The sequence below is a fragment of the Orbicella faveolata genome, unplaced genomic scaffold (genome assembly GCF_042242905.1).
Source record: "Orbicella faveolata isolate gen_17 unplaced genomic scaffold, um_ofav_v1 contig_3, whole genome shotgun sequence".
In the NCBI taxonomy this organism is placed as follows: Eukaryota; Metazoa; Cnidaria; class Anthozoa; order Scleractinia; family Merulinidae; genus Orbicella; species Orbicella faveolata.
Genome location: NW_028301558.1, coordinates 15527979 through 15598088, shown reverse-complemented (window position 1 = coordinate 15598088; position 70110 = coordinate 15527979). Strand labels below are relative to the sequence as shown.

At 40.7% G+C, this 70110-nt stretch overlaps 5 protein-coding genes, 1 long non-coding RNA gene and 1 pseudogene across 9 annotated transcripts in view; 3 read left to right on the top strand and 4 right to left on the bottom strand.

The window, feature by feature from the left end:
* LOC110041839 (uncharacterized) overlaps positions 1-2636 on the bottom strand; it is a 6303-nt gene extending 3667 nt beyond the window's left edge. The window contains exons 1-3 of the mRNA XM_089298301.1: positions 2555-2636; positions 622-1129; positions 12-97 (exon numbers count right to left, since the gene is read on the bottom strand). Of these exons, the coding sequence (XP_089154427.1) occupies positions 12-97; positions 622-1106 (571 nt within the window). The 5' untranslated portion in view covers positions 1107-1129; positions 2555-2636. The remainder of the gene's footprint in view (positions 1-11; positions 98-621; positions 1130-2554) is intronic.
* Positions 2637-3058: 422 nt separating this feature from the next.
* LOC110041902 (uncharacterized) lies at positions 3059-17725 on the top strand. 2 transcript variants are annotated; one of them, XM_089298306.1, is made up of 6 exons: positions 3115-3197; positions 10634-10708; positions 12099-12208; positions 12368-12491; positions 13191-13235; positions 16152-17725. In XM_089298306.1, the coding sequence occupies exons 3-6, from the start codon at positions 12123-12125 to the stop codon at positions 17151-17153; spliced, it is 1257 nt and encodes a 418-aa protein (XP_089154432.1). In that variant the 5' UTR covers positions 3115-3197; positions 10634-10708; positions 12099-12122; the 3' UTR covers positions 17154-17725. The 2 variants fall into 2 exon arrangements, with proteins under 2 accessions (XP_089154429.1, XP_089154432.1); XM_089298303.1 differs by lacking the exon at positions 10634-10708 and having other exon boundaries at positions 3059-3197.
* Positions 17726-22274: 4549 nt separating this feature from the next.
* Positions 22275-27845, bottom strand: LOC110041903 (uncharacterized). Its single transcript, XM_020747231.2, has 3 exons — positions 27095-27845; positions 23989-24822; positions 22275-23374 (listed from the first exon to the last, which is right to left on the bottom strand). The coding sequence occupies exons 1-3, from the start codon at positions 27188-27190 to the stop codon at positions 23180-23182; spliced, it is 1125 nt and encodes a 374-aa protein (XP_020602890.1). The 5' UTR covers positions 27191-27845; the 3' UTR covers positions 22275-23179.
* Positions 27846-30713: 2868 nt separating this feature from the next.
* On the top strand, positions 30714-32512 carry LOC149106557 (uncharacterized; annotated as a pseudogene). The gene is made up of 3 exons (XR_016209597.1): positions 30714-30870; positions 30910-31099; positions 31240-32512. The product of XR_016209597.1 is annotated as an uncharacterized LOC149106557 (transcript).
* A 6221-nt stretch (positions 32513-38733) lies between these two features.
* On the bottom strand, positions 38734-44501 carry LOC149106556 (uncharacterized). The gene is made up of 2 exons (XR_016209890.1): positions 43764-44501; positions 38734-40205 (listed from the first exon to the last, which is right to left on the bottom strand). It is a non-coding gene; the product is annotated as an uncharacterized LOC149106556 (long non-coding RNA).
* A 959-nt stretch (positions 44502-45460) lies between these two features.
* Positions 45461-51013, top strand: LOC110041863 (programmed cell death protein 5-like). The gene is made up of 7 exons (XM_089297888.1): positions 45461-45572; positions 45641-45687; positions 45966-46027; positions 47631-47722; positions 48708-48779; positions 50291-50360; positions 50627-51013. Exons 1-6 carry the CDS (start codon positions 45507-45509, stop codon positions 50333-50335), a joined length of 384 nt encoding a protein of 127 aa, XP_089154014.1. The 5' UTR covers positions 45461-45506; the 3' UTR covers positions 50336-50360; positions 50627-51013.
* A 615-nt stretch (positions 51014-51628) lies between these two features.
* On the bottom strand, positions 51629-66854 carry LOC110041886 (uncharacterized). Of its 2 annotated transcripts, XM_089297887.1 has the most exons (24): positions 66740-66853; positions 66332-66659; positions 66147-66247; positions 64228-65358; positions 63545-63728; positions 62167-62369; positions 60782-61607; positions 60467-60538; positions 59877-59938; positions 59744-59794; positions 59190-59273; positions 58513-58578; positions 58184-58227; positions 57838-57953; positions 57257-57437; positions 56348-56411; positions 56074-56116; positions 55922-55982; positions 54772-54871; positions 53994-54035; positions 53472-53561; positions 52695-52741; positions 52478-52600; positions 51629-52130 (listed from the first exon to the last, which is right to left on the bottom strand). In XM_089297887.1, the coding sequence occupies exons 1-24, from the start codon at positions 66803-66805 to the stop codon at positions 51980-51982; spliced, it is 4236 nt and encodes a 1411-aa protein (XP_089154013.1). In that variant the 5' UTR covers positions 66806-66853; the 3' UTR covers positions 51629-51979. The 2 variants fall into 2 exon arrangements, with proteins under 2 accessions (XP_089154013.1, XP_089154012.1); XM_089297886.1 differs by having other exon boundaries at positions 66147-66659; positions 66740-66854.
* Between the last annotated feature and the right edge of the window lie 3256 nt (positions 66855-70110).

Here is a 70110-nt window from a genome sequence, read left to right as displayed (position 1 = left end):
AATAATCTCACCTGAATAGTGTGGCGGACAAACACAATGGGTGAGGTCGATACAGTATCCTCCGTTCAAACATTCAAATCCTCTATGACAGTAAGACCTGACAATGAAACAGACAAGCACATTACGAGATGAGCAATCGGAATGAAAGTGTGAGTTCATCACTCATTCTTGCCCAAAACCGACCGCGTAGGAAGCTACCATTCACCACAGGGCGATTGAGCTCAGTGATGTCAATGCTCCGTAGGAAAAGGGTGGCGGCTGTACATTTTTTCTTTTGTAGCGAAGCTTGTCCACTTTTGCGAGGCCGTTTGTTGCGCAAATACAAAGTTGGCTCCTAACCTTATTTTGTGTTTTATTTAAAGTTAATGTCTTCCGTTACCTTGAGATTTTTGGAGACTTAGCTGTTACGACCATTTCATTGAGCCGCGACCAAAAAAAAAATACAAAACGGCGACCCCGTACGCCTTTGCCGCAAATATTACAAATAACACCTCGATCGTAGAAACGTGCGAACTTCGTTCTTCTGTTACAGTTAATAATAAGCCATGGGTATATTTAATCTGCCGAGCCGAGTTTACTTACATTTTTTCTCGGGTAAAGTTTGCAGTTGGTCCAGCTTACCTGGCACATCCATTTTCAGGGCTGTAGTAATTTTCGTAGCATACGCATTTCATTGGGTCGTTTGGGCATGCTCCATAGACGCAGTTTACTTTGCATAGTGATCGGTCACACATGTCTCCCACCCAGCCAGGATCACAGTCACATTTCATCGGAGACTTGACGCATGCGCCATGTTTGCAGGGAAACCACGGATAGCATGACGACACGTTCTCGCAGTTAGGCCCAGTCCACCCCGTCAGGCAACGTTCGCATGTTAAGCCATCCTGGCCGCAGTAGCCATGTTTGCAGGTCGCATTCGGCTTGCAGTCGATGCTTTCACAGCATTCTCCCGTGTAGAGCCCGGTCCGCTGTCGAGCGTAGCACTGGCAAGTCTGCGTTGTAGGTTCGTAGTTGCCATTTCCAAAGCACTGTGTTTCGGGAGGGCAAGAGCCTTCCACTTCCAAAAGACATATCAGCAAGAAAGAAACCACAAATCTTGCAGACATGATTACGTAACTTCGTACAGATCCTGCGAAAGAAAAAAACCATAGCAATGTATTGCGAGTAGAGATAAGTTAGTTTACCAATATGTATTAAAGAAAATTTAACGTGAATTAAAAACAATAAGGAAAATTAATTAGCCGCGTAGCGAAAGCGGCAACACGTGGGCGCCGCGCTCCAACTCGCGCGCTTTTATCATTACTGGCTAGGTGTCACAGTTCTCCTCCAGTATCACTCGTCTTTAGAGTCAACAATTTTGAACTGAGCTTCCAGGCAAAAAAAGTACATTCAAAAGGACTAGATATTCACCGAGAAAATGTATAAGCCTTTGGTTCTCTGACCTCGAGAAAAAATCTCGGTTTTTCCGGTTTTTCCGGGAATTTTTCTGTCTAGTGCGCAGACCGAATAACTGGTAAATACCGTACTTACTGATCCAACGAACGAATAACTAAACTACAGAGTAGGCTATGGCTGCAGTACTTTTCAAAATACCTTAAAGTTTGATACCTCTACGAAAGGAAAGGAAATTTTATTAAGTTTGACGGGTCACATAAATAGCTTTACGTTTGGGGAAGCCCCATTCGAATTCCACGAAAACCGTAATTGGCAGACAATCACATTAGGCAATTCTGACAAGCTTCCGGTATCGCAAAAATTGGCTGACAGAAGCAAATTTCTGATTTCGAAAGTCAGTCGTGCTAATGCAAGGCAAGTAACTCACAATCGCTTAGTCAAGCAATTCGTTATTTATAACAACTGAATTGAAGCTTTGCCTCTGCATACGTCGTCAATTTATTTATAAATTTAGGCCCAGTTCTGACGTCGTGCTTCTGCCGTGCCGAACTAAATTGCAGTTTGGTTCGACTGTAGCACGGCAGGAAATCAACCCTGATTCAGACGTCGTGCCAGAGTCGAATCAAATCCAGGGTTCACTGAAGCCTCGTAATAATTCTCCTCCTAACTCCCCGAGGGAACGAAATCTCGCCAAAACACATTGACATAATTTATGAATTTAGTTTGGCGCGACAGAAGCACGACGTTTGAATCGCTGCCGTGCCAGAGTCGTGTAGCACGCCAGAGCTTGTCGAACTCAATTGCTTACCGAACTTAATTCAAAAGTTTGATTCAGACGCCGTGATTCTGCCGTGCTTTTGTCGAGAATTTAGTTCGGCACGGCAGAAGCACGACGTCTGAACTGGGCCTCAGCTCTTTCAGATTTAACCCGTGGCAATTTTCCTTTTGAATTCTCCAAGCGGATTAACGTTTTTACTGCACCACTTATTTCCTCGTGTTCTAGGTAATTAATGATACTAGCTGGACTATTTGGTCGTCCTGGCGGAAAATCATGCAGGTAAATCGAAGAAATCGTTTCATGTTCATAATTTCCAGTTTTTGCAGGATCCACTGATTGAAATCGAAAGCGGCGACTATAAAGAAAACAAGTTGGACTTACCTCAGTTTACGGAGTATACAGTAGCCTGTGCAGCTGACTCCAAAATGGTTCAGTTACAAGAGTCAGATTATATATTACGTATATACTGATGCCACTCAAGACCACATGAGACTCACGTGAGTTTACCGTCAACCAATCACAGGGCGCGATTACGGCAAAACGACGATATAATTGGGTGGGGAAAAAACCCTATTCAACCAGAAACAGTTTCGGTTTTGGGTAGTACAGATTGTCATTAACTAATTACATTTTTCGCAAGGAACACGAAATTTTCAGCGTAGGAGCTAAATAACAGTTTCAGTTAGACACTTTTCTGAATACAACTCAAACCTAATGAGAATAGAGTTCTAGCTATTACATTGTGTTAGAAATCAATTTTTAGAACAACACCTGATTTCTGAGAATTGGCGACAATGCGCGGAGTAGGTAAATATTTATATCCGGGGAAATCCCCTTGCGTGCATCACCCAATCTCTTTTATTTGCTCTTAGCTCGTGACCCTCACGTGAAAAATAGCTAATCGTGCATTTTTAAAGCTATTGTTTAATCCAAACAATGACAATGGAGTCACAATAAACCAGGAGTTGTTTTATCAGGTCAAGAAGGATTGTTCAGATGTGAAGAGAGAATTCAACATGTAAAGGTAGGTTTCACTTTGAGTAGGGGATCCCTGACGGGTCATCACATGACATGTCGCAGAAAGCTGCATGAAGTGCATTGGAATTCCGATTTTTCGAGCCGCGTAGAGGGACGAAACTTGGTTCGAACTTTTATGCCAAGGAAGCAAAAATGCGGTGCCTCGAATATTTAATTTTTGAGGGTCCAAAACCCGAGATTTGACTGTTAGGAGTTTGTCGTTTGAGAATCAAGGCTTTCTCAGTGTTTCTGGACGGAAAATACCGCACAACCCTAAAGTAATATTTATTGACTGTAGGTCTTATTTCTAGAAACTCAAAATACTTCGAAAAGATTCGAACTAATTAGTACTTCGTTTGAATGATACAATTGTCTCCAGAACTTCTAATTGTGATGAGTATGTCGTCCAGGGGACAGATTTTACGGCGGTTTGAAGGTCGACTAGCTCGCGTACAGTTAAAAATGTATGGAAAAGTCTGTTTACTACGAAAATACTTTATTCATAATGGGAAAACTGCATCCAGTATAAATTTGCAAAATTTTCGACCGGAGGAAAAATACTTTTGACTTTGAACATGGTTGGCGTTTGCATATTTAAATAAGGAACTTGACGAAAGAGCATGGGTGACAGGGTGTATGGGGCGCCGTTTGTAAAAAGAATGATTTAGCTTAATTTTGTCATTTTTTTTCGTTATTTACTAAATAAAGTTTTGTGATATGATGTCATACGTTAATGATTTGATATAATAAATCCTGATTTCAAATCATGCACTTATAAATTATTATTTCAAATCATACTTTTATGATTTGATATAATAAATTCTGATTTCAAATCATAAGCGCATGATTTGATATAATAAATTATTATTTCAAATCATACTTTTTATGATTTGATATAGTAAATTCTGATTTCAAATCCTTAGCGCATGATTTGATAAATTATTATTTCAAATCATGCGGTTAGATTTGATATAATAAATTCTTATTTCAAATCATGTGTGTATGATTTGATAATAAATCCTGATTTCAAATCAGACGGTTATGTTTTGATATAATAAATCCTGATTTCAAATCATAAGTTTATGATTTGATATAATAAACCCTGATTTCAAATCTTGCGGTTATTATTTCAAATCACGACTTACTGATTTGAAATCATAGCTCAGTCATTGACTATTTGATGTCCGGCGGATGATGGCTAATTCAATCGCTTATTTGAAACCACGAAAAGCCTTATTTCAAATAACAAATCATAATTTGATATCAGTAAAACCATGATTTAATTAATAAGTAATAAGTAACCGCAGCGCGTCCATGTGACTCGGCCCTTGGAGTACTAGCGCGGGAGTAATCGCAAAGATGGCGACACAACCGGACCATCTATCGAGGTCAATCGCTTCTGTGGTCTGTAGAGCCGTAGAAAGGGCGGTTGACCAAGCTTTGTCATCTCTTCCTAGCCTTCCAGGTTTTGCTCCTGCGACACAAGAGGTATGTACCATTGATGTATCACTGCATATGCATCGCTGGGTGATGACCTGTGTGCCCGCCCGCGCCCGACGTCTAACTGAGAAAATACGTTACAGCTATTCCTGCACTGAAATATAATAACCATTAAAAGATCGAAAACCTAGAGCTGTCGATAACTGGCTCATTATCTCTCACTTGGAAACCGTCCCGACACGTTCCTTGATCGTTTAGCAAAAGAGATTAAGATCACTAGAAATGAGTAAAGGCCTGGCAAAACTAGGAAACATTATTGCGAAAAAATTGTTTCTTGTTATGCTTCCGGGATGTTTTGAGGCCCCGGTGGCTAAACGAGGACACATTGTTTTCGAAAACAAAGCGTCACGCATGCGCATAATAATAAAATGACTTCCGAAGAAGTCTGGGGAAGACTTTTTTACATATTTTCGTCCCCAGGCCACACACAACACATTTAGATGACATCTGTTCATCGATTTGTCAGTAAGCCACTTCCTTTTTGTCCTTAGTCTTCATCGAGCTACATCCCACAAACAGGTTCTGTCCTCATACAAGGTATGACTAACTTTGTCTCCTCGTCTTTCCAATTCCTTTTTTTTTTTCTTTCCCTTCCCTTTTCTATGACCTGCTTGTGGCTCGTCTGTTTCGACCTCGCCGTCAATCTTTGTTGTACGCTCTCTGTTGCTGGAAACATTGTTAATCAGCAGCACTGGAAACAAGTTAATGTTGCCTTCATGTTGGCAAAACTGGAAAACGTATCAAGGTTTCCAAGCAAATTTGTGTCCGAGAAGCAAAAATGTTTTTGACCTGAGACAAAAAAATTGTTTCTGCAACATATGTTTCCCGTGCGGCTTAACTTAAAACATTTACCACAGCAACGAATGTTTCCGCGACACTTTTTCCTAGTTTAGTCAGGCCTTAAGCGTTTGTTGTAAATATCGCAAGATTCTTGGCTATGGGACCGATGTTTGTCCTTCTGTTCATTCGTTCGTTGGTCCATCCATTAATTCCTTTTCGCCTTCAGTATTCATTCATTCATTCCTCCCTCTGGTTCACTTACGCATCCACATACATTCCCTCGATTTGTAGGCAGCTCAGTGGAAAAAAGAGAAATACAATAATCGTACATTATAACATATTCGGCAAATCTTTAAAAATGAGCGATTCTTAAAAATAGAACATAGAGCTTTAATTTAGTTTGAAATAGAATGAAAATTCCAGCCAAGATTAAAATAATCTCATTGCTGACAAAACCATTAACTAAACTGATTAATTAGGCTTATTACGAGTTGGTAGAGTCTTAAATGTCTCCTTCTTGAATATATCACTATTAAACGATCAAAGCCGGCTCAATTTATATTATACAGTGTTTTCCCTCGCGTTGCCAGCAGCCATGCAAATTTATTGGAACAAAAGAAAATGTTTACATAAGAAAAGAGTTTAACTCCCACAGGATTGGTTTAAATTTGGGACACCAACATGGCCTACGGTGTGCAAACACTCTATACCTTAACCCTTAAGGTACAGAGTCGGTTTGCACATCGTCGCCATGTTGGTGTCCCAAATTTAAACCAATCCTGTGGGAGTTAAACTCTTTTCTTATGTAAATTCTTTTATGATGGGAATCAAAACAGACAAAAACAAGTAAAGTAAAGTAAAGTAAAGTAAAGTAAAGTAAAGTAAAGTAAAGTAAAGTAAAGTAAAGTAAAGTAAAGTAAAGTAAAATCCTTTATTTAAAACACGATTATCGTTTAAGCACTACATGTTTGAGGGGTCGTGTATCTCAAGTTGCGATACTCTGCTAGCTGGGTGGCTTTCAAACGCGCTAGTCTCGAAAAGCTTCTTATATCCCTATTTCGGACAAAAAAGGCGACATCTCTAACTTATTTTAAACTACTTATAACCTGCTTTGGGTGGTACACTTAAGCAGGTAGTCTACATAAGGGAGGAAACACCCACTTCCTTCTTCATCTAAGCATAGTTAATAGTGTATGAACGCAAAACAAATGATTGTGCACGGTCGTGGACCTTTCAACATAAATCTTGGCATCTTTGTTTGCTCCTTTGATGTTTGCCGGGCTTCATAACCAGTCCCCCTATTAACTATGATCTAAGGGAAAGTGTCAATGCTCCTTCATGATCCAATCTCCGGGATGAGAAATGATCGCGCGGATTATCTTCAAGCAGAATAAAAGCATCGCCAGCCACTTGTGTATAGAAGAATGTTGGCGCAGAGAAAGCATCACGCTAGACACGAATTGTCTACAAACATTAAAAGAGCTTGTGAATCTCAGTAATCGGTGAAATTTTTGGCTCTTTGGGTGTAATGTTCGAAGAGAAATTGGCTTTCAAAAACTGCAAAATTCCTGGGTGGCGAAAGCGCCAGTGAGTTCATACATTCTTTATAAAATTTTGAGCCAGTTTAAAACCCGCGTAGCACAAAAAGTATTCAATACATCGGGCTCAAATTCCTTGGGACAGTTACTGATCGTGCTGTGCCCTTTCAATATTCAGAGCTAATCAATGTTTTTGTAGCTCCATCAATAACTGTATCGCTTATGCTAATATCACTTATGCGGGTGTGCTATTTAGGCAAATACAGTATTGTTCTAGCTGCCAGGAGCTTCTTCAGAACTTTGCAGGTGCAGGTGATACTCAGACCCACCCTAATTGAAATACATGTAAAACGGATGAGAAGTCAATCAGGTCACCATGTTGAAGAACATTTTAATTAATGGCTGAGGACAAGCAGATTTTTGCAGACAGGAAATCCGTTAGTACTTGCTTGTTTCATCGATCCCTCTGACTATCAAGTAAAATTACTTTGGCTACAAGGGTGGCTATTTTAAATTAATAACTAATTGGCTTTGTGTGGTATTGTGGGATATAGTTTCTGTACCGTTAATCCTTAATCCTCAAAAAGAGATTGTTTGGCCACTCAGTCAGTTCTGAAATTACGAACAGCAGGGGTGAAATCGTAAAATTTGACATTTTGTTGATTTATCCAAAAATTATTTTTTCAATGACGAGTAAGAGCCGTAGACTGTCATAAAGATTGATTTAAATAGCCACCTAAAGATTATTTTGAAACATTAATAGACCACGTCTCATAAGAGAAAGAATAAAGTTTAGTTAAAGCAACCCGTTTAATTCTTGCCTAATTTTCACCACTTTGGCTTATTCATTGGTGATACCCCTCTGGGAGGTGCGGCGGCTCATCGATCTGTAGCTCAGTAATCAGATCAGCTGGGCTCTTGATTTTAAAAAAACCTGGCGGGGTATGCAGAATAACTCTCCACTTATTCTTGACTTATAATGAGCGGTTTTTTTATTGTCTGTCGATAGTTTAGATTACTTCACACGGGGCTTATGACCCTTTTCACATACAAAGAAGTGGCTTGCTGATACTGAGACTCTAACCGTTAGAAACGATACAACCCAAATTATGGCCGGGACTGAAAAACCCTCAGAACTCCAGGGGACGATAGGGGCTATAGTGCTGGAATGAAAGAGCCAAAGAGGGAGACAACGTGGGGTATGGACGCTAGACTGTCGCGAAAGCACTAGGGGAGGATGGGCGGGTCAAGAGAGGGTGTGGGGGCGTTAAACTCCTTTTAATGCGGAGAGGATTAAGGGAAGTAAACATTACACGTATAGTCCTGCAAATGAATTTTTAAAATCAATTCTTGGTTTGATGGATTGAAGTATCCAATGCCTACTTCAAAATTGTTAATCATAAATGAATGGGAGCCGCAAAAAAAGTTTCTAACAAAAAATATCAGACAGGTTTTAATGCTGTTGTGGTTAGGGCGCACGCTGTTCACAATCTAGACATCTGTATGGAAATTTGTTTATCTTTGAAATCTAATTGGGATACTAGTTTTTTAATTTATGAAGACATGATTGATCATCGCAGATATACGCACAACTTAAGCAGTTCATGTGAAATTAAAGCCTGAAATTCAGGCTTGAGCGGTGATTCAAACATTCGACCTTTGCGATACCGGTGCAGTGCACTACCAACTGAGCTATCAAGCCAACTGGGAGCTGGTTACTTTGTGAGTTTGGATTATGCCCGCAGACGGTGAAGAATGCGAGTTAATATATGAAAGATCATATATTTTCAATTGAGTTGCGGAGAAAGATATGAAGACATGAGTTATCATTGCAGTTGCACACACGACTTAAGCAGTTTTGAAATTAACCCTCGAACGTACAAGCGAACTCATACCCCCACCGTGGTACAAAGGGATGGAACCCCTTTCCCTTGGTTTTCGTTCTGTTAAGACACAGCGAAATAAATTTACATTGAGTAGATGGCTCTTACCATTTTTGTTGGTTATGACGGGATTTGAACCCATGATAGCTCAGTTGGTATAGCAGTGGACCGGTATCGCAGAGGTCATGGGTTCGAGTCCCATTCAAGTCTGAATTTTTTTTATCAGGCTTTAATTTTACAACTGCTGCAGAGGTACACAAATCAATGGAGGGTTTATATCTGGGGGTCAGATGCTTATAACCAGAATAATTTTTTTTTTGTTCATATAGAGAAGGACCTATTACCGGGAGGAGGGCATATAACCGAAATTTTACGCGATAGCAGTTTGTTCTCGTTTTCCCGAATGATTGCAGTTTTTGCTTTTGGGTTAAGTTTTACAACAGCTGCAGAAGAACAGTGCTTGCCGCAAACTCGTCGAACGTGAAGAAGATGTTAGACAACTTTCTTGCTGATAATGTCACAGGCAGGTCAATTTTCCTAACCGTGCTTTTTGCTGCGAAAGTTGTAATACTGTTCAATCTTATTTAATGGTGCGTCAAGCTTTATGCGTCATATGTTATTTTGAACACAAATATAAGACATATAGGTTAAAATTGAATCTCTCAAGAACTCAACTGACACTGCAATGGACTTCACAGCATGCACTTAAGGATACATTGTCATTGTCATGAGGCTTTGACAAATTTGCCGAATTACATAATCGTGACACATTCACGTATTTGCGCAAAGAAAAGCAATTATGACGCACACTGAGTACTTTTCCGAGCTTAATCTGTAAAATCCCTTGCGTGTTAAACAAGGAGCTCTTTCGATTGTTGCAAGTGCTTGAGTGTTCTTCTACGCAAGCGGACAGGAATTTTCCTTTTGCTTAGGTTTTACGATAGTTGTTTAAAAACCGCGATCGATCTATAAATAAATTTAAAGGAGCCGCGTTGTGGTTTAATTTCCCAATCTTGACAAATCTTCCCTGCAGAGCTTTCCACGGTTGACCATTCCAGCGCAGCCCGTCTTGATCTTCGCTAGCCTTACTCATCATAGTTCATTTTCGGTTTCCTGTAACATCTTTGGGTGTGTCTTCCATTTGGAGTTTTTCGTTGAGAAATTCTGTTCATCAGTTAAAAAAGAGTACTCTATTTCAACAGGATGACATAACTCTAAGCTTTTTAATCATGTATACGAATGTAGTAAAGTACATCCGGAAAAACGGTACTTAGTGATCAGCCATCGATACAACATTAACTGACAACAATAACGTAACAATGCAGTCAGATATTTCCAACGACTAGCGGCGTGAGTGCTTGTTTTCGCCATCCTTAACGGGGTCGTTTAGGAAACCTTTCGCTTGTATAACCGTAAGTTAGGAGTGTCAAAAGTCTATTATAAAAATGTAGCTATCTTGTTTTGATCCTGATGCAGCTATGGCAGCCGATGTGGTAATCGGAGCTCTTAGAAGATGAAAGTTACTTCTTGTGGTTATGTTAGTAAAAATTTCGTTATAAATAGCTTCTTTTTACGTCACTTAGTTAATCTATATTCATAAGGTTGTTTTCTTTCTTAAAATGAACAAAACGCACCGTGCGTGATTGTAAATTTTTTTTTTAAAAAAAGGCTCATAATTACGTCATTTGATCCATATATATTCATTAGTTGGTGAAGGTTTTTTACTTTTTGCCTTTTGTCAGTTGAACAAGATACCATCAGTGCATGCCTACCGCTTCGAAATTCCAAGGCCAACAAACATTGCAAGGCAAACGCAGGTAAAAAAAAGTTAATAGACCACTCAGTCCACAATGTTGTCCGACTTAAGTCTGCGAAATTCAGCTAAAAGCCAAACTAAGCCATTGCGAGGACTCGAGAGATTATGAAATTGGAATGAGCAGTACTGCCACTGATGTAGCGCACTTTGCTCAGCAATACAAGTCTGGCTGTTTTTTTTTTTTTTTTTCCAAACGAAAGCCGACTACGCAACATAACCTTTATGTGGAATTGTTTGTTTTTCAATACTGGTCAACACGAAATTCAAGTAATTAATTTGTGTTTTGCTTCTGAAAGAGTTTTCAGGGCCACCCTTTTCTAATAGCGTGTAAAACTGAGAAAAGGATTCATGTATAAAGTCGTATCGTAACTGCAAAACGTGAAAGTATTTTGAAGTCCTTTTTCTTGAACAAAATAAACACAAGGGAGGTCAGGTACTCCGGAAACGAGTCGGGCTTCTCTTCACATGAATGAGAACAGGGCGGCGCGCAGCTATCGATCGACGATAAAGCAGATATTCAAACAATAACATCTCCGGTGAAAGAGGCCATTTACATTACAGGGCGTTTTGGATATCAAATTCATGTTTGACTTCTTTCAAAGACTGTAAAAATCAAGATTTGCAAAGGAGTCAGATCAGATACCTCTGCCATGCCCCTGGCTGAATTCAGCCCAGGGAATGTAACAATCTTATTGCCCATATAGAACACATCTATTCACTTTAATAGGTAAGGTGTAAAGTGCTTTCCGGGGTTAATTAGCGCTAAGACACTTCGTTGGTGTTAAGTGATTAATTTAGCCCATTACGACCGAATTGAGGTGTGGTAGTAGATAAAATCTTTTTTCTATTATTTAAGGGCAAAGGGCGGTCTGACCTTCTCAGAAGTTTAAAATCATTAGCTTATAATATGGTAGCGGTTTTTGCGTTTCTTCTCCTAGAGCAAAACGACTCCTTAAAACCAAATACCGCCAATGTGAATGTGAATATGTGCTAGTCTTTTTGTGTACTTAACAAACACCACAGCAATAAAAAAGGTTCTTTGATCAACTAAGATGGCTTAATTTTCTCAATTCTTCCACAAGTCATTAGCGAACAACGGAGTTCTATTGAGCAGGGATAAGCTTTGAATGAACACCAAGCGAGAAAGCCCCGTGAAAATGCGCCCTAAATTGCCCGCATTCAATCAGTGCATTTATTAGTCTATTTCCGGTGTTTATCGAGCTGTTAATTATTTACACAAACAAAAGATTGTACAGCATGTCAGTTTGCGAATCGCGCTCCTTGAGATATCACTAATTGAGTGATGGGGCCGTGTCAAGTTGATTATCCAATCAAGGCTCTGCATGTTGTGTAGGTTTGCGAGTCAACGTCTCCCATTCACTTGTTATTAGGTCTGGCGTAAAGTGGTCAGTAAGATGCGGGTTTCACTGCTACAAGGATTCATCGTGCTTTGTATCGCCCTTCATTCGTTGGATATTTCACTTGCATCCAAGCGACAAGGGTAGGTGAAGTAAAACTCTCTGGGACCGTGATTCGCGTGCCCAGGGTCCTACAGTTCTCTGGTGGCGATCTGATGAAGTTTTGATGAGGTTTCAAGTCATTACCGGGTAATTCGTTTCTAATTCTACTGACCTTGTGTAATTTGCCCGAATCTCCATAGGCAAAATAAAGAAGCGAGACTGACGCTGAAACCCGTCCACGGTGGCCAGCTTACGTTGTCCTCGGGCAGGATTAAACTCGGGGAAGTGTATTTGTCAGGAATTAATGGTCTACGCGGAGAAAGGGTAGGTCGGCACACTTCGGTGTAAAGCGAGCCTTAAATATTAGAGCAGTTGTCGTGCGCTACTGCAGCTAATCCAGCAATTATTTTCGAGCTGTTATTTACATTGTATGCTTGGAATTCGTTTAGTTCCTTAAACCGTCATATTACCTCACTCGATCAAGAGCTCTGTGATATGATTTGTAAGCGGATATCAGCAAATAGCTGCATATAGCTCGGTAGCCCGTCCATTTTGCACTTAACAAAAATATTGCTTTTGACCCTGACAATAGAAAGGAATAGGCTACAGGCGGTGCATTGCCACAGGAAATGCTGCTCGAAAGTTCAAAAGTATTGAGGTTAGAAAGTCCACCAAAACTTGGCAAAGTTTCTACGTGAGGCGGAGAAAGTTCTTACCCTTTAGAGACAGCGATGCTGAAAGACTGGGCGGGAAGCGGGAGTTTTTAAGTTGAGTTAAAATACATTCCATCCTCTTCTATCATCGTCAAAGGGTCGCGTATTACAATTTTAAGAACGAACCTTTCTGTTTCCTGTCCACGGGAGCCCTGAGTTGATGACAGTTGATTTAGCTCGTGCTGTGCGAACAACAGAGAAGTGTGGCGCTGTGCTTAACAAGGAACTCTCATTCCCGGCGAGCCTGGGAAGCTCAATAAACTTCATCTGACTAAAAAATTGATGATTGCATATTATTTCTGACTTCCAGGGAGAAAAAGGGCCCAGAGGTGATAAAGGCGACCAAGGAGAAAAGGTAAGTCCGTGAAAAATGGGTATTTGACTCAATCGCCATCTTGCAGAGATATCGATGCACTTCAGGCTTTCGCTGAACATGAGGTAACTAAATTTGAGATTCATATGGAATGCCAGAACAGGATAAAGTTGTGCTAGCTATTATTAGTCACCGTCGGTAGGTAGCAAGTATGCAACCGTATCAATTTCAGCGGTTTATTAGTGAGATATAATCTTTCTTGGCGCGACCTCCGCCTGATAAGGGCCACAAATTAGCTGCACAGAACATTGTGCAAACCCTCCATCTGTTGACGATTGAATCGACAAACCTTTCTTTTAGTGTTTCCACGCAACGTTGGCCGTCACACAAGAAAGCCTAGTTCTTTCAGCCTCATTCTTTTGACCTCCAAAAGTTGCAAGCCAAATAAATTGTCAGTTCCTAGTCGTTAGACTGACCACAACGTCTACTGACTTTCTTGGCATTCCATTTGTCATATTTCTCGGCAGTAATTTGCTGATAGGAGTCTCAAAAGCTATTTACTTTAGCTGTTTAAGATAGTTCATCAGTATTCTCAGCTAGTCTTCAAGCACTTTAGATAGGATATTAAGTATAGATCAAGCCTCTAATAGCCCATGAGCTCCTTGTTGATCCAGGTTCATGTATTTTAGCCGGCATCGTGTTTATCATTGAAATTTTATTGACCATTTTTGGAAGTAGAACGGACTGCAAAGCATTTCCTTCAGAAGGAAATCTAGGATTACAGCCTACGTACATGTAATTGTGCGATGGAACAAGAGCGTTTTCATTTTCATTTACTTATTTTTCCTTATTATGAATACAAACGAGATGAGAGATGGAGATTATAAGAATTAAGGAAATTACGGAAACGTTCTCGTGAAACTGTTAAAAAAAATTACTCGACCGAATGCCAAAAAAAGAAACAGTTATAAAAAAAAAACAGTAAATGCGATTTCGGTCAAAAAAAAGCTAAATGTTAAAACAAAAAGGAAGGATTGAGTGCTTTACAATGTTTACTAGAATAAAATAATGGCAATCCGGATTAGTTCCACCATACGTGTGGCCCTTTCGAGGTCAGTTTAGGTAGTTACGCATTTGGCACGAATTGAAAGTTAAAAAACCGTGCGGATGAGCGTTATGTATTGTGGTAGAATGATGCTTGAGATAAAGCTTAGGGCAGTTCCGATGCTTAATAACAAGTGTCAAGTTTCTAGCTTTGTGTACAAAGTTAACTCCGAATGCAGGCAACATCTAAAAAGCTGGTAAAAGTCGTCATTTGGATAATTGTTTCTATTTTCTGCTCATGAATTGAAAATTTTGCAAGGATGAGTAGGTAGGGGGATGTGGGAGGTCTCAACGTCACCCAAATCGTTTTCGTACAGTGTCAAATCATGTACAGAGAAGTAACAATTCTCGTTTTAGATACTAGCCGGATTTGTTCAATTTATTACAATCACGATCACCACGTTTTCTTCTCGGTGTCTTCGTGAGATTAGTATTTTAGAGAAAAGAGTATTAGCTTGTTTATACGTTCCGTCCCAAGATTTTCCGAAAGTCATAAGCTTAAAGGAGATATGGGCACGCCTTTCTCAGCGGGGTTGGGGCCGGCATTTCAAGATAGAAAAACACAGACTTTATGCGGCTGAATAACATGCTAGTGGTCCAATTCATTGTGAGATTTAGTAACAGTACTGGAAGATTTGTCTGGGTAACGTGAATGGAGATGACCACAAGCAGTCTGCGAATTAGTGAGATAGATTTAAGAATTTAATCTGGGATTAAAACGCTTAGGAAATGGAACAATGAATCAGACTTAATGGCCCACAACGGTGCCAAAATCATCCCAGGATAACACTGACAGATTTACCAACGGCTTTTAAATAACATGCATACCCGTTGAACCCCCAAATCCTAAAACGTCTAAAATCCTTTCAAATTGCGCCACAAGGGGGCAAGGTATCCTTACCCAACTCAGTTGTGTACCAAAAATGCGGCATGTACTTCTACCAGACTATGAGATCGAGATTTCTATGAGGTGACATCTGTCGCATCAAAGACATCGAGAGCGCATATTCTAACTGCTCAATAGAATTTGAAGTTAAATTTCCTTCAAATAACGATTTCCAGTGTGTATCTTTACATGTTAATTAGTAAATAGTGCGCGCATTGAAGTATCGGCAGCTGTCTAAATCACTTTTGGTTCATTGAACAATTTTGAGGTTTTGAAGTTGCATAAGGATCAATTTCGTTTCGTTCAGTCTTGAGAATTGAATTATCCAGTAATTCGCGAAATCTTCCTCCGAAACATCGAAGAAACGAGAAAATGTTGTCTTTGAGTGGACTTCTTACCAGCTACTGCACACTAACGGCTGATAATGTACAATAGCTCAGCCAATCAAATTGCAGTATTTGTAGAATTCTATTAAAGTTAGTCATTTCGTCTGGTTGTTGTCGCTGTTGTTGTTGTTGCTGTCGTTGCTGTTGTTGTTGTACTTGATGTTGCAACGTACCCGCTCGCTGCTCAGCATTCTTCGTACATGGACGGTGTAAACTCAATTAGACAACAAAACTCTTATCAGACAGTTAAGTCTAAATGTAGTTATTGTTTGTTTTAAAATTTTTTAACTCACTCTATGGGGTCGTCAAAATACAGCAAACTGTTGTAAAAAAAAACTGAAAATCAATATTTTTGCATGTAGACCAAACAAACTTGGTCATTAAAATTTTATTATTGTTTTCTTATACAGAAATGGGATCCCTCAATTAAAATAAAACAAAAAAAATAGCCAATGAAATCACGCACACGCTACAGTCAAACTGGATCGCGGGCGCAGCTGAAAAACAATTTAAGTGACTGGTACGATATTTATTTTTTGGACGCTGGGGTTAATATGTCTGTTTCTTTTTTCCTTTTGTTAGGGTGAGAAAGGAGACAGCTGTTCGGACAGTTGCTGGAAAACTGCGGCATCAATTCTCCGCCAAACTACATCCGAATCTTGCAATGCTCGACTTGAAGGCGAACTGAGATACGACAAAACATCTGGCAAGCTCAGCGTCTGCAGCAGGAAGCAGTGGAGAGAACTGCAAACTGTCCCACGGGGAGAGATTAACAACTCACCGCCAAGAAAGTCCTGCCTTGAAATATTGTTCAAAGGAGAAAGTCAGGGCAATGGCATGTATTGGATTAATCCAGCGGTCACCGACCCTGAAAGGAATGCATTTCGCGCCTACTGCGACATGACAACATCAGGGGGAGGCTGGACTCTTGTTGCCAAGGTAACGCATGACTACAGCTGGGTGTGTCCTGACAGAGATGGGGGCATGTGCCTAGGATCCAAGACCAACCCCCTGACAGCAAACCTTTTCCATGATATCCACCAACGGGACAGCGTGGACATGTCCATCAAGAGCAACGCAGACGCCGGAATCCATTTGAATGACACAATCATTCGATTGCTCTTCGTATCTGGTCGACAGTCTGTTCGGTTCACCTTCGTGGGCTCGGGAAACGGTTGGACGCCAACGGAGGACGCGTACGCGGCATTTAACCCGAGCAAAAAGAACTCGATGTTCGTAGATCACGAGTGGGGTCAGTACACCCTTGAGAACGTGGACTACACGTGGAATATCATCCAACACACCCGCAAGGACAAGACGTTCACTGGCAAGATCATCTGCTGGGGAAACAAGGTGAAGCATTCGTATCGCTTCTACGACCACGGCCTCCATGTTGGGTCCCCTGCTTCGGCACACAAGCCGTGCTTACTCGACAATAATCAACACGAGGTCATGCTGAAAAGCCACTACGCCACCTTGCAAGGCTCCCCTCTCAAGGCACGCTGGGATATGGCTCAGTTTGGTTTCCTTGGAGCTCAGTATGTGCTGGTGCCGAACAAACGCATTGCAATATGGGTACGATGAATGACCCTGCTGACCGAGACTAGCAGAAGGATGCTTCTTGTCGTTGCATTTGTTCAAGTTTCTCGTTGAATGACAAATCTTATTATCATAACTCCAAACCTTTCAAGACCTAAATGCTCGCTCAGGTTGAAAGACTGTTTTAACGTTGATAGAAAAATGCATAGTGCATGGCGTACCCTAGAACGACGCGAACAAACCATAACCAACCCTTGTATATTTTTACCGATGTCGGCATACAAGTTCATTTTACTGCTCTTAAAGCATTTGAAAAAGTACAGACTGTAAGAATTTGATTATGCACGTGTCCCACTCGTGATGAGTTAGTTCTCGTGTGGGTTAATAAGCTTAAAATGCCGGACTAAATGCTCAGAGCTGATGTCAAGTATCAGTAAAAGGAAGCGTTATTGTAGAAAAATATTTAACCCTTTAAGCCAGTCAGACACGAAGCACAGACAGTATTAAAGAATAAATACCTTCTAAGAACATTTAATGCTCTCTTCTTTTTGTTACTGAAACATTTTTGCCGTTTAGAGCTTCAAATGACACATAAATAAAGTATCTTCTTCTTCTTTTTCTTTTTCTTCGTCTTCTTCATGACCATTATGTTTTCCATACCAGTCATATTACAGTGAATGAAAAAAATTAATCTTTGCATGCTCTAGTAAGATTGTAAATGTACTGGTAATACATGTATGTGTCAATTCGTGTGAGATTTAGGGCTCTCTTGTCGAGTAATTCAACAGGTTTAATAACCAAAACTGCATTCCTATCGCCTTGTTATCACGTTCAGTGAAGCCGATGTCAGTGATTTATCAGTCTTCGAAATACAAAGTAAAACAGGGAGACTTAACTTGTTTATTGCCCGTCATCCGTTTTTACGGCTTTTGGCAAGATAAGATCCCCGTCTTTTGGTCGCCATTGGATTATGTTTCGTCTAAAGATATGTCTTTTCGGCCACTTTGAGCTACTTTTGGGTCAGTTTATTAAACGTTTTATCAATGCCGGCACTTTATCAAGTCAGTTTATTCATCGAGGTTGCATGTAAGCCTTTGTTTAGGTGAAGAGAATGGCTAAATTAGTAAATCCTGAATCACTAAAGGGCTGGCATTCAATCACTCGACACTCTTCCTCCACTGAAAAAACCGACGGAAACTTTAAACCGCCAATAAGAGCAGATGTTGCGCCCAGTAAGGGAGCCTTTATGACGAATCGTTGAAAATTTAATTATCGTTTCAAGTACTATGTTCTATAGTTATCGCAACATTCCAAAGGGAATATAGCTGTTTAAACGACTTAGTGGGCAAAACAGCTTTTCCAGTGCTGCTGTTTTTGTCATTGATCCGTGTTTTTTTCGTTGGAGACACAACAAAATTCTTAGACCGCGAGAAGCAGGTCAACAGGAGGGCTAACTCTCAGCATCGATTCATGTGCATCAAGCTAAAAAAAAGCGCAGGTTATAACTCCATAACCTTGTTAACATAAGTTGACTGAATAATTGGTTTACAGGATGCGAAGGTCTATAATTAATCCTTACTTCCATAAAGTTGCAATTGTGCCTGGAGGCTTTTGTAAGCCTGCTTCTGATGAGGAGCGGTGCCTTTCAAGAGCGGTTAGCAGAGACTTTCCAAAGAGCATTCCATCGCAAATCATCAACAAAGCGATAGCTCAAAAGTGTTATTCAATCATTCGGGAGTCTCATATTCACAAATGCACCGGCCTTCCGCCCTTTCTGGCAAGCGAACCATTAGGCCCATTAGGCGCGCGTGCACGTAGAATTTAATTTCAAAATGTAATTAAAGCTACGTGATAAAATTGTTTGTAATACAATGGATTACCCGGCCAATTAATCATTTCTTGGCACCTTTATCAATGCCTTTGTAGAGCTTCTTTTTGATCATGTGCAATGCAGAGACAGGAAACATCGAGAGAAGAGATTTTGTCCTTGTTCACAACTGGAATTTCACCACGAATATGCCAAGTTCTACATGTTGCATACTGGAGTCCCGATTTGTCGAACCTCCAAGGGAAACGCAAATTGGTTAGAAAATTCAGAGAGGTCGAGAAATCGGGTGTTAAATTACAGTGTTCGACTGAGCAGAGGGAAACGACTTTTGGTTCGAGTTATCGGGAGGTTCGAAAAAATGAGGGTTCGAGAAATCGGGATTCCACTGACGTATTATAATCTCTGGTTTCAGCCATGTTATAATAAAGTGAACCACGTAAAAGACAAATGATTAAATGTTTTGTCTATGATGGGTCTGTGATGTTTATATGACGACTTGCTTGTGAAAACAAGATGAAATTATAATAAGCTCAAGTCATATTCCCGGCACTTGCCGCATAATGCTTCTTTTCCGCCGGTGAAATAGTCACTCAGGCTTCTAGCTTTATCCAGTGACCCGAAAATGGCGGCCTCCCGCCCACTTCTTTGAGCCTTTTGTCGGGTTTGAGTGATAGCAAACGGCCGTTACAAAGTCCACATAAAAAATACAGTGTATCTTCTCACCATCAAATTAAATCTAATCGCGTAAAAAGGTTAAGGGAACCTACTGGGTTATAATTATTTTTATTTGATGTCCTCAAGCTTTCACCAGTGTGAACCTTATGTACCGTAAGTTTCATTTTGGTATAACTTGATATTTATGGAACAAAAATTGGCACTTCAGACCGCAAGGGTATATATTGCAGAACATAGTGCCGCAAGGGCTAAATTGATCAGCTTCCCAGATGCAAGGTAACCTTGGGAATGTATTTTTAGTGTCTTGTCTATTGACCGAAGTCCAAATTAATTTCGTCTTTGAGGGGGGTAAGAATAAGACTTGATTGAAGAGGGGAAGAAAAAAGGGCGGACTGCACAAAATCTAAGCTACAAAAATTTCTTGAAAGGGTTATCTTCAGACAGCGAAATATCTCCTTCCTTGGGAAGTGCTGCTGTTTTACATCAAGTTGCAGGTTTTTCGGGAATGTGGGCCATAAGATAACACTTTCCCAAGTGCTGTTTCCGCGTGTGTTACTATTTCTGTCAAAACGATCGGGTTTCCCTCATTTCGACCCTACTTAGTTTGCTAAGTAGTTAAACGCTTCTGAAATGTGGGACATAGTCGTTACAATCGAACAGCTTTCATTGCAGTAAAACATTTGCAATATGCTGTTGGGCGTTTCTGATCACAACTTAATGTGTTCACTAGATCTACTTGCTGATCATGGTCTGGCACCACTTAGTCGGTAACTTGCAAAACTTCAAGGAATGTTTTATCTAATTTTAGTACACTTCTATATAAAGGCATCCGTAAGTCACCAGCAGCAAGAAAATACATTTCAACGTGTTTCGAAGTTCTTGGCTGCTTAGAATTGCCGGCGACACTTACTGCAAATAACTCAGCTAAGCTACCAGGCCAGATGAAGCATCTGGTGATGTGCCTGCCTTATCAATTTTGAGTGCAACTCTGTTCCACAGCAGAAAAAATGTTTCTTTGTTGTTGGACTAACGCTCAGTTGTCACAGGTTTGGATTTCTGAAGAAAGATCTTCGAAAACATGAAGTAAAGCTTAAGAGATCTGGAAAAAAATTAAACTTACACATCTCATCTCATCTTCAGTTTCCGTGTTTTTGTAATTTGTTGCCATGTCTCTGATAGCAATCGATTCAACGCTTCCTGCACTTATAACCGTAAGCACGTTCGAGTTCGTGTTTTGTTCCTTTTCTTTTCTGTTTTTTTTTTTTTCTCTTTTTTTTCCAGAAACGTTGTTAAGCCATTTTTTGCTTCTTAATGGGATCAATGTGATTTAGTATTAAGAGATCAGGGCGTGAAAAAATAGAGTGGTGGCGGCCCTCTTTCACCAAAATCAGATCCACAGGCGTACTACTGTACCAAACAAGCGATTTGTGCATGTCATACATTCATCTTGAAGCTCTGTATTTCAAAGCTCTGTTTAGCCATGCAGAATGTGGCAATAACAGACCAGGAACTACCAACGATTGGTTTTTCCACTAAGCATTTGAGTCTGCAAGGGTATTAGATGTTCAAAGAATTATATGAGCTAGCCTCTTCTTCTGAGAATCCTGCGAAGAGTAATACTGGCCCAGATATTTTAAACAGAAACTTGTTCAAAATCCCAAATTGCTAATCAGTTCGCTTTTTACAAAGCGTGGAGGATTGAATCCGGAACCACCAAACACAAATACGACTAGTGGCAGGGAGGATGACTTGAACTTGGGACCTCCGGATTACAAGTCCAACGCCCTAACCACTAGGCCACATCTTCTCCAAAACTCAGGTCTAACCTTGAAGCTCTGCATGCATTTCAAAGCTCTCTTTAGCCAGAATGTTGAAACAACAGACTCGGTTTTTCCACTGAGCATCTGAGTTTGCATGGGCATTAGATGTTCAAAGAATTATAAGCTAGACCCTTCTTTGAAGAATCCTGCGACGGGTAATACTGGCCCAGACATTTATTTTCAGATGACGATCACTACGGGAGGAATAAGAATTTAATTTTTATCAATAAGCCAAAGGAAGTAGACAAAATGAGGTGGAAATCTCCGGTACTGAAGTGGAGGCTAATGTAGCAAGGTTACTCCTGGACGCAGATGGAACGCCTGGCCAGGGACTGGTGATTGGAGGGGTTTTGTCACTGGCCTATGTTCCGAAATGGAGTAGACAGGCTTCAGATCAGATCAGATTAGCGTAGCAGGAGGTTTTGAAATAAGGTAGATAAAGTAGAGCCTTTTGGAGATTTTAACTCCGGAGCTCAGCACGTTTTACTGTTTTCATAGCTTGACTCGAAGCAACTGGGAGCATTGCTCCACTGTACAATTTAGTCAGCTGGCCCCCATAGTTCACTTGTACCCATTTTTTCGTCTAAGTCAGGCACTGTCTTTCCCAGGAACAGAATCCATCAGGCAGACCTAACCTGGACCTGCAGGATATGGATACAGTCTGAACGCAGGCTATATGCAATGCGATTGCAGTAAAGGTCATTCTCCACTCACTTTTCAGAGTCCCTAGAACAGTTCGTGCAAAAGGCGAACAAAGTTTCTCTCCTTCTCCAAAACAGTTTTGCTTCTCACTTGCTAATGTTTTAAGTCCTTGGCCACTTACTGCAACTTACTTCTACCCTCTTGCGTTGACTGCTTATTTACTTCATTATTCTAACATACATTGATACAAGAACAAAACTTCTATTTTACATTAAAAATTAATCGATTATAACATTAATAATCTGGTAATCAAGTTCTCTCTTTGTCATGTCTACATTGCTCGCTTAAAGGTATACCTTTGCTCAACTAAACATATTCGACAGACCGAAAATAATTTACGTCACTACGTCTACTGTCACCAAGAAGAGCTCTTAGTTGTGCCACTGTTTTCATTTGCTCTTCCAAGAATGATAAACCTCTTTACAATATCACTTCAAGGCGATGTAACGCATAAAAAATGTCCGAAGGGGTAAAATGGGTCAAGGATTTGCCTTTTTGATAAATGAAATTTGGGTCAGTGGGACTGAGAATAACAGATAAAAAAAATGGAATTGGGATTGGGATTGGGATTGGGACTGGGATTTGGGAAAAACACAGGCTGGGAAATGGCAGGTATCCTGGGATCCTTAGGTAGTTCGAACTTGGTGCTGACGAACGGTTTTCGTAAGCTTTGGAAAATCCAAGGGTGCACAGGCCTTGAATTTCCTCTCGTTCCGTGCAAGCTAGTGTAATTGACCAAGGTGGTACTATATGTTTGCGTTCTCTCAGGCAACAAAAACTATTATTTTTTAAAGATTATCAATTAGCTCAGCCAGAAGTGCTGTCTCTGATTAGGACGTATATAATGGCTAAAAAAGTATCTTAAAACTTATTTGACATCCTTATTTACTCTATGGAACCGACTGCGTTCAACCGGATCTACAAGTTTAAAGGTTCTTGTAGGTTTGAAGGATGCAAATGTTTTTGTCAAATTCAGGGACCACTTGACCGTTAGTCGGGAATCTTAATGTCGCGTCCATTTTAAGCTGCAAAGAGGGATTACCAATTTAATCAGAGATGAGCTGACACTTTCCAACCTTGAATTCAGTCGTTCCTTTATCGTGGAATTGCACGCCCAACTTTTCTATTGCCTCCGTGGGTAGCTTAAGCTTTCTCCCCAGCCTTTTCAGCGGCATGGGACGTCTCCTGCTGACGCAGGTGAAGCCGGGTAAGCAGGGACAAGAAAAGGCAAACGAAACATCCTGCAACGAAACAAAGTAATACTACTGACCAAACCATAAACAATTTCACGCAATCAATCACACATAACGCAAAACGGCCGGTGAACCCCGTTCAGAACTGCCGAGCCTTTACCAGCGCGCGAAGTAGACTCGATTTTGGTTTTCCTCCCGTTCAGTTGACAAAACCAGTGATTTAGAGCTAGTTAGAGAGCTGATAGTACGCAAAATTAAAGCAAACGGGCGTAATTACTTCCAAAAGGCATCTACACGAGAAAACGCCATACTCGAAATGTTGAATAATTCATGTAATGTCTGACCAACGAAGGGCGGAGAAACTGGAAGGGAACGCTGCCATGCATAATATACCTAGTAGGCCAACCAATGGACTGAAAGAACCGGCATTATTGGTAATATTGTTAATATTAAAAATAGCACCAAAGTAAATATGAGTAATTTGTAGCCGCTAAATAAGAACAATGCGTTAACATCTGCAGCCGCCGCAACAACAGTGGCAAATGCCTAAGGAAACATGACATAAAGACAAAAGATATGTAGGACTTAGCTAGAAATCCTTCTATCATTCAGATTAGAATCAGTAACTGAAATTCAGATACACCTATCAGGAAGCTGCTCACCTCTGCGACACAGAGTTGTCCGGGCAAGCGGTAACCTACACACAGTCCCAGATCTTTCAAGCAACACCTTCCCTTCCCGCAGTCTGCAGTGTGACTGCAATTTAAAGACACCGGACTTGGATCCTTAGGAACATCCTTCAAAGCTCTAGCGATACATACACCAAGAGCAGACTTCAAATGCTTGTGTGGCTGCACACCTCTAGATTGATCTTGATTCCGCATACCAATGAGGAAATGACAGAATTCGGTCATTTTGCAATCTGCATGGGAATTACACGAGAAAGAGGTCTTCCGAGGAGGGGTTGGCGTTGCGTTTGTAGGCATTGGTAAGCATAACCTGGTCAAGTTATGGCAGAAATCTCCATCATTTTCACAGTCTGAGTCAGATGTGCAACCAGTGCGCGGGGTTGAACTTGTTGGTTCAAAAAACATGGTGAGGTTTGGTAGACAAATGTTGAAGAAGTTGTGGCAGTATTGTCCTTTGGGACATTCCGCATTTGTTTTACATGTTGGCACGCTTGGACGAGACGTCGTTGTCGCAGTCGCCGGAACGTGAGAGTTATCCAGACATGTTCCAAAAAACACATGGCAGGACTGGTTTTGGCGACAGTCTTGGTCTGTTTTACACGAGGGTGTTGTTTTAGTTTGTCCTGTCACTCTCAACTTACTCTTCTGTGTGGGCTTAATGAAGCATACCTTAAAAAAGCTATGGCACACCTCACGCTTCGCACAGTCGCTGTCATCTTGGCATCTCAGATTCTTCCTTCGTGGTTTGTTTGATGACGTTGTGCGACACTCAAGAGTATTTTGGCAGTTTGTGCTCTCTTTACGGTCCTGCAATACAATATTAATTTGACAGCATAAACGACGATTTTTGTATACTTTAAGCTCACACTAGGTCTCTCTCCGCGCTCACGAGAAAAGTCGTTGATTTCGGCACTGTTCCCTCCTTTTTCAGGATCGGAATAACTTAAGACGCAGGAACGGCCTGACAGACAATCGAACTTGCTTCACGTGCATACCAACAGACGTTAAAGAGCTCTAATCGCCCATCAACATATCAAATCATATTCAAATCAGAAGAACTTTAAATTTTACCCAAAAACATCTCAAAGGGTGGTACGCCCTTAAAGCACTTAGGCACCAATATAACAAATATTGCCTAATCAACTGAAATCTTAATTTGAGTCAACAATGACACTTTTCTGTAGACTGAGAAGGTTACGAAGAAAATTGTTCTCTTTGTACCACAGTTTGAAGAATTTTTCGTCGAGAACATATTGTTTTGCAGTCTCAGATAGGGACTTTGTCCGAGATAAAACAAAAAAAATTGTAGCCGATTTGAAGATTGAAAATACAGATTTCATTAATTCGTGGCTTAGTTTATTTGACGTACTTTACCCCACATAAAGCTCTGTGTCTCTAGTGTCAAACTTTATGTCTTATTGGTTATAACAAAGCTTCAACAAAGGATATATTAGAATAAATGCACAGGTACAGGAGCACTGAAAATAATGTCGTGTCTAATATGGAAACAAAATATCGAACAAATTCGAAGAGCCATTCTAAACATGGTCTGTCACAAAATATTATCTATGTCGCATATTTTTCTTTTTTTTTTTTTTTTTTTTCAAGTTCAGTATTCCTAGCAGTATATGACCTATTTTTAAAGTATGGGAAAAACAGCTGTATGCACCGCATGGATAACTTTAGCTTTATTTATAGCACAAATGATAATTTGTTCCTGTTCGTCTCTCTGTTGCTAGCCAATCGCATGAAGTAAAACATTTGGAGATGCGTTATTAACAAACAAAGTGATCGACATTCTTAAAAGGTTTTCTTGTCATCAAAGCAATTGCCTAAAGGAACTCAAATAAGTGTACTGTTTTAAATAGCAATTTAAGAAATATGGAAAATATGTCATTGCGGTCAGAGTTGTGTTCAATGACGCGTAATGAAAAAGTCGATTTTTCTGAGCGGATTTCCACGGTAGCGGAAACGTTTTAAAGACAAGATCAAATTTTAATATTCCTGACTCGATGTATCACTTTTGAGTTGTAAATAAAGATAGTTTTCCCATGTCCAATCGTTCATGGATGAAGGTTATCTCCAAATCGAACTAACTGCCAAAAGAGATTGAACGAGTGGTAAAAAGTGAATACTGCAATGGTTTTTTGCAGCATCTCTATTCACTGGATTCTTCGAGAGATAATAACATTGAGTGTCAAAGCCAAGGACCGAAGTGGTGGTTATGCTAATGGCCTTGCATCAAAAATAGACGATCTTGAGAGTAAGTTAATTGAAATTTTTGGTGATAAAAAAAGGTTGGAGGTTTTTGTGCAAAAATAGCTCATCACGTCTGATGGTCAAGTGTCTTTTGAGAAACTTCTTTGTTTTGCTAAGTAAACATTTATAACAAAGCGACAGATAGAATTTAATTTTGTGGCTACTGATTAAGCTTTCTACTGCAATATACGGAGACACGCACGAAGAAAATTGAATGAATTGAGTCAATCATAAGTTTCTGTTTTACGTTTTCAGTTCATGGCCGCTGAGAATCTTTTCGCATAGACTCTTCTTGTCGGAATTTACTTTGCTGGGCATTGTAGCAGGACTAAACAAGCCTCCCTTTTTCCTCGTTCATATGCATCATTGAACCATGTTCAGAAAAGCCTACAAAATATTGCTAATGTACAGCTCCCTTAATTCAATATGTTCAAGGGCCGTCGTCCTAGTTGCTGTCTGTTTTAAGCTCACCGCACAGGAAGAACGCTTTGTAAGATAGGGTGGGAAACCTTAAAAGTTATGAAACATGCTAAACAAGCCAAAGTAGCCTATTGCACTGAATTCGGTCCTGAAAATTACTTAAAAAGCCACGATAAGCACTTCATTTTATGGGGAGGGGAGGGAATTACAGGAATAGCTTAATCACCGTCAAAAATTAGGTAATTCGTGGCCCTTTCGATCAACCCAGGAGGTAATACCAGCTCTAATCTCTGTTTGTATGCGAACGTCCAAGTCGCAAACCCCAGTAACAAAGGCACAACGCCATGAGAGCCTACGAGTAGTCGGTAAGTAGACAGTTACGAACATATAAGCCGCTTACCTTCAATGCGTTTAAATCTGTGTCGCCTCCATTGGCCACCAAAGAAGAAGAGACTGTCAACAAAACTAGTGCTGTTAGACAAGCTCTAGAAGTCATCTTGAGACAATTGACAAATACTCGAATAAGCCCTTGACTCGGCTGAGTGATTCAGTGGTGTGACTTAATTGTATTGAGGCACAAGCTTGTTCCGTTTGAATGTCTTGTAATTTGTTTGGGTCGCTCGGCGTTGTAAAAGCGAGGTGTGTTCGGGAAATCGACCCTACTCCATCGGAAGTTACATTCCTTGACACAAGGCAGACAAGCTGCGGAGACTTAATAGTAAATTTTAATTGACGATAAATGGAAATAAGTTGTCCACCGTCTACTTTGATCTCCCCGGTCTTAATCAAACAAACTATTGCAAATATGCCATCTTCCTTTTTAAATGTGCTGTTTGCATAAGCTACTTTCTCGGTTCAGTTAATTAAAAACGACTTTTGAAGAGGTCTTATGTGTGTTGCTAATAATGTTTACCTTAAAAAAAGAAAGAAATTTGACGTCTGAAGTGATGCACAGCGATAAAACTCTTCCTGAAACAACAGTAGGTTTTTTAAGTAGTAGTTGTGCATTAAAATCCTAACCCAATGATTCGTTGACAGCATCGTTGACTTGGCCTTATTAGTGATAAAAGATTTCAACATCCCCCCAAATTACTGCGAAATTCTTATCCTGTCTTTCCTAAATAGAAGGTAAAAAAAAAAGCGAAAAAACCATCTGTATTTTGACCCCAAAACTGATTACTTTGGCAAATGCATGCAAAAACGAATGATTATCCCTCAGAAATTTATTGTGATGAGGTGATAATGGATATACGTTTTGGTATCTTATCAGATGTTCGTTCGTCTATTTGGGTTTCTCTCTCAAGTGGTATTTTCCGACGGCACGGCCCTGGCTCGCGCTGTAAGGAAGGGCGTTTTCTCTACGTCCGCCATGTCCAGCTCAGAAATAGAAATGGTTTCTCTCGCTGCTACTCGGTTAAAAAGATATTAGCACCAACTGAGAGATATTTTACTCCGCTATATTTAGTACGAAGATACTGTCCTTGCGGTGAGAGCTATCCACAAATATAGAGACAAGAAATTTAACTACGCAGTGAGTGGGTGTGTTGCATGGGAAGGGAAGGTCTACAGGGTAGCCCACACTGAAATGACCCGCCGAATCACCGTTGAGTTTTTCGGATTTCAATCGGCCAGCCCGCAGTCCCACAAGCGTTTAAAAGTGCTCCATATTTGGGATATATAGTTCGACCCCACTCGAGGGCCACCTCATTGTTACCATTTCATTTACGGTAGGAAGTCAGGAAAACCTCATGTAGTGACAAAAACAAGGCCAGCGAGGAACATTGTTTTCATGTTATATCTCCGTCTTATCAAAGGAGCAAAGAAAAGAAACGAACAAAGACATGATATAACCATTTCCACATCTTTCGATCTCGGCTCCTTCTATTTGAGATTTTGGTGAACCGTCGTCGTTGTCCGCTACTTTGTATAACGTGTTAGCCTCGAGCATGACAATTTAAGTTGCTTTGAAATAAAAGTAACAAAAACTAGGGCCTGGAATGTGATCCGATCACATGTATTGGCTCTGAAGTATGTAACCGACTCGCGAATCAGAGCGAACCGCCCTTAAATGATCAGGGAAACATCACGCAAAACTAAGAGGCCCGCACGTTCTGATCTTTTGATTCGCAAACTACAGAAATATGACACTCTTAGATTTGAAGTACCACTTCACTCTGCCAGTGTAATTCTGGGCCGACACAGGCAGAGCTGTCTAGGCAACCATACACTTGATCCAAACAGTAATTTATAGCTCAGAGACAATATTCAAGGAAATTCAATTGAATAGAGGTGCAAGACTACTATACAATAGGCCTTAGTAAGCGACTGAATACTCCCGCTTCCAACTTAATGAGTTTACAGACTGTATAGGTCAATCCCCTTTGTTCACTCTAATGTTTGGAAAGAAAGCCGCGTGGAAAAGCTACAGCTTTCGAACCTGGGAAAAGGTCTGTGTTCGCCGCGTTAATGCAATAAAATAGGTGGTTTCTCGGCACTTCAGATAAACTAAAATAGGCCACACACTTGGACTACCATAAGCCACACACTTGGTAATGGAAACGATATTTTCGAGACGGTTGGAGACTTCAGAGCACACACCAAAGCGCTTCCTTTCGGCAAACTTGTAAACTCCCTTACCGTCTTTATCTTAAAAGAATATTGTTTTTCCGGCCTAGACTGAATATTCCTATTTTTCGCCGATTTTAGGCTGAAAATATTCCTGGAAATATTGTTAGATTATTGTTTATTTTAATAGAGAGTTAAATGAATACAAAGAAGACTATGCCGACACAACGTCAGATTATCTGTCCTAGCATGTTTTTGATGGAGTTTAAGCAATTCTGCAGGTAACAAAGCCATGTTTTTAGTATCGAACATGCAGCTATTGCTGTTTTTCTGTCTTCTTTTGCTGTTTAAAGAAGAGAAAGGAATAATTTTATACGGTCTCGTTAAAAACATTTAGTTTTTTTAACATTTACAAATTTTCAACACACAAAAATTGTATTCTTTCCAAAATCCTAGCCTCGGGTTTATTCTTAAAATGTCCTTAAAATTTCGTAATTTCCAGCTCGATATCATTACAAAATCTTTACTTATACAAAAAGAGAGTATGAAACGCTTCTTCACGACTAGCCATGACTAGCCTACGAGCAAGCTCTTGGAAGCTCTTGTTCCACATACTGTAAGAGCTGCCATGAGAGCCTGCTCGCAGGCTACCTGTTTTGCGATCAACTGTCAACGAAAGAAGACAATAACTAACATGTAAATGTAAATGGTGGTTCCCCACGAAAAGGAGCAGTCTGATAGGTTGTAATTTTGCAACGAATCGCTGACAAATTAACTTCCCCCAGTCAAGACATGATAGCAGAAAAAGAAAGTCCTTTGTTATCAAGTACTAAAAACCATTTTTTTTCCCTAGAATATCAGTCCGGCAGAGAAATGTTTACGGAAGTGACCTAAAATGCAAATACATGGGCCATACTTTACCCTATTTTCGGCAGAGCCATTATAAAATATTTTTATACAAAAATAACCTTTTTTATTTTAAACTAGCTTTTTCGGTCTTTATCTGTTGGAGAATATTGGTCACACTTTCTATGTTTTAGAAAGTTCATACGGACCGCGCCTTCCTCTGCGTTTCGCTAAAAAGAGAAGGAGTGATAACATCATTCCACAATACTAACCTCGCTTAAGTTCAATAAAATGTATTTAGCCTCTTGTTTTCATCCCGTTACACTAGTGCGGCCTTCAGCTCGTCCCGCTCATCGTGTAACATACCGTATGACTCCGCGATTTAGCGCTTTCCTCGTGTACCTTTCAATAAAAACCGCTTGAGGCAGGTTAACCTCAGAAAAGTTCTATGCTATGAGCTTTCATCTGTCCCGTTCTCCTTGGCTTATCAAGATGACAGCTTGAGGAAGACAACCAAGAGTACCCTGGCAGCTCTTATTGAAAGCAAAGTTAATGTTTGCCCACGACTCCAACCTTTCCCACGACACAACATTCATCTCATCGACGGCATGGCTTTAGTTCAAGTACTGAAATCAACGGGGAGTTGCACCTTTGGCGAACTCGCATCCAAATACTTTAAAGCTATCATCACATCACTCGCCAACTGCAAAGAAGTTCACATTGTCTTCGACCAACACTGGGATGCGTCGATAAAAGCAGGAGAACGTGAGCGCAGAGGTTCCCTGAACGCTTCGTTGGATTAAGATCCACAGACAAATCTATGTGACTTTCTGTCAGAGTCGGTTTGTATCTTAGGACGACAGCAGCTCCCTCCTGAGAAGAATATTGTCATTGCTGGAAGATTTGACAATGGCAGACGGGCAGGGATAGTCAGAAGAGGTCACTGCGAAGACGTGGACGTTCTGGAATCAGACCACGAAGAAGCAGACACAAGGTGAGATAAATAGTTCCTCACACCCATCTATAAAGTTGAATCTGAGACGTCGATCTCAATCCAATTGAAAACATATTACCCTTTTATTAGTGTAACAACTTTATATCATCATTAATTTAATGTGTATTGTTGTTTGACAGGTTACTGCTGTATGCTAAGTATGTTGCAGATACCTATCCAGAGTGTCGTATTGTCTTACAATCACCAGACACGGATGTCCTTGCTCTCAGCGTATTCCATTTTTCTGATATCAACTGTACTGAATTTTGGTTCAAAACTGGCGTAAAAGACCGTCTCCGTTATGTTCCAGTTCACGACGTATCGCAAGAGCTTGGCGAAAAAATGTGTCGCGCCCTTCCGGCCTTACACGCCATTACTGGATGCGACTCCACCAGCGCCCTTGCCGGAGTCGGTAAGAAAAAGGGATGACAGGTAGGCTATTACGCAATGAACAGCATCAAGACAGTCTAGGTCTTCTAGGTTCCCAGCGAAACCTGCGTGATGGCATCGCCACCCAGTGTGAAGCTCTTATCTGTGATCTCTACCCGAGCTCAAGGATGAAACCACGCACTGTGGATGAGTTGAAGTATTTCCTGTTTTGTCAAAACAGAAAGCAGAAGAACGAGCTTCACCCACCCACATCTGACAGCCTACTGCAACACTTGAAAAGAGTTAACTATCAGACGTTTGTTTGGAGAAAGGCTCTGACTGCGATCCAGCATCTCCCGTAGCCCGAAAGTAATGGATGGGTGAGGGAAGACTCCTCACTGAAGCCGGTTTACATGACAAAAGAGCCAGTCCCAAGTAGCCTGTTGGAACTGACGAATTGCACATGTCAGAGAGGGTGTCAGAGCAGCTGCTCGTGTAACAACACAGGCTTATCATGTTCAGAAACATGTTATTGCATGGCCAGCAGTGACATGTGTAAAAATCCGCACGGAGTTCTCTTAGACGTCGTTTCTGATTCTGATTCCGAGGACTCTGATTCTGAGTGAGAACAATAATTCTCGTTGTTATTATTGGTATTATAGTCATAAGTCCAAATATTGCAGTATCTTTGATCAGAAACGAATAACGGTAACATTTTCTTTCTTCGTCATTTACAAGTGATTGAGAATTTTTGCTTGCTGCCTCCAAGGGACTAGCCTCGTTTGCGTGCTAGATCTAAACTGATAAAAAGTGATAAACAGTTTTTATTTCCAAAGGCTTTGCTAAGACGATAGCAAGAGCAAAAGAAAGTTAATTTAATAAAGAAGGGATACATATTTCGTTTTTGCGAGGTTGTTCTTCAAAACAACGGCGAACGCACGTTTGTTAATAGTCGCACATTTGTTACTGGTCACGTTTAAAATCACGTGACCAATCACGTGACATACTTAACCACTTACAAATGAAGCAGATGTATATTCAGAGAATTTAGCTTAAGTGGTTGATTTCGTTGATTTTCACCAAGAAATAGCGATGTAAACTGCGTTCGAGTGTGTAGCTTCGTTTCCATGCTGAGCCGTGGGCTGGGCAAGAAAACATCCCCTTAACTCGAAACCTATACCACAATTCAACTTTACGAACCACCTGGCTTTGATCAGGAGGTCTTTCTCTACAAGAATCAGGCGTCAATAATTTTCTGTGGCGATGGTTGAACGAAACTCCCATTTTTCGCTTACTGTTCCCTGACTATATCTTTAAGGCTTTTCCCGGGTCCCATCTCCCGCTTACGCGCCGCGCTGTAAAGTCGACACATTCGTGTAGACCAAAGCGAGATGAAAAATGCGCTTGTATAAATAGAAACTAACGCCTAGAGAATTAAGAGGCAATCAGGGTTCTCTGAACTAATACTTCGCCTCTTATGTAAATCAGAGTGCAATGAAACAATGCTCTGATTTGATACTGTATTTGTAATACAGGAGAGCTTACTGACATGTTATGAATTTCACGAGACAAGATCTTGAAGTTGCCGAGCTATAGTGTCCTCTACGATGAAGCTCGTGTGACGTTCTGGCCTCAACAAACGAAGAACTTAGCTGGTATCCAGCTAGCCAACTTGACCCCACTCTTGGTCAATAATCTATATTTTTTGCTATGTACTGGCAATGTGGAGTATGTATTACTGCATGTAGAGTTATGTTCGACTTTGTAAGGTTTTGGTCAAAGATCTGCTGAAGTATAAGAACTCGGGCCGCGTATTACGATCTTCAAACAAGCATTTGCTTGATGAGCCCGTGGCTGATTTAAAAACCTATGGTGATAGGGCATACTCCGTTGGTGCTCCAAAATTGTGGAATAAGTTACCATTGGACATCAGGCTATCACTGTCAGTTACTGTATTTATCGTCTCTAAACGTATTATGGGACTGGACGAATACAGGAACTTGTTTAACATCATTCATCTTCGGTGACCTACGGGAAATGCACATTGTCGAACATCGTCGGAAATCCGTCGAATTCTGTTGTTCTGGTATTGTCGAACAAGCCCAGGGAACAAGGCAATCTTCGGAAACAGTACGACTAATTATAATTCTGCAAATCGAACACTGTCGAAGAAGACAATCTTCGGAAATCAGACTAAATAAATTCGGCAAGTCGTGCAATGTCCAACGAGACAATCTTCGGAAATGCGACTAATTCGGCAAATCGAACACTGTCGAACAACACAATCTTCGCAAATCAGACTAACTGGGCCGAGTTGTGCACAGTGGGACCGGCTGATCTTCGGAAATCCAACAACTGCAGCAAATCGTGCAATGTTAAAAAAACGAGCTGTGTGCTAAATTTGGTTTCATTGTCATTTATGTTTTAAGAAATATAACTAATAAATTATTTTCACCAGTAAAAGTCTTTGACCCAGGCCTTAAGGTCATTCCCCAGTATTGCACTGCGCATTCCTACTGCGCATAATTTCACGCGTGATTAGCGCGCGCGCATTAAAAGTGGCGGCTTTTTCTTTTTCAAGGTGCTGTTGTTCCTAAACGAACATGGGGACCCCTCATTTTTATTTCAAAATCTAAGTTCCTATAATATAAACAATCAATAGGCAAAGGTTCACAAAAATCTCAGTGCACTTAAACTACTTGAGCGAACTTACAGCGAAAGCTGCTATCCACATGTCGTTTCTATAAAATTCAGTCAATTTCATCTGTCGTATCTTCCCGAAGGTGTTTTTGTTTCAAAATTCTATCAGTTTGGATTTCTCTTGTTCTCGTTTCGTTGCTCAAGCTAGGGCGGGGGGGGGGGGGGGGGGGTCTCTAACTAAGAATAAATCTGCGGTGCGATTGTGATCTTTGGCGGGAAGCCGTCATGCAGTCGCTGAAAGAGTGTTAACCGCTATTTTACCAAATGTTTTTCTCTGATCTAACTAGTAGTTTAACCAATGCATCCAGGCTCATTCTCTGGCATCTCATGACTGGAACCCTTTAAAAATTGCTAAATGAGTGAGACCGGTAAATCAACTCTAGCAGACTTGCTTTTCAACGCGAAATAAAATATACGAGGGAAGAGGGTCGTACAGGGGTATTCTCGTGATGCGTGATTAGCTGATTTTGTTTTCCGTGAAACGTGAATTTAGGAAATTATTCTTCGTGATCCGTGACCTGAAGGTTTTCCGTGACCCGTGAAGAACTTGAATTATTAACCGAAATACGTGATTTCACACTCTATTCTACGTGGTTTTGAGACGCGAGTCCTCCGAATGGTTAGAGTCGTCTATCGAGAGTAACTTAGGTATGCTATTTGCAATATGGGGCCTTGACTTAGCCTCTCACGATTTTGCTTTCTTCAAACACTCTTTCTAGAGTAAGAACAGGTTATTTAAAAGAATATCTTACTTGCTTATTTTCGTGATTCGGGAAAACGAAATTTTTATATCCGTGATCCATGATTCTCCATTTTTCCCGTTCGTGAACCGTGTCAGAGACCCCCCTGTACGACCCTCAGGAAAGCACTTGTCCGGTCCTGCGGTAGCTTTGAGGAGTACTATATATCGGAGCAGGGATGGCGCAGTGGCGAAGTGATGAGAGCGCTCGCCTCCAACTTAATGCAATATCAACTCAATTCAACCAGGATAGAGGACCGACATGAAAACCAGGTCACGCTTATGTGGCTTCCCCTCCGAATATTGTAATTTATTTCAATTGATTTATTTATTTTTTAACAGTGCGTGTGCATTTGACGTTTTTAGAAAAGTGTAAAACAAATTGGAAGGAAAGTTAACCATCTATCCTATGTTGTTATTCATGCCCATTATTAATATTGCTTCTTTTTTTTTTGCGGCGGTATTTACTCCGGAAAGCGTCACGTAACAATTACAAATAAAAAACGTTGCCGTGTCCTTCCCGATCAAAAACAATTAGCTACGTACATCAGCGCAAGGAACAGGCAGGATTCTTTAAAAGAAAAAGGGCAGCCCCACTAGACTCAAGCGAATAGGCATTGCGTTGCGTCCAGCAGGGTGCGGCGCTTATGCGCAGGTAGTGTTTTATGCGCGTTCTTCGAAGGTTTTTTTCGAGGGGGGAGGGGGGGAGAGAAAAGGCTCTTCTGGATGATTCTGGTGTCAGTTTCGTAAAAACGCATAGTAACTGCATGTTTAACTCCTACTCCTGTGGATATCAGCGTATGCGCATTGAGAGAGAAGCGGTTTTTGTTAAAAGATACACGAGGAAAGCGCTAAATCGCGGAGTCATACGGTATGTTACACGATGAGCGGGACGAGCTGAAGGCCGCACTATATTCTAGTGTAACGGGATGAAAACAAGAGGCTAAATACATTTTATTGAACTTAAGCGAGGTCAGTATTGTGGAATGATGTTATCCCTCCGGCTCTTTTTAGCGAAACGCGGAGGAAGGCGAGGTCCATATGAACTTTTAAAAACCATAGAAAGTGTGACCAATATTCTCCAACAGATAAAGACCGAAAAAGCTAGTTTAAAATAAAAAAGGTTATTTTTGTATAAAAATATTTTATAATGGCTCTGCCGAAAATAGGGCAAAGTATGGCCCATGTATTTGCATTTTAGGTCACTTCCGTAAACATTTCTCTGCCAGACTGATATTCTAGGGAAAAAAATGGTTTTTAGTACTTGATAACAAAGGACTTTCTTTTTCTGCTATCATGTCTTGACTGAGGGAAGTTAATTTGTCAGTGATTCGTTGCAAAATTACAACCTATCAGACTGCTCCTTTTCGTGGTGAACCACCATTTACATTTACATGTTAGTTATTGTCTTCTTTCGTTGACAGTTGATCGCAAAACAGGTAGCCTGCGAGCAGGCTCTCATGGCAGCTCTTACAGTATGTGGAACAAGACCTTCCAAGAGCTTGCTCGTAGGCTAGTCATGGCTAGTCGTGAAGAAGCGTTTCATACTCTCTTTTTGTATAAGTAAAGATTTTGTAATGATATCGAGCTGGAAATTACGAAATTTTAAGGACATTTTAAGAATAAACCCGAGGCTAAGATTTTGGAAAGAATACAATTTTGTGTGTTGAAAATTTGTAAATACAGTAAAACTAAATGTTTTTAACGAGACCGTATAAAATTATTCCTTTCTCTTCTTTAAACAGCAAAAGAAGACAGAAAAACAGCAATAGCTGCATGTTCGATACTAAAAACATGGCTTTGTTGCCTGCAGAATTGCTTAAACTCCATCAAAAACATGCTAGGACAGATAATCTGACGTTGTGTCGGCATAGTCTTCTTTGTATTCATTTAACTCTCTATTAAAATAAACAATAATCCAACAATATTTCCAGGAATATTTTCAGCCTAAAATCGGCGAAAAATAAGAATATTCAGTCTAGGCCGGAAAAACAATATTCTTTTAAGATAAAGACGGTAAGGGGGTTTAAAAGTTTGCCGAAAGGAAGTGCTTTGGTGTGTGCTCTGAAGTCTCCAACCGTCTCGAAAATATCGTTTTCATTACCAAGTGTGTGGCTTATGGTAGTCCAAGTGTGTGGCCTATTTTAGTTTATCGGAAGTGCCGAGAAACCACCTATTTTATTGCATTAACGCGACGAACACAGACCTTTTCCCAGGTTCGAAAGCTGTAGCTTTTCCACGCGGCTTTCTTTCCAAACATTAGAGTGAACAAAGGGGATTGACCTATACAGTCTGTAAACTCATTAAGTTGGAAGCGGGAGTATTCAGTCGCTCACTAAGACCTTTTGTATAGCAGTCTCGTACCTCTATTCAATTGAATTCCCTTGAATATTGTCTCTGAGCTATAAATTACTGTTTGGATCAAGTGTATGGTTGCCTAGACAGCTCCGCTTGTGTCGGCCCAGAATTACACTGGCAGAGTGAAGTGGTACTTCAAATCTAAGAGTGTCATATTTCTGTAGTTTGCGAATCAAAAGATCAGAACGTGCGGGCCTCTTAGTTTTGCGTGATGTTTCCCTGATCATTTAAGGGCGGTTCGCTCTGATTCGCGAGTCGGTTACATACTTCAGAGCCAATACATGTGATCGGATCACATTCCAGGCCCTAGCTTTTGTTACTTTTATTTCAAAGCAACTAAAATTGACATGCTCGAGGCTATCACGTTATACAAAGTAGCGGACAACGACGACGGTTCACCAAAATCTCAAATAGAAGGAGCCGAGATAACAACTATCGAAAGATGTGGAAATGGTTATATCATGTCTTTGTTCGTTTCTTTTCTTTGCTGCTTTGATAAGACGGAGATGTAACATGAAAACAATGTTCCTCGCTGGCCATGTTTTTGTCAATGCATGAGGTTTTCCTGACTTCCTACCGTAAATGAAATGGTAACAATGAGGTGGCCCTCGAGTGGGGTCGAACTGTATATCCCAAATATGGAGCACTTTTAAACGCTTGTGGGACTGCGGGCTGGCCGATTGAAATCCGAAAAACTCAACGGTGATTCGGCGGGTCATTTCAGTGTGGGCTACCCTGTAGACCTTCCCTTCCCATGCAACACACCCACTCACTGCGTAGTTAAATTTCTTGTCTCTATATTTGTGGATAGCTCTCACCGCAAGGACAGTATCTTCGTATTAAATATAGCGGAGTAAAGTATCTCTCAGTTGGTGCTAATATCTTTTTAACCGAGTAGCAGCGAGAGAAACTATTTCTATTTCTGAGCTGGACATGGCGGACGTAGAGAAAACGCCCTTCCTTACAGCGCGAGCCAGGGCCGTGCCGTCGGAAAAGACTACTTAAGAGAGAAACCCAAATAGAAGAACGAACATCTGATAAGATACCAAAACGTATATCCATTATCACCTCATTACAATTAATTTCCGATGGATAATCACTCGTTTTTGCACGCTTTTGCCAAAGTAATCAGTTTTGGGGTCAAAACACAGATGGTTTTTTCGCTTCTTTTACCTTCTATTTAGGAAAGATAGGATAAGAATTTCGCAGTGATTTGGGGGGACGTTGAAATCTTTTATCACTAATAAGGCCAAGTCAACGATGCTGTCAACGAATCATTGGGTTAGGATTTTAATGCACAACTACTACTTAAAAAACCTACTGTTGTTTTGGAAGACTTTTAACGCTGTGCATCACTTCAAACGTCAAATTTCTTTCTTTTTCTAAGGTAAACATTAATATATAGATTTAGCCAAGCCTAAAAGCGTAGCTCCTGATTCCAAAAATTAACCATACAGGGAAAAAAGGATTTGTTTTTTTTGGATCAGAAACTCAAAATAATATCAATTATGAGCATGTAATTGTTCAGCGTGTGGGTTTGCTACTCTTTCCAGTAAAATTTTAACAAACCATACCCACTATAAGCGTAACTTAAAGATTGTAAAAATTTTGCACGCAGTATATCAGGGACATTCCAAGGGACAATAATTGTACATGGAATATATCAGACGGAAAGTCCACAACGTGCCAGAGGTTAACTTGCACCAAAATTATGCCTTTGCATGTACTCCTTCTTTCTTTCCCAGAGTAATAACCTGACTTGAGCCTGCGATCGAAAAACCAGTACCTGGTCAGCCGTCAACTTTAAAAAAAAAACGTGACCTCAATGAGTTCTAAACCTGAGCACATGATATGGTCACATGATACTGGTCAGTGGATACCTTGTTTTGACAGCTGTCAATAAACCATAAACACGGATGAGCAATATCAAAGATGCACCTATGTTAATGGTGCTATCTTAATTTTTAAGGTATTGGGCTTCGCGCACGGACAGTCACGTAAGAACCAAAAGTTTTAGATCGATGGGTTACATAATTTTCTAAGGCATGGGGCTCCACTCGCACACAGGAGCTCCCCTATAATGAGATTCATTTCCTACTACTCAGGAGCTGTTACGAAATTACCTTAAATCATTATTATTTTTTTTAATTAAATAATGCCAAAAATTAAATTATAAGGAAGGAAGCAATATCAGGAAGCTATAAGTATTTTACATTCCCTGTACAACTTGGGTAACCTACTGAAGGTTATGAGGTATTGGTACATTGGTCAGCCAAGCCAAGATATGTTTGAATTGGCACATCAATAACATTACAGCAGAATGGATAAACAACAACTATATCCTATTAATATACTAATATAATTTACCAAAAAAATTATGCTGTACTGCAGTTTCATCCCACTAATTCAAACTTGGCCATTTTGAATTCCCCGTCATTTCAAACTCAAAACCATATCCCTAATGGATTTGTACTCAAGTCAAATACTATCAGCTATTTCAAACTATTTTTTTGTTTCCCATGAGGGTTCAAAATGGCAGAGTTCAACTGTATATAAAAAAAACACTTGTGCGTGAAACTTTAATGGGTTATTTCTTCCAAAAAAATTATAACTAATAAAAAATTTAGGGCAAAGAAATCTTTTCTCTTTCTTTTTTTTTTTTGTATTGAAAATAGCATTTTTATAAATATAAGAATTTAGGATGAGGGGCCCAGTTCTCTGTAATAGAAATATCAACATCATTACGCATATAAAAAATTTAGGGCAAAGAAGTTCTTGCCCCATCCAGTTTTATGTTAAAAAAAATATCATTTACATACATGTACAAATAAAACATTTGGGGTGAAGAAGTTCTTGCCCTGCCCAGTTCTCTAAAACACAATTCAATTTACATACCGATAAAAAGTTTAGGGCAAAGAGGTTCTGGTCCTGCCCAGTATCCTGTAATAAAAATATCAGTTACATACGTATAAAAAATTTAGGGCAAAGAAGTTCTCGCCCTGCCCAGTTTTCTGTAATAAAAATATCATTTACATCCATTTAAAAAATTTAGGGCAAAGAAGTTCTTGCCCTGCCTAGTTCTCCATAAAAAAATATCATTTGCATCCATATAAAAAATTTAGGGGGATGAAGTTCTCACCCTGCCCAGCTCTATGTAATAAAAATATCATTTACATATAAAAACATTAGGGTGAAGAAGTTCTCACCCTGTCCAGTTCTCTGTAACAAAAATATCATTTACATACTTATAAAAAATTTAGGCTGAAGAAGTTCTCACCCTGGCAGCACTGCTCTCTGTAATAGAAATATCATTTACACACATTTACTATATGGCTTGCGTTTGTAGCCAGTATATCACGTGCTCTGATTGACTCATTCTAGGGCATTATTCTCCCATAAAATAGGATGAGAAAAACATTTCAATTGACCATTGTTTGTCGTCGATAAACAAGGAGAACGTAGAATTCTTTTAATATGCATTAGTTCACCTGTTTTGCGCAGCTGGTAACGGTGAATGCATGGCCAGATAAGTGCTCCAATTAACAGATGGCTTTGTTGTTTTGATTTTGTTTTTAGGCCATATAATCGACTACCTATTAACCTCAAATGTTCGGTCGTTATGGGAAAATCTCAAACCTCAACCTTTCCATATTGACCTTGCTGTCACTTGATCAATACTGCACGGTCTTGGTTTAAGATTTTCCTGTAAAGACATCATACTCAGTTAAATAAGTAGTTAATAAAACTATTAGAGCAAAGAAGAGGGGAGAGAGAGAGAGAGAGAGAGAGAAAGAGAGAGAGCAGGGAGAGGAGAGAGCTGTTATCAACTAAATATCATCTTATACGTATGTAAATGATATTTTTATTACAGAGAAATGGAAAGGGTGAGGATTTCTTCACCCTACAGTTGTATTAAGCATATATTAAATGATATTTTAATTTACATTGTTCATTACTGAATATAGCCCTTTGTACAAAATACCTCACTGTACATACACCAAAGCCAGACATGTAAATTCCAAAAACCTCTCAAAAGGAAAACAGGGGCCATGTGCCCTTGACCAAATCAAATAGAAAATCAAAATCAAAGTCCCGGGGGTGGGGGGGGGGGGGGGCACTGCCATATATGGGCTATATAGGTATGTGCAGCTGTGAAGGGTATGGTTTTCAAGCAGTTTACTCTAGGATAGGGTATATAAATCAGAGCGTTTGGGTTTGGATAGGGTATAATTTTTCACAAAACTGACTAGTTGGTCGAAGATTTTATCTAGACTAAGGAAACCAGGAATTGCCCCTCAAAAATATAAAAAAATCAAATCGGCAAGTTTAAATTTATGCAAGTCAGCCTCAACAGTGTCGATAGATTGGGGGATTTGGGGAAATTACTCTAGTATAGGGTAGCAAAATTCAGCTGAACTAGCTCTGGTATAGGCTAAGGGTTCCAGGGTTCCAAGGTCCCAGCGGCACATCCCCACCCAGAAATTCCCAAAGTACCCCCCGCCGGGATCAAAGTAGAGCTTCATGTGCAAACAGGGTTTACATGCATAATCTCGACATTTCAACTGAGCATTTCACCAAACCGAATTAACTGAACGAGAGGAAATTTAAATAAACACAACATGCATATATCACTACATCTGAGTAGCAAACAGCAAATCCTGTTTTAATGAAGCCTGGATGACCGAAATTATCAAGAAAAGGATGCAAATTCAAAGTAAAGCCAAGAGATGCATTTACAAGCCTGAAAACTACACTCCAGAAGTTCAAAAACTTAAAGTGCTAAAGTTTAATAATTTATTCACGCTTAAGCATAGATTTGAATATTCCTTTTGCTTACGGCTTTGCAGTCATTTTATCGGCAGTGGCTTTACCAGTCTTTAATGCGCAAGGATTTCACCAAACCGAATAAATTGAACTAACAAAACGAGGAAATTCCATACTTTGTAAACACAATTTGCAGATCACCACAAAGAAGCAAATTTTGTTGGCTTCGGCTTAAAATGGTTTATTGACCTTTCTTGGTTTCCAACAACATAGGAGGGAAAAAAAGACTCGCCTTGCTGTGTTTACAAATAAGCTTACAGTTTGATTATTTTTAGACATGAGGTTGTAGTCCGTGAGGCTTGCAAAAACTATTTGTTCACAATATGGAACTTAGGCCCGTTCCAAATGCCGCTCCATTCATGCGCCGAACCTAACTGATGAGTTAAGTGCGGCAGAAGAGCGGCATTTGAATCAGTTTGGTTTGGCAGGTTAGGTTTGGTGCGGCAAACAACATTAAATTCGGCAGGGTCTGTCGCATTATGCGACGTTGGAGCAGCAGCTGATTCATACGGCATTCTCCTCATGTGTCGAACCTAATGCATAAATTACTGTAATTTATTTTTCATATAACAGGACTCGTGATTGGCTCAAAATTGAGTGGCATGACCAGTCATGCATGAAGCTCGAAGTCGTCGCTAAAAATAAAGACAACAAAATACCAGCATGTCTTCAATTTATGAGAAACGGCACTGTGTAAGCGAGTTTCTTTGGCGCAAATTCATTTTTTTGCTTTTTCTTCGTGACAATAGCCCAGCTTATTAGATTTCCCTTTAGAAAGTCCATTTAACCGGGAGAAAACCTGTCTAAATACGAAAACTCAACCTTGAGTTTGAATTTGCTTCACTAAATATTGCTATAAAAGCATGATAACAGCGAAATGTTAGTCACAACTTTTCTATTTGGACAGAGTTCGTGAATTCAGAACGCATATTTTCTAGTCGAAAATTGTTACCACAGGTTTCCCAAATTAAGTTCGACGCAAGTACGCCGTCTAAACCAGCCGTCGCTCCAAAGTCGCTCTAAAGTCAAACTTAATCAAGTTTGGTTCGGCACATGCGTGGAGCGGCATTTGGACCGGGCCTTACAACAACTTCCACAAAGCAACTCCAGTGTTATTATTTAGCGATGAGCAAAATTAAAACGATGTAATTTTAAAAAAATGTCTCACAGCATTGCCTCAAGCCCGGGGGGGGGGGGGGGGGGGGCTCCCATATGGAATGGACAGGGATGTTCGTCGTCTCGCTTAAGGGCATAAATTTCAGATTTTGGTCTCACTTAGGGTGTTCTGGGCAAAACGTCATTATTTTTGGCTGTCAAGGTCTCGTTAAGGGTTGCACGCGAAGAAATAACAAAACAGAAAGAATTTTGATTCTTTATATTTACTCAATTCATATAAACAAATTCGCCATCATTAAAAGTCACTGTACCTTTTTGTCTGTTTTATAAACTGGTCTCTTTTAGGGGTCTGCATAAGCTTCGGCCACGCCCAGATTGGTCTCTTTTAGGGGTTAAATTCAAAATTTCCGACGAGCATCCCCGTCCACTCCATATGGGAGTCCCCCTCCGGGGCCTCAAGTCAGAAGACTTTGAAAAAATACCTATTGAATATAAGGGAACTTGATAATTTGTATAGGAAACACTTGAAAACACCACAACAATAGATAAGTCGCTTACCGCGAGTTCGGCCACTGGCTAAATCTTCCAGGCAGAAACTTGCAGCAAAAGTAGTAAAGACTGAACTGAACTAATCCTTTCGAAAGATCAACGAATCAACACAGTAAACATCATGTGACTTTCCTTGCACGGCTGCACATCTCGACGCGCGAATTAACTTGCGAAGTTCTGTAGTCTTCTGAGACAATTTGACGGCCATTTCGCCTCCTTTCTCAAGCTCTCGCTAGCTCTGCTTCATGGCATTGCTCGGTATTGTTTCATCTCCTTTCTCTCAGCCCTAACTCGCTCTAACTCACGACATTGTTCAGTACTGTTTCACCTCCTTTCTCTAGACCTCGCCACGCCTGCTCTCTTTCGCGATCTTTTCGTGTTACTAGTAATATTCTTGCTCCCGATTATTTTCCTTCACGTTCTGCCTCAATTAAATCCTCTCTTGAAAACATTACATTATCAACTCCGCTATCATTTGTTTACATCGCAATGCGGTGTACATCATTTGTTTTTCATCCCGCCAAAAAGATGGCGTTCTTGAGCGCCCCCGTTCGGGCTACCTTGAGACTTCCCTCCCTCTCCCCCAGAGTCTGTACGGACGGACGGACGGACATCGTTCGTACGGTGACGTCATAACCAAATTTACTCGTCTTGATGGGCTACCAAAATTTCTAAGGAATAGATGCTTCGCTGGGGCGCCTTCTGCCCGTAGGAGCTCCGCTATTGGCAGCACACATAAGACCTTTACAAAAGTCGTTTTTAATTAACTGAACCGAGAAAGTAGCTTATGCAAACAGCACATTTAAAAAGGAAGATGGCATATTTGCAATAGTTTGTTTGATTAAGGCCGGGGAGATCAAAGTAGACGGTGGACAACTTATTTCCATTTATCGTCAATTAAAACTCACTATTTTAAAAGTCTCCGCAGCTTGTCTGCCTTGTGTCAAGGAACGTAACTTCCGATGGAGTAGGGACGATTTCCCGAACACACCTCGCTTTTACAACGCCGAGCGACCCCAACAAATTACAAGATATTCAAAGCGGAGGGGAACAAAATTTATTCTCGGAAAACGGAATTTTACCTATGACGAGCGCCTGAAATGTCTTAATCTGCTTTCGCTTGAAAAGAGGCGCTATCTTTTTGATGTCACATTTTTGTATAAGGCACATTATTTAAATGGATAGTTGAATGTGGATGTATTTCCGTTTCTGAACTTTTATTCTCAAGATGATGCGTATAGGTTTAGACATGTTGATGACTAATCCTTGAAGACAAATTTTGCTAGAACGACTACTTTTAAAAACACTTATTTTAATAGAATTGTGGAGTTTTTAAGTCGGGAATGAAGAAGTTTTTAAGTGAGGAATGAATATTTGATTTATTTTTTTTCTTGATTGTTATTACACGATTATTTATTTCGATTAGCTACATGGTGATCTGTCTCGCATGGAGTGTTCCACTCTTTTACAGATTATCCTTATGGCTTTGCCTGTTTGTGTATGCCTTTAGACTTGATAATTGCCATTAAATTGTAATAAAAAAATAATAAATAAATAAATAAATAAATAAACGGAACAAGCTTGTGCCTCAATACAATTAAGTCACACCACTGAATCACTCAACCGAGTCAAGGGCTTATTCGAGTATTTGTCAGAGAGCTCGAGCTGTCCAGAGAGCCCCAGTATACAGACAGGCCAGGTTACTCTGCACTAAATGAAGGCGTGGTCACTAATAACTCACGTCTAATCAAAATGGCGGACGAAGAGTTGGCTGCGATTCGAGCGAAGCGTATGGAGGAATTGCAGTCGCAATATGGGGTATGTTCTTTTGATATGTTAGCCTTCCTCCTTATCGTTTGTTTAACTAACACTTTTGTGAAATGCAGGGTCAAAATGCAGAGCAAATGCAACAACAACATGAGGCTATGAAAAGGTTCGTTGATCGAGTAGATTATAGCATGATCGGTAAAGTAAAAATGTTTAAAATCTGAGGTAATTTTTCCGATATTTTTTACCGATCTGTAGTTGTAACGATTTATTGTCAATATTTTTGCGAATATTTAGTAGTTACTAGTGAGATGAACACTGTCGCACACATAAACATTTAACCTGAAGTTCAGCCTTTGTTGTCATCAGGGAAAAAATATGTGGCAGTGTAATTAAAAACTCGTGCTTAGTTAACGTTGATTCCCCATATTCGTATGTCTTTAGGGAGGCTGAAATGAGAAACAGCATGCTGTCACAAATTTTAGAGCAGGGAGCCAGAGCAAGATGTGAGTTGACGGTGGTGTTGAACTGTTAATTCATGTATTTAGTTTTTTCTAAGAAGGGACACTAATGAATCCGTCAATCAGATTGGTTCTTAGAGTGGGCCGGATCTTCATTTTTCTACCACAATCACATACCACGGTCACAGTAATGCGCGTTATGTGTGTGTGGAAAAGGTCAACAATTATAAAGAGAGAGGAAAACATAAATAAGTTATTTACCGTCTTAGGGTCGGTCAGTATAGTGAAAAACTGAGACCTTGCACTTGAAAATGCTACATGAGACTTCAGGCAGCATTTTCAAGACCTCAGTCACAGCTTTTCACCAATGTCTTAAAAGGGACAACTAAATACAGGAATGGTCCCAAGCTCCACGCTTGGTGGGAAAGAATCTGTGGTGAGCCAAGGGCCTCTTCATGTGAGCCCAGACACTGGGCTGCCTTGGTTACAAGGGCAAATTTTGATTTCTGTTCATGTGGGAAATTTCAGCCTTGTTGACCAGGATGAAATCTGAAAGATAGGACTAAAATGTTGCAGCATGAAGTTGTATCATTCAAAACCTTGGTAGCTTCGTGGACTCTTTTGACTTTACTAAATATTGTTGTTATTGAAGCTAATTTGCATACTTCTGCAGTGGAAATGAATGCAAGGCAAAAATTTATGCCATTTTGGACACTATGTTTAAAATGCAAAGCTATTCTGTCAAAAAAAAGTTTCATCCCAGTTACCCGGCCCAAGTGTTCATATGGAAAAATTTTCATCCCCGTTGCCAAGATCTTGGTTGGATCCTGGTAACTGGGCTAGCCCACATTCTCATATGAACACGTTGAAATTTTTACAAAGGAAAGGGAGAGAGAGGTGAGATCTCCAAAACACTTGGTCTGCCCAGCTCATATCAAGAGGCCCTAAATATCATCTTGATTAGCCTGAACAGTAGCTCATGGGCTACCCTGACTAGTGCCTTGTCAGCTTGAATAGCCCTCCTGTTAGCCTAAGCAGCATTGAATCAAGAATGGTTAGCTCTTAAATAATAGGGACCTTATTCCATTCTTAAAATGTGGTATTATTTCTGTCCCTGTTGGCTTTGTGTTCCCAGTGTGATCCTTAGATAGGGTACCTAAATTGTATCAGCTCAAATTGCAGTTTGTAAATGCTGACCTAGAGGAAGAACAAATGATCTGTTAAAACTGAACTATCCGCTAACTTACAATGTTATAGAAACAAGAAAAACTCTTTTGGGTTTGGGTCTTAAATAGAGTATCAATTTTCATTTGCTACATCCTCAAAATAATAGGGTCAGGGTTGAAGACCCTCCACAGGCACACGCCTATCCAAAATTTACGGAAGTGCCCCCTCTGGGTATACTTTACTCTGGCAGTGCCTCTCTCTGCCCAGGTGTATAAATATGTACTGGCCAATTTAATCCTAGGAGTAACTTAATGCTACAGAAACTGGGACAAGCTCTGGCTGTATGGGCTCCTGGCCTAACTTTACTTAACAGTACCTTAGTGAGTATACACTGCTAAAAAGGTATTTATCAGAGTTTGGTGAGAAAAACCATAATGAAAATGAATTGTGTTAATTACTGGTTCTATTCTTATCTTTGTAGTAAACAGCATAGCATTAGTAAAACCTGAAAAAGCAAAAATGATGGAAGGTATGTTGATACAGATGGCCAGGACAGGACAGATAGCTGGAAAGGTAACTATGGCGTTTGACTACTCTTCAAGGCCAGGTTACACCATTCAATTATTTTTCTTGCACCTTGAACTGCAATCAAATGTAGTGTTGTGAGTTGCGAGAAAGTTTCAAGTGTAACCCCTATTTTGTCACTTTGTCACTTCCTTTTTTTGTGCCGAGAGTTACAAGAAAATATCTTTTGATTAAATATTCCCAACCTTTTGCAACCTTACAATGTACAAGACAAGTTGGAAGGTGTAACACCCCCCTCTGTATCTTGCAATGTTTGTGTAACCGTGTGTTGCAAGCTGCAGGAAAAATTACCTCATTTTACATGGCAATCAGTCCTCAAAACATAGCTCGAGATCAGAAAAGTAAACAAACCTAACACCTTGAAAGAAAATTGTAATTTGATATTGAGGGAGGTTAGAATTGTAGTTCACATCGTGCAACACAGTGGCCATACTCTAGCTACTAGGTCAACCAAGTCATGCATCCTTGGTTTACGGCATACATCTTTGATATTGGACATCCATGTTACGTGGTCAATTGACACCTGTCTAAACAAGGTATCCAATGACCAGTATCAAATGACTATATCGCAGGCTCAGGTTTATAGCCCATCGAGGTCATATGTTTTTTTGAAGTTGACCGCTGCCAAGGTTAACTTATTGTAATCGGGAGCCCTGCTTTTAGGCTTGGCTAAATTTGTATATGGAGCATATGCAGGCAAACGACATCATGGCAGCCATATTGGTGTTCCAAAACAACGAAACGGCGGCCATGTTGGTGTACCAAACCAATCCTGTGGGAGTTCGACTATTTTCTTATTTTAACACTTTCTTTTGTTCCAATAAATTTGCATGGCTGCTGGACACGTGAGTGAATACGTTCTACTGCATTTATATGAGTGTACTAATTTCAAGATTTAGTTGTGACTTTCTTCACTCACAGCACTGCATGTATTTTCGTCATCTTACTCCTGTAACATCGTCTTATGTTTCAGTTATCTGAGTCCCAGCTGGTTAGTCTTCTCCAGGATATCAGTGAACGAACCCAAAAGAAAACTACAGTTAAGGTATTGTTTTGAAAAAGTACATGAAGACATGTGTTTACATGTATTCTTGGTGATCTGAATGACAGAAAGAGGGTAGAAAACAATTTTTTGATGCTACTTCATTTTGGAGAATTCATTTTCCTGACTGGCACAGTTTTGCAGATTGCAAATGTCACGGATGTAGATTCAAGACATTAGTCAAATTTTAATTAGCAACTGTGCTATGTAGCCTTCAAACTGAGAAAAATACCAATAAATACTGGCATAGCTTGGCATGGAACAGAATTGTATTGGCCGTTTTCACACTAGAGACGGATAATCCGTCTACGACGGGCTATCCGTCCATTACAGATAATTCGTCTTAGTTTGAAAACGGAACGGTGCTCATTTTAGACGGATAATCCGTCTATTTATATCCGTCCAATTATCCGTCTATATAGACGGATAATCGGACGGATATAAATAGACGGATTATCCGTACAGGGTGAACCCTCCTATCTACCCCTATGGAATTCCCAGTTTTAATAGTTTCATACTTTCTTTAAACATGTTTGTTATCGAAACCCCAAACCCCCTCAGAATTTGGGTGGTATGATTATTTTCTGGAACTGCATATTAGCATTCTTTCTAATTTTACTGCACGCTCATTAGTGTCTTGCCTCTGATTAATTTTTACAAGTTCGTCGTTTGTAATCCGTATCAATCTTTTCCATTCTCGACCACCCTTGTTCCTTCATGTTTTTTTTATTTCTTTAGTGTTTTTCCATCTCTTAAAAAACTATTTTTTCAGGTTTCCTTCAATTTAAAGGTAATTTTGTAAGTGGCCAACATAACGCTAAGTCATACAACTTGGTGTAGTCTTGCTGTGTGAGTGGGTACCACTAGTTGAATTTGCTACATTACTTTCTCTGCAGTGTTTTCCACGCTGTATGGACTACGTATTTTAACTGCGAGAAAAATATATGCTTCTTGATAGATCTTGACAACGCAACTGAACAAGTTGCGAAAATATAGTGTGAAACTCAGGCATGAATGGGATTCGAACTCATGACCTCTGCGATACCAGTGTAGTGCTCTACCAACTGAGCTGACAAGCCAACTGGGAGCTCGTCACGTTGCGATTTCGCAGTAAACCCACGACTAGAGGTCGACACACAAGGGGACTAGTCCGTGCGACAAGTCCCTGCAACTAGTCCCCTGAAGAGTTTACACGAAGGGACTGGTCACAGGAAGTTGTCCCACGAACAGTTCACACAAAGCGTTTTGAAGAACAAGTCGCAGGGACTTGTCCCAAAAATTCAAACCAGTTTGAATTCGTGAGACGAGTCGCAAGGACCAAATGTTAGTCCCTGCGACTAGATTTTGTGGCAAAAATGACCAGTTCACACGATGGGACTTGCCCCCGCGACTAGTCCCCTCGTGTGTGCCGACATAAAGTTGTGTTCATGCATGCATAACTGCGGTGATCGTTCCTGAAGTACATGTATAGTGTTGGCACTGTTTGCCCATATTCATTTGTGTTCTTGTTTCAGTTCAACAGAAAACGTATTGACGATTCTGATGACGATGACGACTAGTGATAAGTGTTTCCCACTTCAAAAGGTAAGCCGTCCTGTTGTACTCTTTTTGTATCCTTCCGCTGTTCACATTTAACAAGTGGAAAAAGTCTTAGCCTCAGGGAAGTGATAGTATCACAAAAGAATTGTAGAGAAAACGCTACACGCATAGACAAGCATTTTGTATATTTCTTCAACCAGATTGATTGTCAGATTTAGTCATTTTACTTTAGAGTTCAAATACTTACAATGTACGCTCTTCAAGTATAAATTTCAAGCAGTTCAATGTGGTTCTTTTTTTCTTACACACAGATTACAAAGCTGAAAGTTGTGCATCAATGAGTCAGAGTTAATCTACTTTGTAATTAAAAAAAAATCCCAGTGACTCCGGGAAGAGGAGAAAAAAACGCTTGGTGTAAAAACTCTCTCCATTCACACAAACCCAACCAGTCAAGTTAAACTAGGTTTAGCAAATTGCCAAAAGGTGATGTTCGCAGGTTTAAAAAATATGTGCTCTTGGCTTCACGCTTAAAACGTTCACATCAGAAGCTCTTGTCAAGAAAATGTTACCATTGGGATGATTTAAAAACTTTATAATGATTGTTGTAACCCTTGAATTCGATCGAAACGTGATAAAATTTTACGTTAGCAATACGTAGGAAGCAGAAAGGTGTGAAAATAAAGAAAATCGTCAACCCACGTTCGACTCCGCGGTACGTTTGTGGTGGGCGATAACAACTCGTAACTATGTAGGTGTGAACTTATATGTAGCATTAGCCTGCAGTGCTGGCGTATTTTGGGCGGATCCAGTGTTAAGGCCGGCAAGACCGCCATATTGCTTTAGGTAAACATGCACTGCAGGCTAATTTAGCATCATCTTATAGCGATTTTCAGTAAATCGCGAACTCAGGACTTCAAACCCTTCTAACGATTGCGTTTTAAGCTGTTTCACACAGCTGTTGTTCATGTTTACGAAACGGAGAAATTTAAAAACGCAGCTTTATTTCTACGGTTACGCCTCCCGTCCGGTGATTCACAGATTACTGATAGTCGTTGTGATGTGCAACAAGTCGGGGATTCCCAAATAGAGAAACTTTGATTAAACGGTTTTTTTTTTTTTTTTTTGTCTATTGAGAGTCTGCTGTGGGATGTTTTATTACGTGCCTGGAAATGCGTTACCTTGAATATTTTGGGCATGTCACTTGCGCAAAATCTGTGTATTTCATTATGAAGAAGAACCAGCTGTTATGTTGGTGAAGGCTTCCTTGCTTTTTTAGTAGCAAAAGAGTGAAGTGAAATAAAGATACATTCGTGTTATTAGGTACAGTTTTATATTTTCAAATTGCTAAAATAAGCTTTACATTTATCATTTAGAAATATTCTTTCTGTACATGACTCTTTAATAAATACATGGTACTTTGATGAAGTGATGAACATAACACAGCATATTTCAAATATGCTCATCTTCAAAGAGGTTAGCTGCGATAAGCTTTGACACCATTCGCGTGAATAGATGTCCTCTCAAAAGCAACCCGACACCGAACCAGTTATTTACTAGTAGACTTCCTCATATCCAGCATTAACTCCTGTCCTTGGTCGAAATAGTCTTTGTTCGATGTCCGCAAATGAATCCTATCGTTTTTTACAATTTCTTTGCCTATCCGACTATGCAGCCTCCCCTTCTTCCGACGACAGGTGAGCATTGGGGTCTGAGTCCGAATCGAACATGCCACCCTTTTGTCGAACTGTGTCCTTCATTCGCCTGTTGTCAGCGGCAGCTTTCTTCCACACTAGTTCCAGTTCTTTATCGACGCTCCTAAGATACAAATAAACAATTCATTGTTCATATTCAGTTATATATACTCAAACAGTTTGTCAACAAAGCGCCACTCTAGAAACTCGCCTGTCAAAGCGAGCCAAATCGTTTGAATAGTAGTGGGGGTAGTATAAAATGGTATTGAAACACAAGTGGAAAACTGGACGTTTCCAAGTACGATTCGTGGGCTAGAGAATTTTCATCGCCAAATTGGAGGCAGAAAGATTTTCTAAGGAGCACGAGTCGCGCCCTAAGGGTAGGTGGTTATACATTGTAAAGGGATCTCCACTAGCGTGACAGCGTGACACAGACAATTACACGTATTCGTGTGACCGTACGCGCCTTACCTGTTCTCTCCGATCATTAATTCCAGTTGACGTTGTTTTTGTCTGACCATGGCGCGAAGATTATTGATTTCTCCTTCGTATTGCTCTTTGAGTTTGTTGATCTCCTTCTCTTTCTCCCGCAACCTGATCGAGATAAAAGACAACTGTTATCCCATCTGTTCCGAAAGCTAACGGGGGTTTTGGTGGTTGTTTTTTTTTTTCTTCTTTAGTCTCTTACCTTCCCGTAACTACAGCGACCTTGTCAGTGGCCTTTTGCCGGTATTCCTACAAGGAAAAATAATTGGTTAAATATCATTTAAACAGGCACAACCATATTAGTCTTAAAGCACGACAACCACAACACAAAAAGCTGAACGAACAATTGGTTCATGGTTCATGGTTCCCACAAACATCAGTTTTCAAAATTCCCTGAATTTTTTTCCTAATGAAACTAAAATTTCCCTTACCAAATAAATCCAAAATCAAGTCTCCCGTTTTGCGCTGGCGTCCAGTTCTCGCGCGATTCTATCCGCGCGTTCAACGATCAAATACAAGTACGAGAAAATAGAGGGCTGTGAACAACCTACCAAAATATCAGATATAGAAGCGGCTTCAAGCCTCCCCTGACAACCGCCCTTTCCACCCATTAGTTCTTTAAGACTGATAACTTTTCAACAAATTTTTCATCTGCGCTATGGAAAAAAATTGAGATCACCGTGACCCAAATGTTTGTTCCAACCTTCAATGGTACTAAATCAGCCGAGTTAATTATTTCAATTTTTCCAGACTTTTCTTCCAAATGTCAATTTTCCTTGACTCAAAATTGAAGAACTTTTTTTCATAGCCATTTCCTGAGATGTGCCAACCCTGCATGTTTCCAACTTTGACTCGGAGTTTTGTTATAACTTAACAACAGTTTATTACCTCAAAAAATGTCCCTCAATTTTATCACAATTGTCTGCCTTGAGTTGAATTGTTTTATCTTTGCTGTTGTTGCAAATTAGTTAAACCCTACCTGGAGTTTTTCCTCGAGTCCCTTAATGTTCTGAGTTCCAGCAAGGATTTTAGAAGCAGCTTTCTCCTGTTGAACCTTCTGTGTTTTGACCTGCAAAGAAAAGATTCAACTTTTTTAATGACAAGATCTACAGCCACCAGGGACGCCAAGAAGCTAAGTTACCATGGTGACAGAGTAATGCTGAAAGAAACTACAGTGTACATCATGGGTGTCGCATGTTGGAATTTTTTGCTTTACATTTCTCACGTTCACCGTTAGTAATCCTTATTAATGATGTTCCCTTTTAACCATTCCTTGACCCTGACTGGTTAATTATACCCAATAGGTCTTGCGTTTTTGTACCTTTATAGTCCACAATTATTTTCTCATGCTTTTCCGTCGATTTGAAGGCAGATTGGTGGCCGACAAAGACAGAAGATGACCACATCGTGACAGCTTCGCACAGAAAAAGAAATCAGACTTCACAAGACATAGATATAATCTCGTGATTACAAACCGAGCACATGCACGGTGTGAACTTACAAATTGTACGTAGTTGTCCCTCTCAGCGGCTGTTTTCTCGGCCTATCGAAAAGAAAGGCGGATTTTAACTCTGTCAGTAATTGTGCTAAAGCAGTTATCCATCGCATCTTAAAACTTCACTGACAAGCTAGTGCTATATTTAAGAACCAATTTATCCTAATCGACGTCAAGCAAAGAGGTAATGAGGATAAATAATTTGGCAGTTTTTTCTGCGCTCCGTATTTACCTGTCCGGCGTTGAAGAAACTGCACCCTTTTCTCACGGCCTCTTTCGCAGCCGTTATTTGAACAACGCTATGCTCGAAAAAAGACGCGCTGCATAACAACCTAACTAACGGTTGCGAAGATCGTCATGTGCCTAGTTACGCGGGCGAGTAAGATGAACCACCTCACGCGATGTGATTGGCTATCCGAGACGGCAAAATGGCGCTATTGTGCCAGCTCGGAATTACCCGCTTTATCCCGCAAGAAAATTGTGTCCTTAGCCCACATATTAAATCCTTCATTGACCAAGTTTGTTCCCTCAGGTTAGTTGGACATTGACCTCGTTCTTCTTTTTCTGCGTGTTAATGAACCTCGACTGTGTCTCGTTGGCCAATATCCAGCCATCTTGATCTCACGCTTAGTCATAACCCGTATGTAAAAATCCTCGTTCCCAGGGACACCCTTCTTTACAAAACATGTCTGCTAATCAGTGCAAAGAATTCATATTTCGGGTTCAGGAATTTTAAAAATATTTAACTAACAGTCTCAAAAGCATCATGCCACGCCAAACTTACCACAGTAAGAACTTGGGACAGTGTCTCTTGTGCTGTCAGCTCTCGTTCCTGTATGTGTTCTAACTTCCGTTGAAGGAACAAAAACTTGCGCTCTGATTTCCTGTGGACATAATAAGAGAGTCTTTTCATTCAGTTTCCAGGCAGACAAATTCTGAAAGCTCCAGACAGACCCAGACGTAATGTTTTCTAATGACCTCATGGCAGCCATATTGGTGTCCCAAAACAATGAAAGGGCGGCCATGTTGGTGTACCAAACCAATCCTGTGGGAGTTGAACTCTTTTCTTATGCAAACACTTTCTCTTTTCCAATAAATTTGCATATGTGCTGGCCACGTGAGTGAACACGCCATATTCACTTCGACACAAACCCAGGCCGACACTTTCCGTTCGATAAAAAAATTGGTTTAATATCTGGAAATTTCCAGTGACGAATGGAACAGCATTTTCCAGAATTTCTGGAAAAGAAAACAACCTCGCGAGGGCAAATACCATAATTTTCGGAAATTTCTTATCACGAATGTTTGTTCCTCCCAGAATTTCCGGAATTTTCGGTTGACTGGTTCGAATTTTGAAAATTCAACGATTTTCAGATTTTCCAGTATCTTTCCAGGGAAATTTTCATTCCATTTGCCGCTCTTTCGAAAGTTCCTGAATTTTCGGGTTGAATGCAATTGAAAGCGCCCCCACAATCTCCGGCAACCTACAATGGGGCTGATAACAGAATTTTACTGTCTGAAATCTCAATCAGAAGAGAATTAAAAAAGCCCATGGAAATTATGAAAGTATTGGGAAGTTATGTGCGCCAAATATTTCGGTTTTCTATGTTTCGGTTTTCTTTTTGCACCTAAAGCTATAGCTGACAACACGGCATATTTGCTAAGGCTGCACGAGTTTCTATGAACGTGATATAAAGCTGAAGAAACACAACCAAGGGGAAAAGGAGACGCTTATCAGTTATTACAGAGGTAACTTTGTGTCAAATTTCCAAAGCGTGTTTCACGTTTAGACATTCTTAGCTCGAGATTTTTGCCAGGCTTTGAGAATCGCCCACAGTCAGTTCATTGCTGTGGTTGTACAGTAAATGTTTCTTTCAAATAATTACCTAAAAAGAAAAGCCATGAAAAGAATCGTCAATAAAGAAAGCACTCACTTCAGTGACTTTTTATAAGCTTCAAGTTCTCGTTCAAGTTGAGCGTTTTTTGCTTCGGCGTCTGCAATTCAAGAACGCAAACAGTTACAAGTCCATTTCTTTCTTATCATAGTTGCACACGAAATAAAACAAAACACAAATCATGCATGTACCTGCAAACTTTATGGCTACGTTGCTCTTTTCCTTCTGGATTGCCTTTAATATGTACAACACAAACACAAACAAGAGAAAATGAGTAGAACCAAGCAAACATGTAGGATACTCAGTGCCCCTCGGTTCGTTCAAATGGACGATAGCATTTGTCAAGCATGTGTAAAGTTATGTGCTCTTTGCACAACTGGGGTAAGGAAGATAAAGGGTGTGAATGGATGTATCTCCCTTTCATGTTAATTTAAACTCAATCGTGGAAGTAAAAAAGTTACTTACCTGCAGTCGAGAGTTATACTCCTCTGTCTCTAATTTCGTCTTAGCTTTTAAGTCTTCAAGGACGCTAAAAGAATGATAAGCGGAGGAGTGTTAATATTATTTTACCCTATACGTTCCTTGTAATGTTAACAGAGGTGATCGTGATATGTTTGCGCGATATTTTTCTAGCGCTTTCAACCGTAAAGCATGTTTTATTTTCCCACACTTCTCGGCACATTTCGTTTGTTCTGCCCTTGTTATCATTCGCGTGTGACACTCTAGCCTGTTCCAGGCGTTCGCATAGTTGAGGAGCAAAGTAAAAAAAAAGGCAAGAGAGAAACTAAGAGAGGAATGCAGAGTGGGAAAGCAAGAGTGCTTTCACTTGTCATCCTTATCCCCCTCTATTTCTTCTCTCGCCGGTGTACTTGCAGCTCCTAGACTGTTCAAAGCCCTTTATTTTTTCCTAATTTATTTGATCGTTAAACGCGCGGATAAAATCGCGAGAGAACTAGACGCCAGCGCAAGACGGGAGACTTGTCAGGGTAGGGGGTGGGGACCGAGAAAAATATATTCCGTTTGGCTCGCTACGCTCGCCTCCCCGCCCCACCCCCGCGTGCTTCGCGCTCGCTTCGCTCGCTTTTTCTTTCACTTGCGTTGAAAAATAGAGAGGCTGTGAACAGTGCAGCTGCTCCAAACTCGCGCACACCTGGAGCAGGATACAATGACTCCTTTTTTCCCGCGCTTGTCACCAGATAACCTGTTTGGCCTTTCGTGCGCTTCCAGCATTTTCTCTTCCGCACGCTCATAGTGATTTAAGTTCTCAGTATTACTTTATGTTGGCTTCTAGTTTTAAGACAGCCAATAGAAAACCTCTCCGAGAAAGAGGCAACTGTCTGATGAAGCATATCACCCTAACACCACAGCTCCTACCTTCTGCATTCATCCATTATCCTCAAATGTTCCTGAACTGACATCTTGTGCTCTTGATCTGCTACAACAGACTCGTGCTGCCGCAGCAGGTTGCTATGGGAACGACGCATGTCATCTAGCTCCGTTTCTAGGCGTCGCTGAGAGGACTCTTGACTTGAAATCCGCTTCGACAACTTGGAAACTACATGCAAGAAAGCAATAGCCACACTTCATAATAGCAAAACAACCCGCACTCAGTTGTTCACGAAAAAGGCAACATACAGCCTGGCCAACGAGGCAGAGTTTCTGAGTTATTTTATTTCACTTAGTTTTATCTTTTCTTCGGGCTTCCCTCGCCGAGATATTCAGGATGACAAGACCAGACCACGATCTACATATACCGCTGAGTCCAGTTCTGGCCATCTCTGTGTTATGCAACGCTAACATAGCGTTGTGTGACAGACAGAGTACCAGAACTGGACTAGACCACAATCAAACGTGACGGTTGGACAATTTCAGAGCAAAATAAACTGTTCACAGACTTAGTATTGACAATGTAACAGTCTCTGTGTCTCGATACGTGTGACGGCGGTCATACCAACCTTCCTGTCCGTGAACCCGCTGCATTTCCTTCATTTTTCTGTCTTTTATTTCTTGCTGTTCCATCAACAGAGCATTCTCCTCCACCACAAGCTTGGCCTGCTCCTGAAGCTGTTGCCTACAGAGGAAATCGGAGCGAGGGAAACACCTCACCGTCAATCAGTTGAACACATAACGGCCTGTTCTACGTTGCGCTGGCAATGTGCTAGCCTAACGTGTAGCCCCTCCCGCCCCTGAGGAAAAACAGGGGGAGGGTACGGTTAGACGCAGGCTAACCATGTGCGCAAAAGAAAAAGCTACACAATTCCTGGCATCAATAAAAGTAAATAATTTATAATCGTTTCATACCATTCGTCAGGACCAAGGGCATCAGGACTGGACTTACTAACGCTCTGCAATCAACAGGAAAAAGAATCGCGCATGAGAGGTTGGAAAGCAGTTGTGCTGTTTGTGCTAAGGATGATAAAGTTTAGGAGAGGATGATCCAAGAGAGCACATCCCCAGCCCTATGATAAGAGAGGATTACACTCTGTTGTCATGGTCGAATTTCTCATCGTGTTATCGACATATAATCAAGCTCACAGGTTTTGAGAATCTAGGAAATGAGCACTCTCATAGAGAAACACATTCTCTCAACTGGTGATAAAACAATGTCTACAGACAAGGAAGGAACCTACCATATGAAGTTGCTGATTTTCCTTAACAACTTCCATGACTCGCGCCTTAAACGCATTTAACTCCTCCTAAAAGTGAAGTAAAGCGAGGAAAGGAGTAAAAACAAAGCCACGGCGGCAGTACCATGGACATCAACAGGACCAGTAGACCGTTTTTGTATTCTTGGTAGTGGACTGGAACTAGCTTGAAACTGAGGCTAATGCGTGGAGTCTTTTCAAATGCAAATGACATAAATCTCTTTTTAATGATATTCCCCCCGCATGAGCCGCCATTGCAAGCTAGTTCCAGTCCAATACCAAGAATACGAAAATGATCTATTCCACTGCTAGTAAAACACAATTTTGCGGGAAACTAATTTCAATATGCTCTCCTCTTGAGTGAAAGATTTTCTAGCTGCTTTGGGATTGACCCCTTCATCATAATAAATGGAGTCAGCACTACTACAGGCAGATTTAGCAGAGATAACGCAACGGGCTAACCACAGGTCGAATATGGGGCATAAATAGAATGCTACCACGGTCTGGTCGCACCAAAATGCGTAATATCGTCACGGTGTGATCGCAGCAGCGCGAACACCAAGTTGTGTCCAGTCTCTTCCGCGTTTCTCGCGTGCTTCTTTGAAACTATGTTGCGTCTTTGCTACACACGCCTTTTGTCGGTCAGGCTTCATATTACTTACATCGTAAGTTCTGATCAACTGTTCCTTTTCCTTCAGCCTATCGTCATACGCCAAGAAAAGAGGAGCCAAGAACTTTGTGTTCACCTGAAAAATGTGAATTGTTACAGCCTTAAAACTCCATTTGATCAATTACTAAAATCAACCATTTGATCAAATCACATCATTTTTCACGTACGTTGATTTAATCAACTCGAAGTCGTATCGTTTGATATGAACGTATTGCAAGAAAACGAGACTTCCCGAGAGAAACAAGTCTCGTCATAGCCTGTTTCAGGCTCTCGGTCAGTGGGAGCGATCGAAAAAGCGGGCGGGCGACGAGCGGGATCTGGGTAAGGAAAAGGAGAGGTTTTCTCTCCCAGACCCCACCCGTCACCCGCCCACGTTTTCGATCGTCCCCACTGACCGAGAACCTTGAACAGGCTAGTCTTGTCACACATGAAAAGCTGCATGAACGCTTCTATCCAACCTGCGACCAGAAGTTCTTTTTGAGAAAGTGGTAATATAATTTTATATGTCGCTTTGAGCGGTACTGTGTACCATCATTTGATACCTACCAGCCATGGGGCGGCTTCTTTCTTGTAAGGCAATGCCATGCCTTCCACCTCCTACAAGGAACAATACTAACTATGTTATAACTACAACGGTTGACTCAAATCAGGTTTAGCTCAAATCTTGAAGGTACGATACCTCAAATGACACCGGTCGATATTTAGCTTGATATCTGCTTAGTTCTACGTTGAGTCGATGAACTACAGGAAGGAATAACATAAACATCAGAGTTCAGTTACCATTGCAAAAGATTTTTCCCTTACGAGAATGCATTTTGGCCATACATGTACTTCTACCACTAGATATATGGCGGAGGGAAAAACCTTGAAGGGGTTTATTTGTTGCCAAAAACAGTGCCACAAAATAAAGAAGGACAGCAGGAATGTATTAAAATGAACACCAGAACGAAGCCGAAGGCGGGGCAGACCCAAGACAACATGGAGAAGGACAGCAGAGAAAGAGAGGGAAAGAGCTGGGTAGAAGACCTGGAGCGAGGTGCACATTGCAGCAGCCGATAGAGCTGGTTGGTAACAGGGTGTAGAGGCCTTATGTGTCACTTGGTATGAAGAGGATAGGTGAAGATGAACGATGGGGTGCTGTAATCTCAGCTATCAGTTTAATTTTCTGCCCGTTTCTTAGCTGAGAGTTCAAATGTTGTCCAATTCTCAGCTTTCTGTTAAGACCCATCCGGACCCTCAATGAAGGCAAAAGAAGTAATTATATCAAACCTGTATCCCGCAAAACTTTCTGTTCTTGGTGCAAGTCTTTGATTTGTTTTTGCAAAACTACGGAAGAGACACCTGTGAGAAGTGAGAACAAAAAGGCTTGTTAGGTCCAAGCCCAATATATGAATTCTCGTCACTTACTGCCATACAGGTCTATTAATGATAGTTGTGAGAATTTGGTGGAAATTATGCAATAGCTAAGTCCTAACTTATCCCTGACACCACACCTGACTACTTGACAAAAAGATTGAAGCTGAAAGAAAATCAACGGAGCATTCAAACTGGCAAGACATAAAATAAATGCACTACAAATCTAACCAGTTCCCTTTTGGAGAGAAAGTGCCAGTTGCTTCAAAGCTTTGTTTTCTTCCTGTAGCGAAGTGTTCAGTTCCATCAAGGCCGATTTCTCTGACTCAAGCAGTTCAATTCGTCCTTTGGACAAGCGATAAACCTCGTCATCCCTTACAACTTGTACTTTCGTCACTTCTGCTTCAGTCTTCTTGATCGCCGTTTCAAATTCGACATTCTTTTCACGACTTTTCCTTGATTTTCTTTCAGATTTTTCATGTCCTTTCCTACTGCCTGTCTGCCCGCGTCGCGGACTCTCTTCTCTGTCATCTCTTCGTCTTCCCTCTGTTTCGACGCCACGTGAGCTATCCGAAGCATGTCTCCTGTTTCTACTATGTTTTCCCTCAATCTCATCGCGGTAAGACAAGTCTGAGCTCTGGCTTTTATGTCCAAGTCTCGCCTCATCAAACTGAGAGGACTCATCAGATATCCTATGTCTTGTTTTCCGTTCTTTGTCATAATATGAAGTTCTTATATTAGCTCGATCTTCTGCTCTGTCTCTTCTCTCTCTATCATAATACGAGCTGTTAAATTTATCTTGGTCTTCTCCTTTGCCCAGTCTTCCTTTTTCATAGTACGGGCTGTTAAGTTTACCCTGGACATCTCTTGTGTCCAGCCTTTCTTTTCTTTCACCATCTTTTGATTCCATATTCATGAAACTCATTCTTTCCTTCCACTGTGCCTCGGATTCTGCGTGTTTTCTCCTCATGTCTTCAAGCTCTTCCTCAAGCTGTCTTCTCCTGACCTCCTGTTCTTTAATTTTTCCTTGAAGCATTTCTTGGTTTTGCTCTAAAGCCTGTTAAAATCGAAAAAAATAGTGTGAATGTGTTGAGGTATTTTGCTTCTAGTCTGGATAACAGAAATTTTGCCTTTAACCTCTTTGAAGGTTTCTCTTGACTTGAAGGCTACATATGTAAGTCATGGGGGCAGGTCGGCTGTTAAATTTGTTGCACTGAAGATTGCCTTATGGAATATGTGCTCGTTTGGAAATTGTACTCTGTGATACGTTAACCTCTGATCGGTACAATTGCATCAATTCTGCAAAAGCCAATTCCATTCGATAGCAGGTTTCGCACCAATCAAGTTCGCTCTTTGAGTTTACATGACACTTTTTTGAGAGGCTGACCATGTCGGCTCTCTACTGTCTCAGTGTATCTTGATGTTAGTCTGAAGTTTAACAAAACTGGCGTCTGCCAGCTATTACTACTTTACAAGGTAAAAACTCTGACTGCATGAGTGACAGGTAGGGGTAACTCATACAACATCTTGGTGTGAACTCAAAAAGTTGGGAGGTGTGAACTCTTTTGGGTACGAAACCTCCACAATTCTTCCATCCTAGCAGGAATGGTACAAACCTTTCTCTCATGTGTAAAACTGTTGCTCTGTTCCTCAAGTCTTTGCTGTTGCAGCAAGTGCAGTCTCTGAAGTTCGTTCTCCTGTCGGCGTTGTTCATTCAGGAGATTGACTATTTGTTGCTCTTGCTGTTTAATCTCTGCCAAATCTTCACCAGCTGGGCTCAGAAGATTCACGCTGGACTGCAGCTGTTTTTGCTGTTCCTCTGGTAAATAAAAATGGGATAAATCTTGCAATTAACTTCTAGTGGTTGAGTTCAGACTGTTAACTAGTCAGCTGCATGAGTAGGTTTAACCAATTTAAATTACAGAGAAATTAGTCAGCGCCCAAAGAAAGTCAGGTCCACTGGGGTAAGTAGATTCTGTCCTTTAGTTGCCCGATGGGAAAGTTAAGTCTTTTGGGGGAAAATGTTTGAGGAAATTCAGACTAAAGAGGTACTGTAAGAGATGAAATTATTACGTTAATTTAAGAAATTAGGGGGGGGGGGGGCTAACAACAATAATTTTCAGGCTTGTACATCACAGTTACAGCTTGCCAGAAGGTCAATCTCAAAAATTAGTTTTCCAAACGCACCTTGTTAAAATTTGCATTTGCCACAATTTAAAGAACACACAATCTGACGGTGTAAATCTAAATCTTTCAATTTTGAGAAGCTTTTGCTGCCGTAGAGAGCTGGTCATTGCAAGATGGTTTCACAATATGGATCAACTAGCATCTAACATGATTCTCAGACAGGCTGAGGTTGCTCGCTCTCACTCTGACCTTGGACCACCTGAGTGTGTACCCAGCTACTGGTTGTCAAGATGAAGTAACTTCACCACATAAAGCTGGTTATTATATGGAGGTGAAAGTGAGCAGAGGTTTGATTTTATTCACAAGTATGTTAAAAACTGAGAGGTTGGGAGAGATACAGTGTACATGTAGGGCAACTGAACTTCCATCTTCCTCCACCTTTTATTCCTGGTTCATCCCACTTTCTTCGAGGTTTCCACAACTTTGTCCTCTTTCTATTGGAAAATATAGTGTAATGTGCAACTTTCACTTCTGTTTCTCCTGTTTCCCACAACATTGGAAATACCCCTTACCACCCTTTCCTCCACTGCTCTTTCATGAACTTATTGAATTCCCAGGTTCCTGTCTTCCCCCCTCCCTGCTCTCCTTACATGACTGTACAATATAGAGACAAGGCCCTTGTAGTGAACATACCTCGAAAAAATGTTGTCCAAATTTTCCACTATTCATTTTTAGACACATTGATCAATTCATCAAGTTCAGGTCCCAATAAAGGGAAAAAGAAGCAGATTCTGGTCACGTTCCAAAACTATACATGTAATTGTCTGGAATTTACTAACCCTCAGTCAAGATAAAGCAAGATCATACCTAGCTGCCTGATCTGCTCACATAACCTCTCCTGTTGTTGAAGAGCTTGTGCTTGTTGATCCTGAGAATACTTCAACTGCTCCTGCTGCTGTTGAAGGAATTCTTGTTGCTGTCGCACTAGCTCTCGCTGGAGTCTCACATCTGACTCACTGACTGCTGGACCTCGTGGTGACAGATCAGCATTCTGACAAAACAAATTTTAGTTCATTCCTTGTCTCCTGTTACAAAAACTGGAAGCACTACTGCTATACATGCAAAATCCACTTTGACTTACTGTAAGATACATGTACAGTGTGGAGGTGAACATGTAGTTAATAATATGAGATCATCAACTGAGTGCGAGGGTGATTCCCTTAACAGAATCAAGAATCAAAAAAATTTGATGTATTAAGTTTTTCAGTGGGTCAGACACTACAGCCAGCCAAGCATATAACCCAGAAGATATGTTTCTGCTACAGCATAATAATAAATTGTTGTTTTGTAGTAAAGCCTGTGGATCTGTTATTGATAGTACCACAAAATAAAGTAAAAAACATAAAACAAATAATTAGAAACAACATGCATTGATATGGCCAAGGCTAGACAATCACTGCCACGCATGAATACAAAACAACCACTATGCACATGAATGAGATTTAGCTACTGCTCCAGATACATAATATTAAAATTCTCATCCATTTTACCTCATTAAATTCTTGCTGCATTTTTTCCAAAGCCCTAAGCTGTTCCTGCAGCTTCCATTGTTGCCTGACAACCTCCTGCTGTTGCTGTTGTTGAATTCTCTGCTGTTCTAACTGCTCCTGATACAGATGTTGCTGTTGCTCCACCAGTGTTTCTAACTGTTTCTGCCTTTCCAAAAATGATGTCTCATTTGCTTGTCTGGCTTCCTCTAGTCTCTGTATTAAAACTGGATCCATAAACCCTTGGCCATCGTGGCTACTTCCAACAGACTGGCTTGGGCTTGGGTCTCTTGTCCCTTTCACTGGCCCATGAGCAGCCAAGTCAGCTTGTCTGTGTCTTTCTTGCTCATTGAGTAAATGAACAAAAGAAGAAACTTTGTTAGCTCTCTTTGCCTGCGTTTTGAAACTTGGACGATTACCTTCCTGCCATGATTGCTCAACTGGGGACTGGAGATCCTCTTGAGGTTCATAACCATCAAGCCCAGCAAATGTATGACTTAAATCTAGGGTTGCCTCCTCAATTGTTGCTTCAGACACTGGTGCATTACTTTCTGTCAAAGTATCTTTAAACTGTTCCCGTTCAAATGTGGTCCTTCCGTTAAAATCAGTTGTGTTCTTGGGGACTACTGGTGACATACAGCTCTCTGAATCCTCTGAGACATCACTCAGTGCAAGTTTTTGTGACACTCCTTCAAAGCCCAGTCTCTCCACCACCTTCAATGCTCTTCTCTGCTCATCTGTAAGTTTGTTCTCTGGTGGGTCTGAAGGTACAGGAGGCAGGGGCTGCCCCGGACCATCCAGTTGATCCTGTGCAGATCTTTTTCCTTTCTTTTTACCACGTGTAGGAGCCTCTGGGCTTGAGTCTCCTAAGTAAGGTGGGATGGGGGGAGGAACCTCACCATCCTCGTCTTGACCAGCATCTTCAGAGACTTCCTGTATCGTGTCCGGGGTTCTCCTCTTAGTGCTTGGTCTTTTCCCGTGAGATGACACTCCATCGACAGAGCCTTGCCCATCATGTTTACCCTTTCTACTACCTCTAGCACTGTGTCTTCGTCCTCCACTTGTTGTACTCTCTTCATCGTGGCTGGTGACATCCGTCAACTCATCACTGCTGCTATACTCACTTACAGACTCCTAGTGTTAATGCAAGCAAAATAAAAAGAGCTTAAAATACAATTTTGACCATAATTTGGAGAAGCAAGCCTTACACTGTCCTGAATAGGCACTTTGCATAACACTGTTTCATGACTTTATCAATGTGCAGTTCCAGAAAATATCATACCCACCCCAAGGAAGGTTAACGGAAATTCCAAGGTGGAGGTTTCCTCAGGAAATTTGGAAGAACTAAAAAATACTAGATGTCAAAGCCTACCATCCAGCCATTTTTTCCTATAAAAATCTTCTTTACTCCTACAAGTTTCAAGCCTAATTAACAGTCTTGCAAACTACGTCTGTCATGCTCTTTCCATTTGTAGCATCCATTATAGCATCCATTATGTTCCATGGTCATTTTTACATGTAATAATTGACACTAACACATAACAGGGTAACCTAAAGGAACTGTTGGTGACCTCCTCTTCTTACATGTATTTCTGATCTCCAGGTATTTAGCAGTTTGCATGATGTCATCATGGAAAGAAAGTATAGTACTAACAATAATTTAACATTATTATTCCATTAGCATGTGTTGGACAAATTGACATGATACTGATAGCCAACAAGGTGTGTAGCACCAAGTAGGCTATAATCATCTCATATCTAACAAGCACAAGTGGAATAATATTGATTTATTAAAATTATGTGTATGCTTACTTAAGACAATATATGCACATGTACAATGTATGTACATCTGCATTCAATAAAAGTAAGCTTAAAAATTTGGCACTCTTTGATGACGACTAGACGAACTTTACTTCCCATACCTCATCTTTTTCTTCATCAGCCGGCTGTTTTGATGCACCCTTCTTTCTCTTGTCCACTCTAGAATACACTACAGGCTCGATGACTTGGCCATTCTCGTGATCTAAAACATGATAAAAATGTTGTGATGAGTTTTCCTCAGCTGTTGCTCCCTCCACCTCCTCTCGTGCAGCAGAGGAACCTTCACCTTTTGATGCCCTGAAGTACTTCGTTGTCTTGTCAAAACTTCCTCCATCTTGCACAGTTTCATAAGCTACTTCTTCGCTTTCCAATCTTTCTTCGCGATCGTTTCGTTCAGGGACGCGAGCATCCCCTTCTCCTTGGCTTGCAGGTAGCTCGGCCGGTGGACGCTTCGACAAATCACCAATTAAAACCCTACCGATGTTTCCTGCCTCCCCCAGTGCCTGAGCGATGGGCGAAGGTGTTCGTCGAGGCCAAGTTTGAGTTAAATTCGTTGGCGTTCTCGGAACTGCGGCAAAAATGGCGCTTGGAACAAGTGTGGACGCAATATGGCTCTGTAAATTTACACAAAGATCGCGATTTAACGTTCACGGTCACATCAAATACGAAATCAAACCCGATGATGTTTACTTACCAATCCAGAAGGGCCATCTTTTGATCGTTTTGACTTCGACTTTTTCTGTTTCTTACCTGGCGCCATCTTGAAATTCCAGAGTGTTTATCGCATTAGTGCGCTTGCGCGAGCGTCTCCTTTTCAAACTAGTTGTCATAGAAACGAATTAGCAAGTAGGCGAACGAAAGTTTAGAGGACGCCGTATCGGTAAAGGCTCTCTCCCGTTTTTCTGATAATTTTTATTGTTATTATTTTGACCCTTTCGCACCTCAAGCCTTTGCGTGTCTCTTAGGCTTTCGCTCACCTCTCACAATGGGAAGTAAAAGCTTCCGACTTCAAGTGAATGAGGGATAAGGGGGACGAAAACGTTCGGCCATTCAGGTCAATACAAGAGAAGAAACAGACCCCTCGAACCATCAGTCTCCCGTGATACACTACTGACATCTGCATCTTTCATTTAAAATCATATGCCGTTGCCTGGTTGAAAACTTAATCCTTCATTTATCTAGAATTCTAAGCAAACGCGATAATTCTCGAGTGAACACGCAAACATTTATTATTAGGCTAAAAGAAAGTGGACTGGACTACATGTAGTTCTCGGCGTTCATTTTATTCAATCGACAGAACTGTTTCAAACTGAACAGTCCACTTTCTTTTAGACGAAGCTCCATTACTGTTGAGCACTCTCTCGAGAGCAAATCGGACCACATATTCAGTATCATTAGGCTATATATTTTCCTGAAACAAGGAGTCCCAATACGTCCGTGCTCACGTTTAGCACTCCTGAAACGCCAAACAACTTCTTTTTCACAAAAGTATGGAACTCTGGCTGCGCCCTGTTTACCAAAGGGGTTGGGGTGGGGGAGGGGGAGGGGGTCTTCTCGTCTCCAGAGTGTGTCTCTCACAGATAGCCGATCGCGCCCCCTGCCCAAACTCGAAGCTAGGCCTCATAAACCACTTATGGGCAAACTTTGATGTATCAATATTCTAGCATTGCTCCGAGGCTTTCAGGACAAATTTCTATATTTGGTGTTGCTTTCTTTGTATCCAAGTCTCTTTTGGGAATTGAGAGACTTAAAAAAAGCCTCGGAGCCATGTTAGTGAACATGGCCTATTCTCAAAAACTATTTTATTCCATTCATGAAGTTGAACAGGAGTAGTTGGAGTACTCCCAAGACCCAAGGGCATTTCTATTCATGGACTATCGTAAAGGCTGATACTACGTGAAAAACGTTTCGAGACACTAACATGACAAGAACCGATAAAGTAGGATCGCAACAGTGGACAGCTGTTTCGCCCTTCTTGGGGCTCGTCAGCACTGTGTAGCGAAGATATGTAACGCCAGCCCAACAGCCAACGCACATAAATTGCAAAATGACCCGTTCACTATATCAAGTTCCGTACTTTGAACTCAGATCTCTTGTAGATCCTACGTTGGCAGCGTTTATCGTATGCGGTCCCTTGCAGTTTCTGGTTTCTCACTATCGTAAACAATAAAAAAGTACTGTAAGTTATTGTAAGTAGTGTACTGTTTTGTATTATTGTAGGAAAATTAGTGTTACAAGTATTGTAGTGTAAGTTGCATTGTCTAGTAAACATTGTAAGTGGCCTATTGTTTATTTGGTGGTTGTAATAATAATAATAATAATAATAATAATAATAGTAATAATAGTAATAATAATAAAAAATTCAGGAACTGCAGCAAGCAACGCTCCCCGTACATGTACGTTAACGGGCGAGTTTCCATGAAAGGCATTTTGTGTAGAGCTTTCGTTGTATTAAACATTAACAATTTTCAAGCCGCTTGAAATATCGGATACTCCGTCACTCAGTTCAACGAACTTAGCGCGCCTTAGAAGGGGTGGCGAATGGTCCTTCAACTGAGACTCTGGGTCTCGTAAAATTTTAGTCAAATTTCACGGGTCTCGCAGTCTCCTTTTTTATCGGTTATGTGTGTCTTGCAGTCTCCATTTTTCTACGAATCGAAGCAGTCTCCGAGTCTCGATTTTTCGCAAGGCTAATTAAGGGTCTCGAAGTCCCAATTCGTTCCTTTATCTGTTTTTATAAATGACGTCTTCCGGCTTCACTTGATATTGAATTTCAATGAAGTGACTGACAAATTTCCGAGAAAAAGTCAATCCTAACTTTTCCTAAATTGTCTTAATTCCAAAAAAAGGTACAAAACCTACCGCAACTTCCGTTTTGGCGCCAGAGAAACAGTTATTTTTCTCTAGGATATCATAACGTAGTGTGTTATAATCGAATTTCCAGTTCCAGTCAGTTCCAAGAAGCTGGCTAAAGGCTGTAGAAGCTCATTCTAGCTCTCAACTAAATCTGGAGCTCGAATTTTAAGAGTCTGAACGCTTTGAAGTCTCGGTCTCGCAATCTAAAAAGTCAAAATGTCTCGGGCTCGCAGAAAAAAACGCTTGTCTCGCCGTCTCGCATAGACTCGCATTTACCATTCGCCACCTCTCTCAGACTACGAGTAGTCCCTCTTTCGCTTAGTCCATCGTGCGTGACGCGAACACCCCTGGGGTGTTACTACCTCACGGGCGTAGATTGAGGGTGACTTCCTCTCGGGTTCCTAAACGAAGAAACAGTATGTCAACTAAATATGACTTAAAATTCTTGTAAAAAGTCTTGTAACTATTTTATGACGAAAAAGAACTACATAAATTTGCCCTCACTGGGAGTCGAACCCGGGCTACTGTGCCCTTACTTACCACTGTACCACCGAGCTCCTAGCTGCCAGATTGTCGAAAATTTAAACTACATATAATGAACAGTAATATAAATTAATATAGAGTTACCCTAACATACAAATGAAAGCTAACCGCAAGCAAAATGGAGTGACACTAACCGCAAGCAAAATGGAGTGACGCTAACCGCAAGCAAAATGGAGTGACGCTAACCGCAAGCAAAATAGAGTGACACTAACCGCAAGCAAACCTAACCGTGCTAACTGCAAGCAAGGAAGGTAAACATGTGCAGCGGTTTATTAACACGTCTAGCTTGTATAAGCAACATCCAGGCGTCCAACCCCATACTCCGCCCGGGCGTTATATTTTCCCACACCCCTGGCGAAAGAAAACCGCGAGAAAAAAAATGGCCGCGCAAAATCCTTTCGCGCGCTCCTCGCCCCCAGGATTTCCCGCGGCCATTTTTTTCTCGCGGTTTTCTTTCGCGTCACGCACGACGGACTAAGCGAAAGAGGGACTACTCGTAGTCTAAGCGCTTCTCGAACAATGAAGATAAGCTATAAATGGCTAAGGAAAGCTATGAATTCTATGCATGAGAACTTAATTTTAGCTGCCTTGAAAACAAATAACTTACGTCAAAATGGATTCATTCGTCGTATCTTTGGGAATGGCCCATTCCATTTTTTATCCGTC

Coding starts and splice junctions, on each gene's coding strand:
- LOC110041902 (XM_089298303.1), top strand. CDS start 12,123: ATGCGGGTTTCACTGCTACAAGGATTCATCGTGCTTTGTATCGCCCTT. Junction 12,209..12,367: donor CTTGCATCCAAGCGACAAGG/GTAGGTGAAGTA, acceptor GAATCTCCATAG/GCAAAATAAAGAAGCGAGAC. Junction 12,492..13,190: donor ATGGTCTACGCGGAGAAAGG/GTAGGTCGGCAC, acceptor TCTGACTTCCAG/GGAGAAAAAGGGCCCAGAGG.
- LOC110041903 (XM_020747231.2), bottom strand. CDS start 27,190: ATGACTTCTAGAGCTTGTCTAACAGCACTAGTTTTGTTGACAGTCTCT. Junction 24,823..27,094: donor CAGATTTAAACGCATTGAAG/GTAAGCGGCTTA, acceptor ATTGTATTGCAG/GACCGTAAAGAGAGCACAAA. Junction 23,375..23,988: donor GACAACTCTGTGTCGCAGAG/GTGAGCAGCTTC, acceptor GTTTCGTTGCAG/GATGTTTCGTTTGCCTTTTC.
- LOC110041863 (XM_089297888.1), top strand. CDS start 45,507: ATGGCGGACGAAGAGTTGGCTGCGATTCGAGCGAAGCGTATGGAGGAA. Junction 47,723..48,707: donor CAGGACAGATAGCTGGAAAG/GTAACTATGGCG, acceptor CTTATGTTTCAG/TTATCTGAGTCCCAGCTGGT. Junction 48,780..50,290: donor AAAAGAAAACTACAGTTAAG/GTATTGTTTTGA, acceptor TTCTTGTTTCAG/TTCAACAGAAAACGTATTGA.
- LOC110041886 (XM_089297886.1), bottom strand. CDS start 66,805: ATGGCGCCAGGTAAGAAACAGAAAAAGTCGAAGTCAAAACGATCAAAA. Junction 65,359..66,146: donor CTGATGAAGAAAAAGATGAG/GTATGGGAAGTA, acceptor CATTAACACTAG/GAGTCTGTAAGTGAGTATAG. Junction 63,729..64,227: donor TGCAGCAAGAATTTAATGAG/GTAAAATGGATG, acceptor TTGTTTTGTCAG/AATGCTGATCTGTCACCACG.